This window comes from Sphaerodactylus townsendi, linkage group LG10 (assembly GCF_021028975.2).
Source record: "Sphaerodactylus townsendi isolate TG3544 linkage group LG10, MPM_Stown_v2.3, whole genome shotgun sequence".
NCBI lineage: Eukaryota > Metazoa > Chordata > Lepidosauria > Squamata > Sphaerodactylidae > Sphaerodactylus > Sphaerodactylus townsendi.
In genome coordinates, this window is record NC_059434.1 from 83580525 (window position 1) to 83652613 (window position 72089).

Sequence of the window (72089 nt, forward strand, 5' to 3'; positions counted from 1 at the left end):
GGCAATGAAGTGAATCCTGGAATTATAAAACCGCTCCTATCGAGGATCCCTACATGCTCATTTTTAGGCGCCCTTTCTTAAAGGAGGTTGTGGTAGTATCCACATGAAGATATGCTTCTCTGGGTCAGCTCAGTTTATTGATCTGCTGAATCCTGTGTCACTTCTCTGACCAGCAATGGCTTTCTAGAATGTCAGGCTGAGATCTTTCATAGCACCAGTCGCCAATCCGGTTCTAGAACTTAATCTTTGGACGTTGAAACAGCCAAATCGCACTGTGATCCTAGAGCTGGAGGGTCCCGAGTTTGAGTCCAGAATGGAAATTTGAACTCAAGATTCTCCAGTTCTAGGCTGACATGCTAATCACTTACTAACACACTGTTCCAAGGACACACACACAAAGGGGCTTTCCGCACTACAGAAGGGAGCTAAGGTCGACTCGGTTCCCTTCAGTGGGGAAGCGATTCAGGCTTTGTCCGCGCAGCAACTTACTTGGCCCCCTGGAACGAGCTAAGTGGGCGGGATCATCTTGGTGCCTGTTTCTCTCCTCAATGGTGATTGGATGGAAATGGGGGCATTCTTTTAGTTTGACAGTTTACGGTTACATACCGCCATGACTCTCCCGTTCTGCGCGCCACAAAAGCGGCTCCTGGTGGACAATGGATGAAATTAATGCGTTTTGATCGTCCGCGCCAGCTTGGCAGTATCGACCTTGTTCAGCAAGCCCAAAAGAGAGATAAATAAATGATATTTGTGTTTATTATAAGCCATCAATACATTTTAGCCTGGCTTTTAATATATTATTAATGTATGATCATGTTATACTGTAATACCATGTTTTCAATGTCTCTAAGCCACCCTGAGCCCAACTCTGATTGGGAATGGGCAGGGTAGAAATTCAATAAATCAAATTAAAATCAGAATACCCAAACAAAACCTATGCTGGAAAACTGGAGCCGTGCTGGCCCTGTGCAAATAGTATCTAACGGCAGTCAGACTGAGCTATATTTTTTCACACCATCCCATTTAAAAGTTGCAAATTCTTGCCAGAATTGGGGCAGTTTTCCATCCCTGGTTGCTAGATCCTGTGAGAGTGCCCCATCTCATGTGTTATTCCCTCGCATTGGTAATAAAAATTAGCCTTCAGCCGATGCTTACCCTACTGAGTTACGTAAGTGAGAAATACTCATCTGCCATTAGACTACTAATGTTCAATCTCTTAATCTTTTTCAATAGGCCATTTCCATTTGTAAGTTTTGGAGATTTCCCGCCGACCTGTGAAGCCGCTGAATACGGGAAGTGCTTTGATGTTGGTTGCTGGTAATGGATGTTAAAAATATAACGTTGCAGTCTGGTGGCTTTCAAGGTTCGTCATGCTTTTGAGGCTGATGCGGCCTCTGTTTTTGGCTTTCTGGTGCATGCTGTGGATTTTATTGCTTGTGGGACTAATTGCAGCCCACAAGGGGCATGTGGCAGGAAATAAAGAAAGAAAGAAATAAGAAAGAGACAGACAGAGAGAGAGAGAGAGAGAGAGAGAGAGAGAGAGAGAGAAAGAAAGAAAGAAAGAGAGAAAGAAAGAAAGAAAGAAAGAAAGAAAGAAAGAAAGAAAGAAAGAAAGAAAGAAAGAAAGAAAGAAAGAAAGAAAGAAAGAAAGAAAGTATTTTAAATATATATATATATTATACCAATACACAAAACCAAATTGGTTCTTTATTATTTAACACAGAATCAAATTTTTAAATATAAAATATGATACATAAAACAAACGTAGAACTTCTTATAAAAGATAAGGTATCTTCTCCCATCTGTCTAATCTGCATGGTAGGATACCTATTGGCTGCATTATTTTGCTTTTAACTTGCTAAGAAGCAGATCTATATTTTTTTTTATTGCAATTTTATATTAGATTGTTTTTTTTTACATTGATGTGTACGGGTATTTATTGTCATTTGCTCTGGCTATTTCTTTTTTTAAAAAAAAAATCTGAAGTGATTTGAACCCCTCGAAGTCAACCGTCAAGTTATGTGGTCTATTTCCTTGCTACTGAACTATACTTGAGACTGAAGAATGTGCCTGTGTAAATCTTGATCTATTTATGCCTATTAAAGGTTAAGAAAGAAAGAAAGAAAGAAAGAAAGAAAGAAAGAAAGAAAGAAAGAAAGAAAGAAAGAAAGAATGAATGAATGAATGAATGAATGAATGAATGAATGAATGAATGAATGAATGAATGAATGAATGAATGAATGAATGAATGAATGAATGAATGAATGACGGCCAAGTTGGGATACTGAAAATGTTGTCTGGACCGGTTAAAGAAACAAGGTTCTTTCGTTATCAGAAGTTGAAAGACAAAATTCATTTCAGAAATGGCTTTTGTTTTTCTGAAAAAAAAATCGATAGCGACATGGTTTCCAAGACAGCTGTTCCTGGAACAGACATTCTGATTTTGAAAGGACTGGAAAAAAATTGCTGTTTGCAGTAAGTAATCTGCTGTTGCGGTAACAATTTTTCCTTCTTTCTTGTACCCTAATAAATAGCATTTTAAAAAAGACCTGGCTCAAACCTTGAGAGGAAACTGACAGAGCTTCCTCAACACTGTGTTTATGGAAGGAGCAACTGCATTTGGACTACTGTACACATTTCTGGATGTCCCATGTCTAGAAGAAACGCACCTTGTGGGAGACAAACAAGGAAGTAACTCTCAGCAAAGAATGAAGGAAAAAATCCATGTTCCTACCTGATTAGTCTGCAGTAGGTTCTTTTCTTCTTTGTTGTTACCACACATTTGTGATGTACAAAGCAAGAATATGATCAAAACACAGACAAACTGTATCTAGCATTAGACATTACTTAGGAAGTTCCAACACTTGTAAAAGAGATGTTGTTTCTTTTTCCAAGAGCAAGATGTCTGTATTGTTTAACAGAAGCTCCACAACAGAATTGTCAGAGTCTCTTTCAGATTTGTCTAGGGCCAGCCAAGGAGAGAAATTCCTAAGACCCACATACCTCGGACAGTCGGGTATAATGTCAGCAAGAGTCTCCACTTGATTTTTGCAGTGTGGACAAACCCAACCCTGGAGACGGGTAGATAAATAGCAACCTTTCGTAATGACAGATGGAAAAAGTATTGCATCTGGCCCTTGTAATAATCCATCTCAGTTGGGGTTCAGTTAATAATTCAAGATATTTGGCCATATGCCCCTGTTCAGGTACTATTCCGACAGAAAAAGTGAGCATGATTTATTTGCTTGCCCCAATAAGATATTGTATTCCTGTTCTAAAAGTTTGCTTTTTAAGGTTTGGAATATCTTTCTGGGTGACAACTTACAGAGATCTTCAAATAATAAACTTAGAAAGTAAATTTTTGATTTGAGTAATTGATACCATTCAGAGGTGAATAGGTTCCGGAGCGCAGTATGTATTAAACTACACTCATCAGAGTTGAAACATAATTTAATCCAATACTTGGATGCATTCAGTTTCTTTGTTGTACGAGTGTTGCATAGTCCAACGACTGCCTCTTATTCTCCCAAATATTAGATATGCTAAATATTGCAAATGCTTAATATGTAGCTCTTTTCAGGTTGTCTCATATCTTTCTGAAGCTCAGACATTCTTATTAGTATCTTCAAGAGTGCCTTAGGCATAGGTGTCAAACTCGCGGCCCTCCAGATGTTATGGACTACAGTTCCCATCATCCACTGCCAGCATGATGCTGGCAGGGGATGATGGGAACTGTAGTCCATAACATCTGGAGGGCCACGAGTTTGACACCTGTTCCTTAGAGTGAAGATGTGGGCAGGAAAATCCCATTCTTCCAGCTAAACCAATGAACACTGCACCATAGACCATGGATTCCTAATGTGAGCCACAGATGCAAGTGAAACGTCAGGAGAAAATACTACTGGAACACGGCCATATAACCTGGAAAACCCGCAACATCCTAGTGATTCCGGCCGTGAAAGCCCTCAACAATACTCTGTGGTGTTATTTGTGAGGTGACATGCTGGCCACTTTTCAATATCGAAAGGGATGCCATGAAGAGAATGAGGCAGACAAGTTTCCAGTCATGTTCACTCAGACTAATAAATATAAACTCTGTGATCCATGCCACGGTCACCTCTAGATTAGACTACTGTAACTCGCTCTACGCGGGCTTACCTTTAGCCATGATCCGGAAACTGAAACTCGTTCAAAATGCAGCAGCCAGGCTCCTTTCCGGGGCAACATCTAGGGACTGGATTACGCCGGTCCTATACCAACTACACTGGCTGCCAATCGAGTACCGGGTCATGTTTAAAGTTTTGGTACTGACCTTCAAAGCCATTCGCGGCCTTGGCCCTGCTTATCTGAGGGACCGTCTCTCCCTATATCGCCCTTCTTAGCCTAGGCCCCTCCAGCTCATCGGAGGCGGACCTACTGGTGATCCCTGGCCCCAAGGCGATCCGGCTGGCCTCTACAAGGGCCAGGGCTTTTACAGCTCTGGCCCCTACCTGGTGGAACAGGCTTCCAAGTGAGATCAGGGCCCTGCGGGACTTACAGAGTTTCCACAGGGCCTGTAAAATGGACCTGGCGTTTGGCCAGCCGGGATGACGTCAACTTTGCCATGAAGAACATCTGGCCTCCGTGGGTACACAAAGGGGGGAGGGAGGGGTTGAAGCCATCTGCAAGTTTTAGTGTTGTATGTATTATTATCTGTTTTAAATTGTTTTTATGACTGATGGACACCGCCCTGAGCCTTTGGGGGAGGGCGGTATATAAATGTGATAAATAAATAAATAAAATAAACTATGGCAAAAGAGGATTTGACTACATTTCGGGGGGGGGGGGGGGGATCTCCAGACAGTGAAGTGTAGTCAACACTGAAGAAGAGTTGGTTTTTATACCCCAGCTTTTGCTACCTTTTAAGGAGGCTCAAAGTGGTTGACGATTGCCTTCCATTCCCTCATGAGGAGGAGTAGGGAATCAAATCTGGTGCTCCAGATTAGAGTCCGGCACTCTTAACCACTACACCAGCTGGCCCTTAACTACTACACCAGCGACATTATGCTGGTCTCTTGATGCACAAATAACAACGGAAAATGGGGCATGCACTTTATGGAGAAATTTTGCCCAAAGGAAGCTGAACATGTCAAGAAAATAAACAATCACATGAGGGATTTGAAATATATATATATATAAGGATTTGGACTAATCTCTAGTGTACTAGCAGATGTTTCTTCTTACGAGGGTTATCAGAGAAGAATTCCAGTCCTATTGCAAGCCAAAGCGTTCCAATTACATCGGAAGAATTGCAGTGATCTGAAAAAAACTAATTAGACATTTTGTAATATGGCTGTAGGAAGGTTCTGTTGCCTTGGGCATGAGTCCAAACTATTATGGGTGTTAATTGGGCAGGATATTAAAACTGTTACACATCGAGACACCAGTCTTAATGGATTCCAGATCTGCATGAAGCTGTCCTGGGTGATCTTGGCTGGTTTTATCACATTTTGCTAGAAGACTGCAATTTCTGAACTCCAACCTAATACCAATCCTGAGGATTCCAGCCCAAAACCTTCCTGGCTTCCTCGGGGCATGCTCCGTTCTTTTATCTTGGCACCAGCAAAAGTTTGCCACTGTGAAAGAGTTCTCTGAGGCCCATTATAAAGACTCAGTCCTGGCTGGGGATGATGGGAAATTTCTCATCGCATGCTAAGTCAAACAGAGTGCTCCGAAAGGATTATCTAGCCAATATGAACACCCACACATTTGTGGAGCAAACAAACTGAGCATAGAAGCCTGAAAACACTAAGCAACTGCACTTTTATCTTGGCGAACGTGCCAATAGGAAGCGGTGGAAGAATCGGTGGGGCGACCGTGGCTTCTTCTCAAGTTCAGCACCACGTTTCATAGTCCTTGCGTCACTTGGCAATTGTCGTTGTGAGAGCAGGAAAGATCGTCCTCTCTCTGGTTTTCCTTGTGTCACCTCTATCTGTGGGTTCTGTGGGGCAGGACTTGGAATGAGTTTGCAACAACAAATTTTAAAAACCAAAATGGTTTACTTTCTGAACATATAACATATAACATCAACATTTAACATCACACTTCAAGGTCCTGTTCAGGTTTCACTTCAAATCCTTATATTTACAGTCTACTGATACTGCCAAGTCCAATTCTTCTTTGCAAGTGGGTTGGCTCCTGAAGACTCCAAGGGCTTGGTGAACAGGATTCAACATGATGAAGGTTTCCAGGAGAACTCTCACCCATTACAAACACAAAAAGAAACCCTGAAACAATAAACTCCAACATTTACAACATAGCAAAAACAAACAACTATCTTCCCACTAATTCCCAACAACATTGCAGTTACCTTAACAAGGTGTTAAGGGCTTAATACAAATCCAGGTCCGAGTCTGGTAGCCTTGTCTCCTCCAAACTACATGAGCTCTGCAGCCTTCTACTGCTTTGAGTCTCCACCCCTTTCTGGGTCAACCCATTCTGGGCATGGGGGTTACACTTGCATGGGTATTGTGGCAACAGTGGGCTGGTTGTGTCACAGTGGCTGCACTGTGGGAGGTTATTGATGGTCTGAATTTAATCTCAGAGTGGGAAAGGGCCATCAAGGTCATCTAGTTGAACCCCAAGCTACAACAGAAATGTCTCTGACAATTAAGTATCCAATTGATTCTTAAGAGCAGCAGTGGCGTAGGAGGTTAAGAGCTCGTGTATCTAATCTGGAGGAATGGGGTTTGATTCCCAGCTCTGCCGCCTGAGCTGTGGAGGCTTATCTGGGGAATTCAGATTAGCCTGTACACTCCCACACCCGCCAGCTGGGTGACCTTGGACAAGTCACAGCTTCTCGGAGCTTTCTCAGCCCCACCTAACTCACAGGGTGTTTGTTGTGAGGGGGGAAGGGCAAGGAGATTGTAAGCCCCTTTGAGTCTCCTGCAGGAGAGAAAAGGGGATATAAATCCAAACTCCTCCTCCTCCTCCTCTTCTTTTTCTTTTTCTTCTTCTTCTTCTTCTTCTTCTTCTTCTTCTTCTTCTTCTTCTTCTTCTTCTTCTTCTTCTTCTTCTTCTTCTTCTTCTTCTTCTTCTTCTTCTTCTAAGAACCTCCAGTGATGAAGAATCCACCACAAAAATGTGGCCGCCTTTAGAATCCACTCTAATGGTGACTGCTTACAGAATGCGCCATGATGGTGGACAGAAAAGGTAGGGAAATAGAATGCTTCCTGCATGCTGTAGTCGACACAGGCTAGCAGGAAGGATGTGCAACCCGGGTTAAAAGGAAAAAGTCATTAATTTTGTGACTTTCATTTAACCCAAGTTCAGCAAAATAGCAAAATAAAACAGTGGAGTGTTGTGTGGTTTCTGGGCTGCATGACTGTGTTTTGGTAGCATTTTCTCCTGACGTTTTGCCTGCATCTGTGGCTGGCATCTTCAGAGGATCTGATGGTAGTAAATAAGGTGGAATATATATACCTGTGGAATGTCCAGAGTGGAGAAAGAACCATTGGCCTGTTAACAAGTGTAAAGGGTGCAATTAGCAAGCTTGATTTGCATGCGTTGGGTGGGATCCATCCATTTAGCATGTGAGTAACCATGAAGAGAGCACAATCAATTAGTGAGGGCATCTGCATTGTAGTAGCCTGGCCTTTTGGACCCTTTGATTGCTTACTGCCTAGAGCCTTGGTGGCAAACCTTTGGCACTCCAGATGTTATGGACTACAATTCCCATCAGCCCCTTCCAGCATGGCCAATTGGCCATGCTGGCAGGGGTGATGGGAATTGTAGTCCATAACATCTGGAGTGCCAAAGGTTCGCCACCACTGGCCTAGAGACATCCTTTGTCTGGGTGGTGTTCACTAGTCGCTATCTTGATTCTAGTGTTTTTCAGTACTGGTAGCCAAATTTTGTTCATTTTCATGGCTTCTTCCTTTCTGTTGAAATTGTCCATGTGCTTGTGGATTTCAATGGCTTCTCCACTTGCTTCACTACCACCAGTTCCTCTGAAGATGCAGGCAAAACGTCAGGAGAAAATGCTACTGGAACACGGCCTTACAGCCCAGAAACCACACAACACCCCAATGATTCCGGCTGGGAAAGCCTTCAACAAAAAAATAAAACAGGATAGAAATGTTTGTGGGGTGAATTCCATGAGAACACTTTTTTCACATCCTTGAACCTGAGATATTTTGCCAGTGTGCTACCTGTTTGGGAAAGGAGGGGGAACTTAACCCATCCCATTGTCTCTCTCTTCCTGTATTAGCATTTCTAAAGAAAGGAAGTTGGACAAGACTAGAAGAATCATGCAAAGAGGAAGAAAATGCTTAAAACGATCCCTTCAAGCCTCAAGGGAGGGGAGCTATTTCTTCACAAGAACCATTGCCAAAGTCTCTGACATATTGACTAGACTCATCCTCCTTCTGCAGAGATATGTAACATTATTTGACATCCTTCTTTGATTTGTCTGCTCACTTCCAACTGAGCTGCGATGCTTTGGTCATGCATTTGGGGTCAAGAGTCAGTGAAAATACATACTGTTCCTCCTAGAAGTCCGCATCAGCTGCATGGAAGGATTGATGAATGGTGAGCTTTGGAACGTGCCCGGAGCACCAGCGTAATCAAAGCCGATTGTGCAAACATTTGTTTTTGCTGCCGCGCCGTCATCTCCTGGAGAGAAATAGTCAAAATAAGTCTTATTAATACAACGGGCTATCCATTGATGATTTTGTGAAACAGCTGTGTTGTGAACAGGGGCTCATCACAGTCAACTCAAAATAGTTTTCAATCCAAATCAGCCCTCGTAAAGCCATAGTTCAAGACCAGCTCTTTGCTAAACCTCTTATCAGAATAAATAATTAGGAAAAGGGGATAATTAGGAAAAGAGTTGATCATAAAACTGCAAGGATTGTCATGCCCTTCTATAAAGCCGTGGGGCGACCGCACTTGGAGCACTGTGTTCAGTTCTGGTCGCCGCATCTCAAAAAGGATATCGAAGAGATAGAAAAAGTGCAGAGAAGGGCAACGAGGATGATTGAAGGATTGGAGCACCTTCCTTATGAGGAGAGGCTGCAGCGTTTGGGACTCTTTAGTTTGGAGAGGAGACGTCTGAGGGGGGAATAGGATTGAAGTCTATAAAATTATGCCTGGGGTAGAAAATGTGGACAGAGAGAAATTTTTCTCTCTTTCTCACAATACTAGAATCAGGGGGCATCCATTGAAAATGCTGGGGGGGAAGAATTAGGACTAATAAAAGGAAACACTTCTTCACGCAACGTGTGATTGGTGTTTGGAAGATGCTGCCACAGGAGGTGGTGATGGCCACTCACCTGGATAGCTTTAAAAAGGGCTTGGACAGATTGATGGAGGAGAAGTCGATCTATGGCTACCAATCTCGATCCTCCTTGATCTCAGATTGCAAATGCCTTAGCAGACCAGGTGCTCAGGAGCAGCAGCAGCCGCAGAAAGCCATTGCTTTCACATCCTACATGTGAGCTCCCAAAGGCACCTGGTGGGCCACTGCGAGTAGCAGAATGCTACTTGACTAGATGGACTCTGGTCTGATCCAGCAGGCTAGTTCTTATGTTCTTATGTTCTTATGTAGAATCACTACAATTCATGCAAAATCGGCTTGAAACTTTTCTTCTTTTTGCCATTTGTCACTGTGTTGGAAGTCCGGTTCTTCCACGATTGGTCAACGGCCTCCTTTCTTCTCTCTCCCCTTTTCAAAACCCCAGAAGTCCTTGGGAGTCACTCGACATCTGCTGCTTTTCAACTTCCCGTCGGCATCCTTCCTGGGGCAAACCAAGTGGTTTCTTTGTGTACCGAAAGCGAGCCAAACATTCCCCAGAAATAATCATAGACTTGTCAGACGGAACCACCCTAAGCCAATGGGAGAGCTGACTGGGTTGTCTGAGAGAAAATTTTATCTGCTTTGTAAGCACTTTCAAGCTGAAAGCCGCAAGTGCAGCGAAGAGATCCAAGCGAGATAAGCGGATTTCTTTTCCCAGAGCAAGAGTCTGCTGCCGCAAGCGTAGGGACACTTTCAGTGACATCTAATCTTTCCCCCACGAAAGGAGAGGCATCGTGCTCAGCTGTGAAGAAATGTACTCGTGCTAAATATTGTGAATAATCCAGCCTGAGGCCCCAAGATTAGGGCAGGGGTTCCAAAAGCGGTCTTCTAAATTATCTGATTCATTAAGAAGTCTTTCCTCTCGGATTTTAGCATCGCACAGGTGCAGTTTCTTCCGTTCGCTAGCATACAATGAAGGTGAGCAGCAGTGGCGTAGGAGGTTAAGAGCTCGTGTATCTAATCTGGAGGTACCGGGTTTGATTCCCTTCTCCGCCGCCTGAGCTGTGGAGGCTTATCTGGGGAATTCAGATTAGCCTGTACACTCCCACACACGCCAGCTGGGTGACCTTGGGCTAGTCACAGCTTCTTGGAGCTCTCTCAGCCCCACCTACCTCACAGGAGGTTTGTTGTGAGGGGGGAAGGGCAAGGAGATTGTAAGCCCGTTTGAGTCTCCTGCAGGAGAGAAAGGGGGGGATATAAATCCAAACTCTTCTACTCTTCTTCTTTATAGGGCAGCAAAGGTTAAAACCCTCATTGTTTTGATACCTTCCCTGCTACCTGAATTAGTTTGGTCTGTTCCCTTTTAGTTTAAAGAATTAGTGGTAAAAGACTTTGCAATGGGAAAGGCGAGGTCAAGATCTCCATCCATGTCTCCAGAGGTTTTTCCCCTCAGAAATTCACAGAAACCAGAATGTCGGTGAAGATTTTACAACTTTATTGAAACCCTAAAATTATAAAAATAGGCATGTGATTCAGCAAAACACACACAACAAAACAAACACAGAGTTTCAATAGGCCTAGGATTTAGAGAGAGATAAAGGATAGATTGGGAAGAACAGATGGCATTGAGGGAAGGGCACTATTAAGGGCACTATGATTGAAGGATTGGAGCACCTTCCTTATGAGCAGAGGCTGCAGCATTTGGGACTCTTTAGTTTGGAGAGGAGACGTCTGAGGGGGGATAGGATTGAAGTCTATAAAATTATGCATGGGGTAGAAAATGTTGACAGAGAGAAATTTTTCTCTCTTTCTCACAATACTAGAACCAGGGGGCATTCATTGAAAATGCTGGGGGGAAGAATTAGGACTAATAAAAGGAAACACTTCTTCACGCAACGCCACTGCGAGTAGCAGAGAGCTGGACTAGATGGACTCTGGTCTGATCCAGCTGGCTAGTTCTTATGTTCTTATTTTCTTATTTACCAATTTATACCCTTTTCTGGATAAAGATAACACCAGATTTGAGAATTCGTTCACTATTTCCCGGACCGTCTTTGTTCTAGAATGCTGTTTGGGTCCTGGTGTTCTGTCCCTAGGGCACTCGGATCCAAGCGGAGCATTTTGGAACAAAGGCAGTCCAGGAAATGGCAGATGGATTCTCAAATCTGGTGTCATCTTTATCCTGAAAAGGGTATAGAACCGTGGTGGCGAACCTTTGGCACTCCAAATGTTAAGGACTACAATTCCCATCAGCCCCAATTGGCCATGCTGGCAGGGGCTGATGGGAGTGTAGTCCATAACATCTGGAGTGCCAAAGGTTCGCCACCACTGGTATAGAAGAAGATCCAAGGGAGCAAAATCCAGCTGTTTTCCAGGGGGAGGACAACATTGGGATCAATGGAATTCGAACCAAAGGTGAAACCAGGTCCAAAGGGCGAGGGGCCCTCATTTGCAAGGCCTAGTTATAGGAAAAGTTGGCCCTCTGGCAAAGATAAGAGGGGATACTTTCCAGAAACAAAGCAAAGTTCCATATTCACCACTCTATGGGGAATCCCAAGAGTGTCACCTGACACTGGTTTCCTGGCCTCCCAAAGCTCCTGAGGCTGACTAAGAACATAAGAACATAAGAACAAGCCAGCTGGATCAGACCAAAGTCCATCTAGTCCAGCTCTCTGCTACTCGCAGTGGCCCACCGGGTGCCTTTGGGAGCTCACATGTAGGATGTGAACGCAATGGCCTTCTGCGGCTGTTGCTCCCGATCACCTGGTCTGTTAAGGCATTTGCAATCTCAGATCAAAGTGACACGAGTTGACAGCGTAGGCGCAATTGAGCATACACAGAGTGCGGCAATAACCACTGGAGCCAGGGAGTTCACTCAAAGAAAGGATGTATTGGCATTGATACAATATATACAGTTTAAACGGACAGAGCCTTCGGCTTAGGTCCTGTCCCCAGCAAGGAACATGCTTAACTGAGTTTGCTTACTTATATACACTATGATACATTAATTAGCCTATGGCTAGTACAGTCAAAGGTCACATGACGCTTATATATGTAGCTGATGCAATCATGCTTAGTCATTCCCTTTGGCTGACTGCCAACAGATGAATGCTGTTAGTCCTTCAGCAGTCCATTAAGGCAATCAAGGGTTTTGCCATGCAGCTGTTATACCTTCAGCTCCTGACACAAAGAGGATCAAAATTGGTAGCCATAAATTGACTTCTCCTCCATAAATCTGTCCAAGCCCCTTTTAAAGACTAGCCAAGGGCTGGGCTACCCTATTTCCACCATTGACCAGTAGCCTTAGAGTTTAGCCGTTTCCCCATCTAGGCATGGCTCTGGATGAGGGGTAAGTGGCATCAGGCTCATCTTTCCCTTTTCTCTCTTCCTGTCCTTTGTCAAGCATTAGTGTGCCACCTACAAACTCAACGTGTCCTCCTCCTCCTCCCAAATTACTCATGCTCCATTGAGTCCCATCCAATTATTCCATGTGTGCAGAGCTGCGCCTGTACAGCAGAGATTGTGCTCATTACAATCATTGCTTTAACCATCTTGAAGCAATCAGCAGCAATACCCATCTCATTTGGGTGCCGGCGACAACGGGGAGGAGGCAGAGCATTGTGATGAGGGAACACCTCTGATGAGATGCCAGGCCGTTTTTACTTCTGTCTGTTCCTGATCGTATTTTGCTCACCTAATAAAGAGGTGGAGGGGGGAAACAGTGAAGAAAAAGGAGAAGGAGAAGGAGAAGGAGAAGGAGAAGAAGAAGAAGAAGAAGAAGAAGAAGAAGAAGAAGAAGAAGAAGAAGAAGAAGAAGAAGAAGAAGAAGAAGAAGAAGAAGAAGAAGAAGAAGAAGAAGAAGAAGAAGAAGAAGAAGAAGAAGAAGAAGAAGAGAAGGAGGAGGAGGAGGAGGAGGAGGAGTTTGGATTTATCCCCCCCTCTCCCGAGACTCAAAGGCTATACTTCCTGCCCTCACAACAAACACCCTGTGAGGTAGGTGGGGCTGAGAGAGCTCTGAGAAGCTGTGACTAGCCCAAGGTCACTCCAGCTGGCGCGTGTGTATGGGAGTGTACAGGTTAATCTGAATTCTAGATAAGCCTACGCTCAGGAGGCAGAGCTAATCAAACCCATTTCTCCAGATTAGATACAAGTTTTAACCTCCTGCTATGCTCGCTACCGTTGTCCTTAGAAGAAGAAGAAGAAGAAGAAGAAGAAGAAGAAGAAGAAGAAGAAGAAGAAGAAGAAGAAGAAGAAGAAGAAGAAGAAGAAGAAGAAGAAGAAGAAGAAGAAGAAGGAGGAGGAGGAGGAGGAGGAGGAGTTTGGATTTATATCCCCTCTCTCCTGCAGGAGACTCAAAGGGCTTACAATCTCCTTGCCCTTCCCCCCTCACAACAAACACCCTGTGAGGTAGGTGGGGCTGAGAGAGCTCTGAGAAGCTGTGACTAGCCCAAGGTCACCCAGCTATGTGTATGGGAGTGTACAGGTTAATCTGAATTCCCAGATAAAAGTCTTCATTGAAGCCAGGAGGCAGAGCTGGGAATCAAACCCATTTCCTCCAGATTAGATACACAAGCTCTTAACCTCCTGCGCCACTGCTGCTCCTAGAAGAAGAAGAAGAAGAAGAAGAAGAAGAAGAAGAAGAAGAAGAAGAAGAAGAAGAAGAAGAAGAAGAAGAAGAAGAAGAAGAAGAAGAAGAAGAAGAAGGAGGAGGAGGAGGAGGAGGAGGAGGAGGAGGAGGAGGAGGAGGAGGAGGAGGAGGCGTTTGGATTTATATCCTCCCTTTTTCTCCTGTAAAGAGACTCAAAGGGGCTTACAATCTCCTTTCCATTCCCCCCCCCACCAACAAACACCCTGTGAGGTGGGTGGGCCTGAGAGAGCTCTGAAGAACTGTGACTAGCCCAAGGTCACCCAGCTGGCACATGTTGGAGTTCACAAGCTCATCTAGTTCACTAGATAAGACTCCACAGCCAGAGGTGGGATCCAGCAGGTTCTCACCAGTTCTTGAGAGTGGGTTACTAATTATTTGTGTGTGCCGAGAGGGGGTTACTAATGGGGTCCGCTTTTCCACCTCCACGCCCTCGCCTCCCCTAGAGGCATCCTGCCTTTGAACGTGAAGGTTCCATATATAGCGCACTAGACTAGGATAATGTAAACCCTGCGAACTGCTGCTATATCCTCCCTTTTTCAGGTACTGCAATTCATTGATTCTCAGCCTTTCGTACCTTTTATTTCACCAGTCTCACCAGGTTTGCCTAGGTACGCCTCTGCCCCCTTTGCTGAGGGGGGACTGGCGAGGGAACCTGTTACTAAAATTTTTGGATCCCACCACTGTCCACAGCTCAAGTGACAGAGCAAGGAATCAAGCCCGGTTCTCCAGATTAGAGTGCACCAGCTTTTAACCATTACACCACGCTGGCTCTCTCGAAGTGATAGAGAGCCATTCAATCATATGAGTAGGGGGGGAATCTGGGGAAAATGAAAGTATGGGCAAAATTCCATACTTGACAGTATGTGGCCCGTTCTGGGCCAACTGGAACTTTATGGAGCTCACCAAAAACACACATGATTGGTCCTTCCAGCATGCAGCCACTCCCTGAATGCCAGTGTAACCTCAGCTTGTGGGTTCTGCGGGGCAGAACTTGGAATGAGTTTGCAACAACAAATTTTAAAAACAAAATGGTTTACTTTCTTAACATATAACATCAAACATCAACATTTAACATCACACTTCAAGGTCCTGTTCAGGTTGCATTTTCAAGTCCTTATATTTACAGTCTACGGATACTGCCAAGTCCAATTCTTCTTTGCAAGTGGGTTGGCTCCTGAAGACTCCAAGGGCTCGGTGAACAGGATTCAACATGGTGAAGGTTTCCAGGAGAACTCTCACCCATTACAACCACAAAAAGAAGCCCTGAAACAATAAACTCCAACATTTACAACATAGCAAAAATAAACAACTACCTTTCCAGTAGTTCCCAACAATATTGCAGTTACCTTAACAAGGTGTTAAGGGCTTATACAACCAAGGTCCGAGTCTGGTAACCTGGTCTCCTCCAACTACATGGGGTCTGCAGCCTCATTCTGCTTTGAGTCTCCACCCCTTACTGGGTCAACCCATTCTGAGCATGGGGGTTACACTAGCAAACACACAAAATGGTAATCTGGAATAACAGGAAGGTTAAGAGAAATATTGTTGGGGCTTTTCGGTTCGCTGCGATGGAAAATGCTGTCAAGTCACAGCCGACTTATGGCGACCCTGTAGGGTTTTCAAGGCAATACACCAACTGGTGGCCACCACAAGTCAGCTGTGACTTGACAACCCTTTCTACCACCAACCATCTATTAGTGGGACAGGATTTTTTCCTCTCCAGGCAGTTGGCAACAGCACCAGCAAAGGAAGGGCATGCTTCCTTTGCTGGTGCTCAGGGCACATTATGGCTCAATTCATATTTTTGATCAAATGCTTTGCTTTCCCACTTCCATGTCAAATAGCGCCCACTCATTATGTTTGAGATTTTTTGTGGAAGAATTTTTGGCAGATGAAGACCTTCTGCTCCACCGTAGCTTCAAACAGCTTCCTCTACTGCAGAGCTTAAGATAAGTAGCAGTTGTTCCACCGTTTTCCCCCCTTGCTTTGGAGAGTAAATATCTCCCTGTTAGTCCAGGATCTCATATATCATTTTCGTAATTCGCTTCGACCCTTGCCAGAGTTGTTCACGGTCGCAATTGTCCCTTTTGAAACAATAATTTGGCCATTGTTTCAGACAGAACCAACTGACGGATTTCTGATGCGAGATCAAAGCAAAGGCTATTGGCGGATGCACTTCTCTTTGGGTTGAAACAACCTAATTAACCTGAAATGAGTGCCTTGGCAAGTTGAAGGCAAATGCCAGAGTCTTTCTCATTGGTGTATACTTAACGCCTGGCTCTGAACGCAAAAGGGACAATGGCTATTGATCTCCAGCAGCCTCACAGCTCAATCAGAGAAGCTCCCATTATTTGAAAAAAAGTTTTGCTCAAAGAAAACCTAAAGTTTTACAGGTCAAGACTATTGATTTAGGTTTTAAGGTGGGCAGCCGAATTCCCCCTCCAAAACAAGTCTAAAGGATGGATGGGGGGGCAGAGGTGTAGCAAGGGGGGAAAGCACCCAGTACACTGGTGCATCCTCCGCCCCCACCCTGCCCCAGAATGCCCCTGCTGTGCCCCAGAATGCCCCCGCCACGCCCCTGGAACACCCTCACCACACCCCCACAGGGACACACACCTGGTGCATCACGCACCTCCCCACCCCCTTGGAGTTACGCCTCTGGCAAGGGGCATCTTGTTTGGGGGTCCTTTGAATTAGACCTCTTTGTCCAATTCACTTGAAATTTGGGGATAGTTTCAAGGACTGGTACCAGCAATTCTGGGCCAATTTTGGTGTCATTTCAGCCCTCCAGAAAGATTCTCAGAAAGGAATAACAAAGATGACTAATAACAAAGAATTCTCTTTAAAACTCCAGGTCTGTATACAAAACCTGAAAGAAAAAAAACTAGGAATACCAATATTTTTTCAGCAACCTGATATCTGGATCCAAAAATATATATATTTTTCAAGAAGAAAAAGAAGAAGAAGAGTTTGGATTTATATCCCCCCTTTCTCTCCTGTAGGAGACTCAAAGGGGCTTACAATCTCCTTGCCCTTCCCCCCTCACAACAAACACCCTGTGAGGTGGGTGAGGCTGAGAGAGCTCCGAGAAGCTGTGACTAGCCCAAGGACACCCAGCTGGCATGTGTGGGAGTGTACAGGCTAATCTGAATTCCCCAGATAAGCCTCCACAGCTCAGGCGGCAGAGCTGGGAATCAAACCCGGTTCCTCCAGATTAGATACCACAGGCTCTTAACCTCCTACGCCACTGCTGCTCAAGCTACATTTGCCTACTTAGACTGGCAGCAGCTCTCCAGGAAGAAGAAGAAGAAGAAGAAGAAAGAGAAAGAAGAAGAAAGAAGAGAAAGAAAGAAAGAAGAAAGAGAAAGAGAAAGAAGAAGAAAAGAAAGAAGAAGCAGCAGCAAAGAAGAAGAGAGAAGAAGGGAGGAGGGAGGGAGGAGGAGGAGAGAGGCAGGAGGAGTGAGGAGGAGGAGGAGGAGGAGGAGGAGGAGGAGGAGGAGGAGGAGGAGGAGGAGGAGGAGGAGGAGGAGGAGGAGGAAAAGGAAAAGGAGGAGGAGGAGGAGGAGGAGGAGAAGGAGAAGGAAAAGGAAAAGGAAAAGGAAAAGGAAAAGGAAAAGGAAAAGGAAAAGGAAAAGGAAAAGGAGGAGGAGGAGGAGGAGGAGGAGGAGGAGGAGGAGTTGGTATTTATATTCCTCCTTTCTCAGGGTGGCTTACAAACTCCTTTCCCTTCCTCTCCCTACTGCCTGGACCTTTTGCATGGAGATACTATAGGCTGAGCCTGGAAAATATTGAGCCTGGAACCTTCAAAATGGCAAGCAGATGCTCTACTCCTGAGTCTTCTCTCTGCTTTCTCTATAGTCTCTTTTTCTGTTAAAGGTGGATTCCACACAGCAAATATATAATGAGTTGCAGCCATTATTTTTTTAAAAAGTTTTCTTTTTCCCATTCACATGCATGCCTTTCACCAGGGGTGGGATTCAGCAGGTTCGCACCACTTCGGCAGAACCGGTTGTTAAAATGGTGCTTGTAAACAACCAGTTGTTAAATTATTTGAATCCCACCGCTGCCTTTTACCCATTCAAGCAACAATTGGAGCCCTTGCAAACAATCCGGGTTGCTTTCGTGCCTTCACATGGAGATGCGTCTCTCTTTCCTGCAACACCTGCGTAGCAGCTCAGGCATACAAAAATGAACCCACGCAGCCATGCCAATCGCCCTATAATCTGATTGGCTGCACCTGCGCAGCTGTGCAGGTGCAACACACAAAAGAGGAAAAAAGGAAAAGGGACCTCCCTGCAAAACCTGGGCAAAAATGAATGTGTTGCTGTACATCAGTCATACGCACTGTCACGGGGGAAAAACATGCTTGGGGGATAGGGTTGGAGATTCGGACAGTCCGAATCTGGATGATACAATTCGTGCACTCGATTCGGACGGATTGTTCAGACGAAGCAGGATCCGAATCTGAGCGTCCAAATCTTATCAGATCCGAATCCATGGGGATTCAGATCACCAAGTCGAATTCATGCGTTTTTTTTTATTTTTTTGGCGTTTCATCGCTTTATTCTTCATAAGTGCATTTTAACATATCAGCACCAAATTTTCAGGGGTATCATCAGGATTGTCCTGATGATACCCCACATTGTTTGGTGTAATTTGGTTTATAGAACAGTTATTGCCGCCCGTGGTGTCCCTATCCCCATTCTTTCCAATGGGAACTAGCGATATTTTGAGCCACCCTTTTGAGGGTCCTCATAACTCTGAACCAACCGGTAGCATTCAAACTTGGAGGGTATCATCAGGACAGTCTCCTGATGATACCCTGAAATATTGGTACAATACATCTACAAATGCACCCCCTGCAGGCACCCCCAGCAATGCAGCTAAGTCACTGCAGAACAAAGAATCTTGTTCAATTCTTTGTTCTGCAGTGACTTAGCTGCATTGCTGTCAATGGGGAATTTCTGATAGGGGGCTGTGGAGTGCACATTTTTCATGGTAAACCCACAAAACTTTCAGGGTATCTTCAGGAGAGTCTCTGGATGTCGACAACCTTCATCCGTGCTCGGGGAACTTTTGCCAGGGGGCAGTGGGATATGGGCCTCAACTTTTTTTTGGGGTCCCATGAGAATGAAGACCCTCCGGAAGCAAATTCCTCAAACCCAACAATGGTACTCCATCCGGTGGCATCCCCTCCTGAAGATACCCTGAAAGTTTTCTGCACCATACCCTCGAAATGTGCACCTCACAGCCCTCTACCGCAGAATTCCCCCATTGACTAACAATACAGCTAAGTCACTGCAGAACAAAGAATCTTGGGCAAATTTCTGAAGGTGCCTGCAGGATACATTGAATGTATCGGCATAAATTATCAGGGTATCATCAGGTGACTGTCCTGATGATGCCCACCAAGTTGGTGCAGTTTAGTTCAGGTATGGACCCTCAAAGGGGTACAACTATTCCCATTGTTTCAATGGGAGCTGATGATAGAGGATGGGGCTACACCTTTGAGGAGTCCGTAACTTTTGCCCCTGAACCAAACTGCACCAAACTTTGTTATCATCAGGATCTCCCTGATGATACCCTGAATTTAGTGTCACTAGCTTTAAAAATGCTGGTTTTCGTGTTTCACCACTCACTCATTCCAGCAGGCTTCATGTGCAGGAGTGGTGAAACATGCAAACAGGAATTTTTTTAAAGCTAGTGGCCTAATTTCAGGGTATCATCAGGAGACTGTCCTGATGACACCCCAAGTTTAATGCAGTTTAGTTCAGGGGCAAAGTTATGGACCCTCAAAGGGGCCTATCCCCATTGTTTCCAATGGAGCTAAGGAGATAGTGGCTACTTTGAGGGTCCATAGCTTTGGCCCCTAAACCAAACTGTATAAGCACAGGGGTGTCATCAGGACAGTCTCTAATGTCCTGACAGTGCTGATAAGTCTAAAAATGCACCCTGCAGGCCACCCCAAAAAATTTGCCCAAGATTCTTTTTTCTGCAGTGACTTCTGCATTGCTGTCAATGGGGAATTTCTGGTGAAGGGCTGTGGGGTGTACATTTATCATGGTACAGTCACAAGATGTTCAGGGTATCTTCAGGGGAGACTCTCTGGATGACACCATCAGGTTTGAGGCTTGCTTATGGGGGCAGTGATGGACCCTACCCAGCAACATTAGGCCTTAAACAACGGTCACCAAACTGGATGGTGTCATCTTTCTCCTGATCACCAAAGTTTTGGAGTTTACCATAGAAATGTTTCCTCCACCTTCCCTGAAGCCCTCCCATTGGCTGAATAATTAACCAACCACTACAGAGCACAGAATCCGGGGAAATTTTTTTGGGTGACTGTGAGGGGTGCAGTTATAGAGCTACTGTCACCAAAATTTCAGGGTATCATACAAGTACTGTCCTTATGATACTCCCCAAGTTTGGTGAGGTTTGGTTCAGGGGGTCCAAAATTATGAACCTTCAAAAGTGTAGCCCCCATCTCCTATTAGCTTCCATTGGAAACAATGGGGGATGGGGCACCCCCTTTGAGGGTAAATAACTTTGCCCCCCCTGAACCAAACTTCATTAAACGTGGGGAGAATCATCAAGAGACAGTCTCAGATATCCTGAAGGTTCAGATGCTGCCCCAGCTTTAAAATTGCGCCCCCCTGCAGGCAAAACGATGTAAAAAGCACCAAACATTGAAAAAAAAAACAGACGAATTTTCAGGTTACCCGAATTTTCGGGCATATCCGAATCAGCTATGATTCAGATTCGGGCATACAAATCATTTTATGCCCCAAAATACCCAAATCCGAATTTTACCGAATTTTTTTAGTATTGACCAACCTTATTGGGGGACTTTGTACACTGTCTGGTGCTCAGAGAATCTGCCCAGAACCTGCTGGGTAACCTGCACAGAATGAAGAAGAAGGAGAAGAAGAGTTTGGATTTATACCCTACCTTTCTCTCCTGTAAGCATAAGCATGAGCATTTTATTGTCATTGTGCACGCACAACGAAATTTACAGCAGCATTTCTCGATGCACACAATTTCAGACTCATACCCCATCCTCACTTTCCCCTTCCTCCACCCATCCCTACACAGCCCCAAACACATCAACATGAAGCCACAGAGTTTTGCATATCCACAGCTCTAGAGTAGAAGCTGTCTCTAAGCCTCTTTGTCCTAGTTTTGATAGACCTGTATCGTCTGCCGGATGGTAACAGTTCAAAAAGAGAGTGTGCTGGATGAGACGGGTCTCTCAGAATGTTGGGGCTTTTCTTTGGAAACTTCGGGAATTATAGAGTTCTTCCAAGGAGGGGAGAGGGCAGCCGATAATCCTCTGAGCAGTAGTGATCACCCTTTGGAGCGCCTTCCTATCTGCCACTGTGCAACTGGAGAACCATACACAGATGCAGTAGGTTAAGACACTCTCTATAGCACAGCGGTAAAAGGACACCAGGAGTTTTCCATCCAGTTGTTGTTTCCTTAAAAGTCTCAGATAGGAAATCTGAGATGGCTTACCAGCTCCTTGCCCGTCCTCTCCCCACAACCGACACCTTGTGAGGCAGGTGGGGCTGAGAGAGCTCCGAAGAACTGTGACTAGCCCAAGGTCACCCAGCAGGAATGTAGGAGTGCAGAAACACATCCACTTCACAAGATAAGGTTCTCCATACTAGAATCCAACTGCTCTTAACCACTACAGCATGCTGGCTCTCAATGGTGGGTGGGCGGATTCTCCCGGACGGGATGGCATGGAACTTAAGGTGAATGAGTGGAAGGCGGGGGGGCGAGTCTCTCCACTGCCCTATTGTGTTGGCGTGGGCGCGCCTCCAACCCGGGACTGTGCAGAAGATTTACCACGAGTTTAGCCATTTTTGAAAATCCTGGGTTGAGGGCAATAAAGCAGGCCAAACTCATTTTAGGGACCCGGTGCAAAATCCTACCTCTCCCCACAAGTAGGTTTATATAACCTCCTGCGCGAACCCATTATATCTGACCTGCATGGAATCCGCAGAAGTTTAGATTATAGAGGTCGCTTTGGAGACAGGATTTTTTTTTCTCATTTGAACCTCTGTTAAACAGAAAGAACACTGATACCATTATAAGAGCGTTAATGTGGTTTGATGAAGAGATAATTTTATTTCCTTTTTTTTAAAAAAAAAACATTTTTTTCTGGATGCACCCATGTTGAAATTTGTTTTGTGTTTACTTTTTATGATGTTGCATGGGGTGTGACAACAACTATCTAATTAATAATCCGATTTTTCCGCTCTGTATCTATCAGCATTATTAATTATTATTATTATATTTGATGCAGCGTCAATCACCAGGAAGCAATATTGGGAAGGATCTAGGCATTTGAACTCAAACAGTTGTGTAACTTGCCAACTACTAAAACTTCAATAGCTTCAATAATGCAAAGAAAGATAACTTCTAGGCAGCGACGCGAGTAACTGCAATATCTAGAATTGGCAAAGTCGGTACTTTCCAAATCTTGGAAGGTATAAAGAAAACCAAAATTCCTCAGCACTCATTGCCAAAATTGCTACAGGAAAAGCTGAATTATTTGATCTGCATTTTGAGGTCTTTTTTCGGATTGCAGCAAAAAATTCAAGTCCTGCTAAAACAACTATATCATACGAACAGGCCTATCATAACAGTCAGTGCTGTTTCAACTCGTCCCTAGTAAATTTGGTGGTGTTGTTGGAAGAAGAACAAGAATAATTGTTTTTTATACCCCACTTTTTCTCTACCTTTAAGGAGTCTTTTTTTCCTGATTTCTTTTTTTTTAATTTCCAACCAAAGATTACTAATATATACATCAATAATCAAGCTGTTACACAACATAAATATATAACAATTTAACAATCCTTACTAAATATAGATTATTATATAATATAATTACACAAATATTTACCAAAAAAAAAATCCTATTTACTAGATCCACTACTATTCGCTATCTATAACGATTCGTAAACCTTCCGTAATACACCAGCAGGACAACTATCAGCAAAGACAAGTTCAATGTCCCCTATATTACACTAAATGAGCAATATCCCTCCCCCCTTTGTTTCCTCCTGTAACATTGGTCATCCAGAAAGTCATTTTTAGCTATTTATTACTTAGAGAACAATTGGTGCCATTCATTCATCCATTTCTTAGGAAGCATTTCCGTTTCTTTATTTCATTTATTTATTTATTTATTTATTTCCATTTCTTTTTTTCCAAGCAATCCATTTCTTTAGGAGCAGCAGTGGCGTAGGAGGTTAAGAGCTCGTGTATCTAATCTGGAGGAACCGGGTTTGATTCCCAGCTCAGCCGCCTGAGCTGTGGAGGCTTATCTGGGGAATTCAGATTAGCCTGTACACTCCCACACATGCCAGTTGGGTGACCTTGGGCTAGTCACAGCTTCTCGGAGCTCTCTCAGCCCCACCTACCTCACAGGGTGTTTGTTGTGAGGGGGGAAGGGCAAGGAGATTGTCAGCCCCTTTGAGTCTCCTGCAGGAGAGAAAGGGGGGATATAAATCCAAACTACTCCTCCTCCTCCTCTTCTTCTTCTTCTTCTTCTTCTTCTTCTTCTTCTTCTTCTTCTTCTTCTTCTTCTTCTTCTTCTTCTTCTTCTTCTTCTTCCTGTATTTGTTTTTATACTTAATATAATGTCTATAAAGTAGACAAACCAAGGTTCCAATCTTTCTTTGTAATTTTCATAAGGTATTTTCCTTATCCTATGAGCTGCCCGATCCATATTGGAGAAATATTGGACCTTTTCCTTCCAGTCCTCCAGAGTTGGTATCTTATCAGTTTTCCATACTCTTGCAAGCACAATTCTTGCCGCTGCTGCTAGAGTCTTGAAGCCCAATCTCACCCAATGGGCTTCTTGTGGAAGAATGAGGAATCGAACCTGTTTCTCTAGATTAGAGTTTGCTCTTCATGTGGAAGAGGGGGGAATCAAACCTCTCAGGTACAGACAAAGGGAGGAACATCCCAAGAGAAAACACTTATACACTCAGGCCTCTTCTACACAGCAAATGCATAACGGATGCGCCCGAGTTGGGATAAAGGAACCTGTTTTCCTGTTTTGCATTCACATGCATGTGTGCAGGCAGCGATTAGGAGCCCACGGAAACAATCCCGGGGTTGCCGTCACACCCTTCACACGCGGAGACGCATCTTTTTTTTTTTTTTAATTACTTCCCTCACCCATGTGGTAGCCACGCAGTGCATGCACAAATGAACCCCCCCCAGTCATGCTGGATGTCCCCACGATACAACCATCTGCACCTCGCGTGTAGCTAAGTGCAGGTGCAAGCCACAAAATAAAAAAAAAAAAGGGAAAGGGGAGGCAAATGTGGCTCCCTCTTGCCTGCGGCCGTTTGCTCGTGAGCAGCGAAAGCTGCAACCTGGGATTTTGAAAAGACACTTGCTAGATTTAGCGATTTTCAAAAAAGCCGGGTTAGAAATAGCATGGGACAAACTCAACAAACAAACAAAAGAACCTTTTATTGGCATAACAAACATTATATACACAAGATCCACTTTAACCAAGTAGAGGGAAGCTAAAAATAAATGTACAGGTAGAGAAGGATGGGACAAACTTCTGCTTTTGGGGGGGGGCAGGATCTGTGTGAAGTCCCCCCCTGGGTTTATTTGTTTGTTTGTTTAGATTTATATCTCACCCAATCCCTGAAGGCCTCTAGGCGGGTCACAGTATAATACAAACATTCCACAATATTAAAAATATAAATCCACAATTAAACTCAACCAATTAACATTTTAAATAATTTGAAAGAGTTTAAAATAAACGCGGAAATAGTAATATCTGGTGGCATAATTTAGCATCCTCCACTCGTGTTTATTGCCCCATCCGGAAGGGGCCCTAGAGAGATGTATTGCCCCCCAGTGCCCATGCTGAGTCGCTGCCTCCAACAATTATACCCTGCTGAAATCCCTCCACAGACTCAGATATTGGGGGCCAAGTTCAATTTCCACAAATATTATTTACAAAAAGTGAAGCATCGTTTGTTTTTTCACCATCACTTTGCATTAGCAACGTTCACTGACAACACATTTCATATGAAGGCAGATAAACAAATGTTACCGTTCCTTCCCATGGGAGATGGATGGAATGCGTGCTATAAATTTGCAAGGATGAAGATTTGTTGACTAAGAAGGCTGACAAAATGTTCCGTTTGAGCTCAAGTTTCATTCTTCCCAGAGTGAAAGCAAGTTGGGGCTCCACTGACACGTTGCAGATATAATATGGTACATTTTTGTGACCTTCTCACAGTTCCCCCCCCCCGACCCTTTTAGTAATGCTTAATCATCCGACAGTTCATGTCATATCCAGGTTGCTGGCCATGACCATGACCATGGAGGTGATAGTTTGCCATGCTGTTTATAAATGTCCAAACAAATCAAGTTGTTTTGCTCTGATGAGACTGGTTTCTCACAGTTGCTGCCTCAACATCTGCTTTCCCCGCTTCTGCTTGGTCAAAAGGCGTTTCCCCACTTCAAGGCTTAACGAGCCCCGGTGATGTCTCCGCGCTGCTCGCAGTGCAGCGCCAGCTCATTTCAGGCGCGCGCGCGGGCTTCCCCACGACCCTGCGCTCTGCACGGGGTCATCCAAAGGCAACATTTGGAAAGAAGCCGCCAAGGAATGACGCGCGCTGAGGGGGGCGCAACAGCGGCAGCGGCAGGCTGCTGTGTTGTCGCCGCCACTGCGGTGGGCAATGCCAGGGGACCCCGCGCTACTTGCCTACAGTAGCGCGGGGCAGAAGGTAAGTGGGAAAACGCCCAAAGATGTGTTGATAAAAAGGGATGAGGGGGGGAAACCATCCTGAGATTTTAAACTTGAGACTAGCTACTGAGATGTCTGTTTGTGCCTACCTCCTCCCCCTCCTTCTTCTTTTCTTTTTTGGCCTTTAAATCGGGCGCCTGTGTATATGTGTATATGTGTTTTATGCAATCTTGTTATTTTAATGTATTTATTATTATTAACTGCTGCTGATTTTAATGGGTTAATTTTTATATTGTATCAATTGCTGTGGGAAACAGCCGTGTTGTGAGCCGCCTCGAGCCCTTCGGGGATGAGGAGGCCTATAAATTTAATAAATAAATAAATAAATAAATTCTGTGTTTGTGTGATCTTGCACCCAGTTCTTGTAGTCATCGTATAAATAGTTGCTTCTGATTGTGTGAGGGCTAAGTTCAGACAGTGTACCCCGTGTATAAAGGATGCATTCAACTATTCCAGTGCACATTCGGAAAAAGATTTATGTGATTCTAGCTTGACAAAAAGATCAATTTGATGATCCAGTCACAATTCATTCCCTCAATTATTTACTGTTGAGATTTCCACACAAATCTTTTAAATAGTTTTCAGGCAGGAAATAAAATAATTCCTTCATGGAGTTCTGCATTGTCTTTATGCCTTTGCTTCTCTAGGCCCATTATGCATGGCGAGCTTCCCGCGACCCCAAAGAGAACTCACGGTGAAGTCATTGGTCCGGGGCATGTTCAGTATTATTACCCTGATTGCAACAGGACAGGATCTACCAATATGCTGTCTTTTTGCTTGTGTCCAAAGAGGGCAATCTCTGCAGCAGTGGCGTAGGAGGTTAAGAGCTCGTGTATCTAATCTGGAGGAACCGGGTTTGATTCCCAGCTCTGCCGCCTGAGCTGTGGAGGCTTATCTGGGGAATTCAGATTAGCCTGTGCACTCCCACACATGCCAGCTGGGTGACCTTGGGCGAGTCACAGCTTCTCGGAGCTCTCTCAGCCCCACCTACCTCACAGGGTGTTTGTTGTGAGGGGGGAAGGGCAAGGAGATTGTCAGCCCCTTTGAGTCTCCTGCAGGAGAGAAAGGGGGGATATAAATCCAAACTCTTCTTGTTTTACTTGCAGGTTCTCTATTATGACATGTGTGCCTCAATTTTTTAATTTAATTTTCACATTCTCATATTGCTATATAAAAATATTGATACAAAAGGTGAACTATTACAGGAAAAATACCCCACTCTGAGCCTTTTCTCTGCCGGGCCAGCTGGGCAATTCCTTTTCCTAGTAAATCATTCACCATGTCTCCGGTCTGTAGGGATGGGGATTTGGCGAATCGCTTTTTTATGTCCCCATGCAGGTTCTCATGTTATTTATTGCAACTTGTTTTTAACGTCTTTTAATGTATATATCTTTTTTGTATTGTTTATTGTACTATATTGTCTTTTATGCTTTGATTGTAAGCTGCTCTGAGTCCTCCAGGAGATTTGGCAGGATAAAAATGTAGCAAATAAATAAATAACAAATAAAAATGCCTTGCATGTGGTATCTCCACACTTTGCCCAATCACTGATTGTTTTCTGTAGTGGGCAATGATGGGGAAGTAATGGCAGAGCGCAAACCGCAAAAGGACAACATGAACCGCCTCTTGCTAAGCTCCCCAGGACCCCGATCATCTCTCTCCCAATGTGCAGTAAATGGCAAGTATCAAGACCAACAGCTCTTGTAACCTCTATCTGTGGGTTCTGTGGGGCAGAACTTGGAATGAGTTTGCAACAACAAATTTTAAACACAAAATGGTTCACTTTCTTAACATATAACATCAAACATCAACATTTAACATCACACTTCAAGGTCCTGTTCAGGTTGCATTTTCAAGCCCTTATATTTACAGTCTACTGATAACTGCCAAGTCCAATTCTTCTTTGCAAGTGGGTTGGCTCCTGAAGACTCCAAGGGCTTGATGAACAGGATTCAACATGATGAAGGTTTCTAGGAGAACTCTCACCCATTACAACCACAAAAAGAAACCCTTAACAAGGTGTTAAGGGCTTATACAACCAAGGTCCAAGTCTGGTAGCCTTGTCTCCTCCAACTACATGAGCTCTGCAGCCTTCTCCTGCTTTGGGTCTTTACCCCTTTCTGGGTCAACCCATTCTGAGCATGGGGGTTACACTCTCAAATCACTGATTGCTTGTGTATAAAATTAGGAGGGCTGGGGGTGTCCCAGTCTGTTGATCAATGAGAAGGGCTGGGGACGATGCGGGACGATGCAGGGGCAAATCAAGTGTTTGGAAGGATCGACCAGTGTTGCGAGAGCCAGAGTGGTTTGAGTAGTTTAGTTGGGGCCAAGAGAGTTCTGAGAGAACTGAGACTAGCCCAAGGTCATCCAGCAGGCTTCATATGGAGAAGAACAGGCTCAAAGTCCATTCTTCATATCAGAGTCTGCTGCTCTAATCTACACCAGGCTGGATCTCTGTGCTGCTTTTCTTTCCGGCTAGCAGCTTAACAAGAACGTGACAGGCCCCATTAAGTGACTGATGGAATGGTTCCAGTTTAGTAGCTCACCATAAGCTGGCCTGGAGTGGAAAGTGAAACCTAGAGCTTTCAGAAAGTGACATCAGGAGGAAAATAAAAACACTGCCAACCTCTGTTCCAGAAAGTCACTTCTGGGACCAATGCAGAAGTGACAAGGAGTAGTTCTAGGGATCACCGGCAACTCTATGGTTTCACCCTATGATTTTAACGTGATGGTTTCTCACGGCTGCATTCTGCCCATGGGTGATGTGGCGCTGCAGCAATGGCATCGATGTCCCACACCCTCCAGTCTTCCTGCACCCCCAGCCTTCTGCCGGTTGCCTGGTAACTAGCTTTTAAGAATTACTTCTCAAACTCACTTTGGATCTCAACATGCAGTTTAAAAAACCCCTTACCACCACCGTCCTAGATTTCCTCCCTTGCCTGCTCTTAAGAAGCAGGGAGCGTTGCTATTTCTGGTAGGTTTCCAGGGCATGGCTGCGTTCATGCAAATCAGGAGCTGTGGAGATCAGGGCCTGGTTGATTGAAAATGCAGATTCGGGGGCAACCCAACCCAGATGGCAGGCCTCCCTCTTTACAGAGAGGCTGTTATGCGTGTCAATCAGCCTGATAGCTCTTGACTTCCTGACAAGTTGATGGGGAAAGAAAACACATGAGGTGTTTGCAGGCTGGAATTGCATCAGCCTGCCAGGGAACCATTTTTCTCTACCAGCAGCCATCCCTCATCATATCTCTCATCATGTCTCATCTTGTCTGATTATGTCTCATCATGTCTCCAAAATAATCTGCTCAGGTTTGGGGCCAAAAAATATAACCCCACACCAGATTACGGCTGTCGTGTCCCTGGCCCATCCAATCATCAGTCTCCAGCGTGGTGTAGTGGTTAAGAGCAGGTGGATTCTAATCTGGAAAACCGGGTTTGATCCCCCCCCCCCACTCCTCCACGTGAGTGGTAGAAGCTTATCTGGTGAACCAGATGTGTTTCTGCACTCCTACATTCGTGCTGGGTGACCTTGGCCTAGTCACAGTTCTTTGGAACTCTTTCAGCCCCACCCACCTCACAAGGTGTCTGTTGTAAGGAGAGGAAGGGAAAGGCGCTTGTAAGCCACCTTGAGTCTCTTTACAGGAGAGAAAGGTGGGATATAAATCCAAACTCCTCCTACTTCTCCCACTCCTACTCCTACTCCTACTCCTACTCCTACTCCTACTCCTCTTCTTCTTCTTCTTCTTCTTCTTCTTCTTCTTCTTCTTCTTCTTCTTCTTCTTCTTCTTCTTCTTCTTCTTCTATCGATAATTAACCTTTTTATTGAAAGGTATAACAAGACAATTTGTTGGCAATCAGTTTCCAAGATATACAATTCAGCTCTTCCCACCCACTGTTAAGCATTCTAGCCCCCATTAGCTGCAATTTCCACTAGCAACCTAGCCCTCCTTTTGTCATTACTCAAGCTTTGCAAGGTTCCCAGACAGAGCAACTGACTGATCTCTCTGTCAGAAAAACTTTGGCTCATTCCGCACATGCAGAATAATGCACTTTCAAACTGCTTTCAGTGCTCTTTGAAGCTGTGCGGAAGGGGCCCTTGTTCCTTGAGGCAGCCCCTTGCAAGCAAAGCAGCATCAAAGCAGAAAGCAAAAGTAACCCAGAGAAGAAGGTGAAGGATTTGGAGTTATATCTCCACAGGAGTCTTGTAATGACTGAACCTACTCTTGGAGATCCACTGGACCTTCATTTTTTGTGACCCCTACTGGGAACAGCTTCTCCTCCTGCCTGGACACAATTTTAAATGGGGACTGACTAGTACTTTGATGCACTGAGTTAATGTAAGTATGCTCTGCAAAGGGTAACAGATCCACCCAATCCTCCTGATGGAAATTAATGTAACGTCTCAACTATTGCTCCAAAACCTGATTGGTACGTTCTGATTGTCCGTCTGTTTGTGAGTAAAATGAGGGACTCAAGCCCTGTTGAACCCCCAATAAGCATAAGCATAAGCATGAGCATTTTATTGTCATTGTGCACGCACAACGAAATTTACAGCAGCATTTCTCGATGCACACAATTTCAGACTCATACCCCATCCTCACTTTCCCCTTCCTCCACCCATCCCTACACAGCCCCAAACACATCAACACAAAGCCACGGAGTTTAGCATATCCACAGCTCTAGAGTAGAAGCTGTCTCTAAGCCTCTTTGTCCTAGTTTTGATAGACCTGTATCGTCTGCCGGATGGTAACAGTTCAAAAAGAGAGTGTGCTGGATGAGACGGGTCTCTCAGAATATTTTGGGCTTTTTTTAGGCTTCGGGAATTATAGAGTTCTTCCAAGGAGGGGAGAGGGCAGCCGATAATCCTCTGTGCAGTAGTGATCACCCTTTGGAGCGCCTTCCTATCCGCCACTGTGCAACTGAAGAACCATACACAGATGCAGTAGGTTAAGACACTCTCTATAGCACAGCGGTAAAAGGACACCAGGAGTTTTCCATCCAGTTGTTGTTTCCTTAAAATAGGAAATCTGAGATGGCTTACCAGCTCCTTGCCCGTCCTCTCCCCACAACTGACACCTTGTGAGGCAGGTGGGGCTGAGAGAGCTCCGAAGAACTGTGACTAGCCCAAGGTCACCCAGCAGGAATGTAGGAGTGCAGAAACACCTCCGCTTCACAAGATAAGGTTCTCCATACTAGAATCCAACTGCTCTTAACCACTACAGCATGCTGGCTCTCAATGGTGGGTGGGCGGATTCTCCCCAACAGGGGATGGCATGGAACTTAAAGTGAATGAGTGGAAGGCCGGGGGGGGGCGGGTCTCTCCTGCCTATTGTGTTCGCGTGGGAGCGCCTCCAACCCGGGACTGTGCAGAAGGTACACGAGTTTAGCCATTTTTGAAAATCCTGGGTTGAGGGGAATAAAGCAGGCCAAACTCATTTTCGGACCGGTGCAAAATCCTCTCCCCACAAAATGGTTTATATAACCTCCTGCACCCGTTATATCTGACCTGCATGGAATCCACCAAAGTTTAGATTATAAGTGCTTTGGAACAGGATTTTTTTTCTCATTTGAACCTCTGTTAAACAGAAAGAACACTGATACCATTATAAGAACGTTAATGGTTTGATGAAGGGGTAATTTTATTTCCTTTTTTTAAAAAAAAACATTTTTCTGGATGCACCCATGTTAAAAATTCTTTGTGTTCCCACTTTTTATGATGTTACCATCAGTTATGACAGCAACTATCTATTAATAATCAGATTTTTCCGCTCTATATCTATCAGCATTATTAATTATTATTATTATATTTGATGCCGTGTCAATCACCAGGAAGCAATGTGGGAAGGATCTAGACGTGAACTCAAACAGTTGTGTAACTTGCCAACTTCTAAAACTTCAATGACTTCAATAATGCAAAGATAACTTCTAGGCAGGCACCGAGTAACTTCTGTGTCTAGAATTGGCAAAGTCGACCCTTTCCAAATCTTGGAAGGTATAAAGAAAACCAAAATTCCTCAGCGCTCATGCCAAAATTGCTACAGGAAAAGCTGAATTATTTGATCTGCATTTAGTCTTTCATGGATTGCAGAAAAAAAATTCAAGTCCTGCTAAAACAACTATATCATACGAACAGGCCTATCATGACAGTCAGAGCTGTTTCAACTTGTCTCTAGTAAATTTGGTGGTGTTGTTGGAAGAAGAACAAGAATAATTGTTTTTTATACCCCACTTTTTCTCTACCTTTAAGGAGTCTTTTTTTCCTGATTTCTTTTTTAATTTCCAACCAAAGATTACTAATATATACATCAATAATCAAGCTGTTACACAACATAAATATATAACAATTTAACAATCCTTACTGAATATAGATTATTATATAATATAATTACACAAATATTTACCAAAAAAAATCCTATTTACTAGATCCACTACTATTCGCTATCTATAACTATTCGTAAACCTTCCATAATACACCAGCAAGACAACTATCAGCAAAAACAAGTTCAATGTCCCCCATATTGCACTAAATGAGCAATATCCCCCCCCTTTGTTTCCTCCTGTAACATTGGTCATCCAGAAAGTCATTTTTACCTATTTATTACTTAGAGAACAATTGGTGCCATTCATTCATCCATTTCTTCCTGTATTTGTTTTTATACTTAATATAATGTCTATAAAGTAGACAAACCAAGGTTCCCATCTTTCTTTGTATTTTTCATAAGGTATTTTCCTTATCCTATGAGCTACCCGATCCATATTGGAGAAATATTGGACCTTTTCCTTCCAGTCCTCCAGAGTTGGTATCTTATCAGTTTTCCATACTCTTGCAAGCACAATTCTTGCCGCTGCTGCTAGAGTCTTGAAGCCCAATCTCACCCAATGGGCTTCTTGTGGAAGAATGAGGAATCGAACCTGTTTCTCTAGATTAGAGTTTGCTCTTCATGTGGAAGAGGGGGGAATCAAACCTCTCAGGTACAGACAAAGGGAGGAACATCCCAAGAGAAGACACTTATACACTCAGGCCTCTTCTACACAGCAAATGCATAACGGATCGCAGTTGGGATAAAGGAACCTGTTTTCCTGTTTTTGCATTCACGTGCATGTGTGCAGGCAGCGATTGGAGCCCACGGAAACAATCGGGGTTGCCGTCACCCCTTCACACGGAGACGCATCTTTTTTTAATTACTCCCCACCCATGTGTAGCCACGCAGGCATGCACAAATGAACCCCCCAGTCATGCTGATGTCCCACAATACAACCATCTGCACCTGCGTAGCTATGCAGGTGCAAGCCACAAAATAAAAAAAGGGAAAGGGAGGCAAATGTAGCTCCTCTTGCCTCGCCGTTTGCTCGTGAGCAGCTGCAACCTGGGATTTTTGAAAAGACTTGCTAGTTTAGCGATTTTCAAAAAAGCCGGGTTGGGGGAAATAGCATGGGACAAACTCAACAAACAAACAAAGAACCTTTATTGGCATAACAACATTATATACACAGATCCACTTAACCAAGTAGAGGGAAGCTAAAATAAATGTACAGGTAGAGAAGGATGGGACAAACTCGTTTTGGGGGCAGGATCTGTGTGAAGTCCCCCCCTGGGTTTATTTGTTTGTTTGTTTAGATTTATATCTCACCCAATCCCTGAAGGCCTCTAGGTGGGTCACAGTATAATACAAACATTCCACAATATTAAAAATATAAATCCACACTTAAAATCAACCAATTAACATTTTAAATAATTTGAAAGAGTTTAAAATAAACGCGGAAATAGTAATATCTGGTGGCATAATTTAGCATCCTCCACTCGTGTTTATTGCCCCATCCGGAAGGGGCCCTAGAGAGATGTATTGCCCCCCAGTGCCCATGCTGAGTCGCTGCCTCCAACAATTCTACCCTGCTGAAACTCCTCCACAGACTCAGATATTGGGGGCCAAGTTCAATTTCCACAAATATTATTTACAAAAAGGGAAGCATCATTTGTTTTTTCACCATCACTTTGCATTAGCAACATTCACTGACAACACATTTCATATGAAGGCAGATAAACAAATGTTACCGTTCCTTCCCATGGGAGATGGATGGAACGCATGCTATAAATTTGCAAGGATGAAGATTTGTTGACTAAGAAGGCTGATAAAATGTTCAGTTTGAGCTCAAGTTTCATTCTTCCCAGAGTGAAAGCAAGTTGGGGCTCCACTGACATGTTGCAGATATAATATGGTACATTTTTGTGACCTTCTCACAGTTTTTTCCCCCCCACCAAGACCCTTTTAGTAATGCTTAATCATCCGACAGTTCATGTCATATCCAGGTTGCTGGCCATGACATGACCATGGAGGTGATAGTTTGCCATGCTGTTTATAAATGTCTAAACAAATCAAGTTGTTTTGCTCTGATGAGACTGGTTTCTCACAGTTGCTGCCTCAACATCTGCTTTCCCCGCTTCTGCTTGGTCAAAAGGCGTTTTCCCACTTGCCACGAGCCCCGTATGCCCCGCGCTGCTCTCAGTGCGCGTCATTTCAGGCGCGCGCCCGGGCTTCCCCACGACCCTGCGCTCTGCGCGGGGTCATCAAAAGGCGCCATTTGGAAGAGCGCCAGGAATGACGTGCGCTGAGGGGGCGCAACAGCGGCAGCGGCGGGGCGGCTGTGTTGTCGCCGCCCCTGTAGTGGGGAGTGCCAGGGGACCCCGCGCTACTTGCCTACAGTAGCGCGGGGCAGAAGGTAAGTGGGAAAACGCCCAAAGATGTGTTGATAAAAAGGGATGAGGGGGGGAAACCATCCTGAGATTTTAAACTTGAGGCTAGCTACTGAGATGTCTCTTTGTGCCTACCTCCTCCCCCTCCTCCTTCTTTTCTTTTTTGGCCTTTAGATCGGGCGCCTGTGTATATGTGTATATGTGTTTTACGCAATCTTGTTATTTTAATTTATTTATTATTATTAACTGCTGCTGATTTTAATGGGTTAATTTTTATACTGTATCAATTGCTGTGGGAAACAGCCGTGTTGTGAGCCGCCTCGAGCCCTTCGGGGATGAGGCGGCCTATAAATTTAATAAATATCACAAGCCTTTATTGGCATAAAATAAACATACAAAATCAGCATACAAAATTTGCCCATTATTGCTCACAATTATAGACACTGGTACTAAAATACTAAATACTAAAATATATACATGGTCCTTCTGTAACTATAGGGTTATATATGCCAAATGATGTAAAAGAGATGACATTAGCACACTGTGCAAAGAAATTTAATAAATAAATAAATAAATAAATTCTGTGTTTGTGTGATCTTGCACCCAGTTCTTTGTAGTCATCGTATAAATAGTTGCTTCTGATTGTGTGAGGGCTAAACTCAGACAGTGTACCCCGTGTATAAAGGATGCATTCAACTATTCCAGCGCACATTTGGGAAAAGATTTATGTGATTCTAAGTTTGACAAAAAGATCAATTTGATGATCCAGTCACAATTCATTCCCTCTGTTATTTACTGTTGAGATTTCCACACAAATCTTTTAAATAGTTTTCAGGCAGGAAATAAAATGATTCCTTCATGGAGTTCTGCATTGTCTTTATGCCTTTGCTTCTCTAGGCCCATTATGCATGGCGAGCTTCCCGCGACCCCAAAGAGAACTCACCGTGAAGTCATTGGTCCGGGGCATGTTCAGTGTTATTACCCTGATTGCAACAGGACAGGATCTACCAATATGCTGTCTTTTTGCTTGTGTCCAGGGAGGGCAATCTCTGCAGCAGTGGCGTAGGAGGTTAAGAGCTCGTGTATCTAATCTGGAGGAACCGGGTTTGATTCCCAGCTCTGCCGCCTGAACTGTGGAGGCTTATCTGGGGAATTCAGATTAGCCTGTGCACTCCCACACGTGCCCGCTGGGTGTCCTTGGGCTAGTTACAGCTTCTCGGAGCTCTCTCAGCCCCACCTACCTCCCAGGGTGTTTGTTGTGAGGGGGGAAGGGCAAGGAGATTGTAAGCCCCTTTGAGTCTCCTGCAGGAGAGAAAGGGGGGATATAAATCCAAACTCTTCTTGTTTTCGCAGGTTCTCTATTGCGCATGTGTGCCTCAATTTTTAATTTAATTTTCACATTCTCATATTGCTATATAAAAATATTGATACAAAAAGGTGAACTATTACAGGAAAATACCCCACCGAGCCTTTTCTGCCGGGCCAGCTGGGCAATTCCTTTTCCTAGTGTCATTCATGTCTCCGGTCTGGATGGGATTTGCGCAACTGTTTTTATGTCCCCACGCAGGTTCTCATGTTATTTATTGCAACTAGTTTTTAACGTCTTTTCATGTATTTTTTTTTTGGTATTGTTTATTGTACTATATTGTCTTTTATGCTTAGATTGTAAGCTGCTCTGAGTCCTCCAGGAGATTTGGCAGGATAAATATGTAGCAAATAAATAAATAACAAATAAAAATACCTTGAATGTGGTATCTCCACACTTTGCCCGATCACTGATTGTTTTCTATAGTGGGCAATGATGGGGAAGTCATGGCAGAGCGCAAACCGCAAAAGGACAACATGAACCGCCTCTTGCTAAGCTCCCCAGGACCCCGATCATCTCTCTCTTAATGTGCTGTAAATGGCAAGTATCAAGACCAACAGCTCTTGTAACCTCAGCTTGTGAGTTCTGTGGGGCAGAACTTGGAATGAGTTTGCAACAACAAATTTTAAAAACAAAACTGGTTTGCTTCCTTAACATATAACATCAAACATCAACATTTAACATCACACTTCAAGGTCCTGTTCAGGTTGCATTTTCAAGTCCTTCTATTTACAGTCTACTTCTACTGCCAAGTCCAATTCTTCTTTGCAAGTGGGTTGGCTCCTGGAGACCCCAAGGGCTTGATGAACAGGATTCAACATGGTGAAGGTTTCCAGGAGAACTCTCATCCGTCACAAACACAAAAAGAAACCCTTAACAAGGTGTTAAGGGCTTATACAACCAAGGTCCGAGTCTGGTAGCCTGGTCTCCTCCAACTACATGAGCTCTGCAGCCTTCTCCTGCTTTGGGTCTCCACCCCTTTCTGGGTCAACCCATTCTGAGCATGGGGGTTACACTCTCAAATCACTGATTGCTTGTGTATAAAATTAGGAGGGCTGGGGGTGTCCCAGTCTGTTGATCAATGAGAAGGGCTGGGGACGATGGGGGACGATGCAGGGGCAAATCGGGTGTTTGGACGGATCGACCAGTGTTGCGAGAGCCAGAGTGGTTTGAGTAGTTTAGTTGGGGCCGAGAGAGTTCTGAGAGAACTGAGACTTGCCCAAGGCCATCCAGCAGGCTTCATATGGAGAAGAACAGGCTCAAAGTCCATTCTTCATATCAGAGTCTGCTGCTCTAATCTACACCATGCTGGATCCAGTGGTGGGATCCAAAAATTTTAGTAACAGGTTCCCATAGTGGCGGGATTCAAACTGTGGCGTAGCGCCAATGGGGCTGGGTGGGTCCCAATGGGGCGTGGCCAGGCATTCCAGGGGCGGGGCTGTGGCAAGGACGCAGCCGCTGCGCCAGTCCTTGGGCGGGAAACGAATTCACGCAGGCGCAGGCTGCCACGCACGCTGGTGCCCCTCCTGCTAGACTGCTTCAAGTTCTGCGCGCTACTGCTGAGAGGAGGGGCGTAACTAAGGCAAAAATCACGTGGCAAAATCACCCATTAGTAACCCCCTCTCGGCACACACAAATAATTCGTAACCTACTCTCGGGAACCTGTGGGAACCGGCTGGATCCCACCTCTGGCTGGATCTCTGTGCTGCTTTTCTTTCCGGCTAGTTTGGGCTATAAAAACCGGCAGCTTATCAAAAACGTGACAGGCCCCATTAAGTGACTGATGGAACGGTCCCAGTTTAGTAGCTCAGCATAAGCTGGCCTGGAGTGAAAAGTGAAGCCTGGAGCTTTCAGAAGGTGACATCAGGAGGGAAATAAAAACACTGCCAACCTCTGTTCCAGAAAGTCACTTCTGGGACCAATGCAGAAGTGACAAGGGCCCCTTCCGCACACGCAAAATAATGCATTTCCAAACCACTTTCACAACTGTTTGCAAGTGGATTTTGCCATTCCGCACAGCTTCAAAGGGCACCGAAAGCAGTTCGAAAGTGCATTTGTCTGCATGTGTGGAATGTGTCCAAGTGTTGTGAAGGGGAAGGAGGCGCTTCCAGCGTGGCGTAGTGGTTAAGAGCAGGTGCACTCTAATCTGGAGAAACTGGGTGTGATTCCTCGCTCTGCCACTTGAGCTGTGGAGGCTTATCTGGGGAACCAGATTAGCTTGTGCAACATATGCCAGCTGGGTGACCTGGGGCAAGTCACAGTTCTTTGGAGCTCTCTCGGCCTCACCCACCTCACAAGAGACCCCTTCTGCACACGCAGAATAATGCGTTTTCAAACCACTTTCACAACTGTTTGCAAGTGGATTTTGCTATTCTGCACAGCTTCAAAGAGCACTGAAAGCAGTTTGAAAGTGCATTATTCTGCATGTGCGGAATGAGCCCTTAAGGAGTAGTTCTAGGGATCACCGGCAACTCTATGGTTTCACCCTATGATTTTAACTTGATGGTTTCTCACGGCTGCTTTCTGCCCATGGGTGATGTGGCGCTGCAGCAATGGCATCGATGTCCCACGCCCTCCAGTCTTCCTGCACCCCCAGCCTTCTGCCAGTTGCCTGGTAACTAGCTTTTAAGAATTACTTCTCAAACTCACTTTGGATCTCAACATGCAGTTTAAAAAACCCCTTACCACCACCGTCCTAGATTTCCTCCCTTGCCTGCTCTTAAGAAGCAGGGAGCGTTGCTATTTCTAGTAGGCTTCTAGGGCATGGCTGCGTTCATGCAAATCAGGAGCTGCGGAGATCAGGGTCTGGTTGATTGAAAATGCAGATTCGGGGGCAACCCAACCCAGATGGCAGGCATCCGTTGTCACAGGGAGGCTGTTATGTGTGTCCATCAGCCTGATAGCTCTTGACTTCCTGACAAGTTGATGGGGAAAGAAAACATACGATGAGGTGTTTGCAGGCTGGAATTGCAGATGGCATCAGCCTGCCAGGGAACCATTTTTCTCTACCAGCAGCCATCCCTCATCAGATCTCTCATCATGTCTGATTATGTCTCATCATGTCTCCAAAATAATCTGCTCAGGTTTGGGGCCAAAAAATATAACCCCACACCAGATTATGGCTGTCATGTCCCTGGCCCATCCAATCATCAGTCTCCAGTGTGGTGTAGTGGTTAAGAGCAGGTGGATTCTAATCTGGAAAACCGGGTTTGATCCCCCCACACACACACCTCCACGGGAGTGGTAGAAGCTTATCTGGTGAACCAGATGTGTTTCTGCACTCCTACATCCGTGCTGGGTGACCTTGGGCTAGTCACAGTTCTTTGGAACTCTTTCAGCCCCACCCACCTCACAAGGTGTCTGTTGTAAGGAGAGGAAGGGAAAGGCGCTTGTAAGCCACCTTGAGTCTCTTTACAGGAGAGAAAGGTGGGATATAAATCCAAACTCCTCCTACTTCTCCTACTCCTCCTCCTCCTCCTCCTCTTCTTCTTCTTCTTCTTCTTCTTCTTCTTTCTTCTTTCTTCTTCTTCTTCTTCTTCTTCTTCTATCGATAATTAACCTTTTTATTGAAAGGTGTAACAATTTTATTGAAAGGTATAACAATTTGTTGGCAATCAGTTTCCAAGATATACAATTCAGCTCTTCCCACCCACTGTTAAGCATTCCAGCCCCCATTAGCTGCAATTTCCACTAGCAACCTAGCCCTCCTTTAGTCATTACTCAAGTTTTGCAAGGTTCTCAGACAGAGCAACTGACTGATCTCTCTGTCAGAAAAACTTTGGCTCATTCCGCACATGCAGAATAATGCACTTTCAAACTGCTTTCAGTGCTCTTTGAAGCTGTGCGGAATAGCAAAATCCACTTGCAAGCAGTTGTGAAAGTGGTTTGAAAACGCATTATTTTGCGTGTGCGGAAGGGGCCCTTGTTCCTTGAGACAGCCCCTTGCAAGCAAAGCAGCATCAAAGCAGAAAGCGAAAGTAACCCAGAGAAGGAGAAGGGTTTGGATTTATATCTCCACAGGAGTCTTGTAATGATTGAACCTACTCTTGGAGATCCACTGGACCTTCATTTTTTGTGGCTCCTACTGGGAACAGCTTCTCCTCCTGCCCGGACACAATTTTAAATGGGGACTGACCAGTACTTTGATGCGCTGAGTTATTGTAAGCATGCTCTGCAAAGGGTAACAGATGCACCCGATCCTCCTGATGGAAATTAATGTAACGTCTCAACTATTGTTCCAAAACTGGATTGGTATGTTCTGATTGTCCATCTGTTTGTGAGTAAAATGAGGGACTCAAGCCCTGTTGAACTCCCAATAAGTCCATAAATGGAAAGTACCTCATGGGCCATTTCCACACAGATCCTCAAAAACATTTGCAAAATATTTTCTATCCCCCGTTTGTTCATACTCACCTCTTCACAATGATTCCTGGACACCATTTTGTGATTGTTCTGGTTTTTTAAACTTCTCTTTGGATTCGATGCTATGTTGCTTCAAAGTCTCATGCTGTGATTCTCATAGCATAAGCATAAGCATAAGCATTTATTGTCATTGTGCACGCACAATGAAATTTACAGCAGCATTCCTCGAATTAGAACTAATAAAAGGAAACACTTCTTCACGCAACGTGTGATTGGTGTTTGGAATATGCTGCCACAGGAGGTGGTGATGGCCACTAACCTGGATAGCTTTAAAAAGGACTTGGACAGATTTATGGAGGAGAAGTCGATTTATGGCTACCAATCTTGATCCTCCGTGATCTCAGATTGCAAATGCCTTAACAGACCAGGTGCTCGGGAGCAACAGCCGCAGAAGGCCATTGCTTTCACATCCTACATGTGAACTCCCAAAGGCACCTGGTGGGCCACTGCGAGTAGCAGAGAGCTGGACTAGATAGACTCTGGTCTGATCCAGCTGGCTTGTTCTTATGTTCTTATGTTTTTATGATGCACACAATTTCAGACTCATACCCCATCCTCACTTTCCCCTTCCTCCACCCATCCCTACACAGCCCCAAACACAGCAGCCTCACAAAGTTACCCGCGGAGTTTAGCAAGCATATCCACAGCTCTAGAGTAGAAGCTGTCTCTAAGCCTTCTTTTGTCCCTAGTTTTGATAGACCCAGACAGTCTCCGCCGGATGGTAAGAGTTCAAAAAGAGTGTGAGTGTGCTGGATGAGCCAGACTTGGTCTCTCAGAATATTTGGGGCTTTCTTTAGCCTTTCTGAATTGTAGAGTTCTTCCAAGGAGGGGAGAGGGCAATGCCGATAATCCTTCTGAGCAGTAGGTGATCTCACCCCTGTTGGAGGCGCCTTCCCTATCCCGCCACTTTGCAACTGGAGAACCATACACAGATGCAGTAGGTTAAGTAGGTTAATAAGTCCATAAATGGAAAGTTCCTGATGGGCCATTTCCACACAGATCCTCGAAAACATTTGCAAAATATTTTCTATCCCCCGTTTGTTCATACTTCCGTACCTCTTCTTCGCAATGATTCCCTGGACCAACCATTTTGTGATTGTTCTGGTTTTTTAAACTTCTCTTTGGATTCGATGCTATGTTGCTTCAAAGTCTCATGCTGTGATTCTCATAGGTTGGGTACATGAGGCGCCGAAGATTTACCCCCCTCCTCAAATTAAAAAAAATGACAAAAATACTCAGGTGAGTCGATGGAGCGAGCTCAGAAAATAGTGCTGAGGAATAGAGTGGTCTGGGAAAGAGTTTTAAAGAGATCCTCACAGCAAGTGAAACCGTTTCCACAAAAGAATGGCTAAAGAACAGGATTCATTTGAAACATTTTCAGGCTGAAAATAAAACATTGCGGAGGAGGGGGGACCATGCAGAACTCCATGCAGAGACATACACCAGATCTCCCATTGCAAATTATGTCAGAACATGTGTTTAGATGAGCAAAATCTAAATGACAGCTGGACCCTCCTTCTAGCAGGTGCCGTGTGCAAATTAGGACTGATTAGGACTGAGTGCACAAACACATGTACCGTGTGCAAAACCTGATAAGGTAAGGGCACCTGATTGGTACCACATTTAGTATATAGATAGCACAGACAACAGAGTGATGCTGCTCTGGAAGTAACACCCTGTGGTCTGGCGGAGCACTTTTGTCCCAGTAGTGTTAGCAATAAACAAATGAACCGTGCACTGAACCGTGACTGTGTGTTTTTCAGTTCTTGTCTACATTGCATCCTGCAAGGTGGTCTACTTCGAGTAAAGCCGCTGCTTCAACAGGTTATGGGCCCAGATCCTGCCTTTACTTGTGAGCAACTGTTTTTGTCGCTGTGTGCTAAAGCATGTTTTGTGGCCTGCCTCGAAATGTTTTATTGCCCGCCTCAAAATATTTTATTCTGGTTGTGCAGGAAGAGCCTTTGTTTCAGTTTTGGGTGCTTAACCTTGCACACTCAGTGTTTCTTCTAATTTCGTGTTTCTCTGCTCACCAGCAACTGTCTTGGATGTAGGAGCAGCAGTGGTGTAGGATGTAGGAGCAGCAGTGGCGTAGGAGGTTAAGAGCTCATGTATCTAATCTGGAGGAACCAGGTTTGATTCCCAGCTCTGCCGCCTGAGCTGTGGAGGCTTATCTGGGGAATTCAGATTAGCCTGTACACTCCCACACATGCCAGCTGGGTGACCTTGGGCTAGTCACAGCTTCTTGGAGCTCTCTCAGCCCCACCCACCTCACAGGGTGTTTGTTGTGAGCGGGGAAGGGCAAGGAGATTGTCAGCCCCTTTGAGTCTCCTGCAGGAGAGAAAGGGGGGATATAAATCCAAACTCTTCTTCTTCTTCTTCTGATGGCAGCCAGCCATATTGGCCATCATAAAAATATTTAGTATACTGATAGCACCTTCGAGAGAGATTTCATTGAAAAGCGAGATCACTTACTTCTGCCCGGGTGAGTTGCTCTGGGGCTTGGCTTAAGCATAAAGAATTTATTGCCTCCAGTAGATTCATCATTTCTTGAATGAGGGGCCAGCAGGAATCAAGTGCAAAGCGTTGGACTTGAAGAATTCAACAGACGCCCAATGCCAGGATGAGATAAAGGGGCTGCTGTTCCAACTAAGCATTGCAGGCGGAGGCGCGAAGCCAACACTGCGTTCATGTGTTCTCCTGCAAAGATTTAGGGTCGGGACACCGTCTGCTTTCCGTGTGGCTCCCTTTCACAGGGCTTCTGAAATCAACAGGAGATCTTAAGGAAGGTCTGGCAGTGAACCGAGCGAATCCGATGCCACATTTGATGCAAAAACAAACAAGTACATAAATAACCTTTCTGGGAAAAGTAATGCATTGGAAGTCATACCTTTTATGCAAATAAGTGCGCTCTCAATGGCTCTGAAGGACACTTGATTGTTGGCATGTAAACAAGAAAATTGGTTTGGAGCATTGTATACTGTGATGTGCCCGATGACTTAGAAGATTAAGAGCTGCAGTCAATGAGGTACTTGAAGGTTAGTAATATTACTCAATGAATAGAATCCAGGGAGTGGCCCGATCCAGTACTGCACCACAACATAGTTGACACAGTGTAATCCTATCCTTCAATTCTCTTCCTGTGGCATAGTTATTAAATTACCCCACTACGACAAACAAACAGGCATTCTATAAGATGCTTGCATCCTTGCCCTATTTAACCGAAAAACAGAAGCCACATCCCTGGCTTCCTTTTGGCAGGCTGGTAGATAAGTTATCCAGCCCTAAGGGATAAAAGTGATAAGCAAAGTGCTAGGCTTTCCAGTTGCCTAGGCCTGGTCAGAAATTCCCTGCCCCCAGCCTCAATCTCCCACCATCAAGAAAGAAAGGTATAGAAGGAAAAAATGGCTTACTTAGTGACATTCTAGGAATTTCCCCTCATTTTGATGTCTTTTCCACAGAGTTTCAAGGAGGTTCCTAGAGCACCCCCTAGAAATGACATCACATCCTCCCCAAATCGCTGCCTCCCCAAGTCTGCAGATGTAAAATGATCCCGATTTCATCACATGTGCTTTTGGGGGTGGTGGAGGATAACAAATTGTTGTTTTTCAGAATGAGATAATCTGAACCAGCAGTAGACACTGAGGACTTTGCTGCAGGACTGAAGACATGATGGAGTCAGAGAGGTGGCTGCTTGCGGGAAGGTACAGGCTCCAAGCCAGTGGTGGGATCCAAAAATTTTAGTAACAGGTTCCCATGGTAGTGAAGGACTAAACTGAGGCAAAAACCACATGGCAAAATCACCAATTAGTAACCCCCCTTGGTAATAATAATAAATAATTAGTAACCTACTCAGAACCTGTGAGATCCTGCTGGATCCCACCTCTGTTCCCTTCCCTGCAAGCCAAGGCAAAGATTGATGCCGTGCAGCTGGGAGAACCATCAGGAATCTCAGAGGAGAACAAGCCAGCTGCTCTAAGGAGACAGAAGCAGAAGTTACAGTGACAGGGTAAAAGGAGAAGTGCTCGCATTGGTGCTAGGTATGGCAGAAGGCACTGCGGAATGGCTCTTCCTCTATAAGCCCTGTCTTGGCTTGGCTCTGCCTGGGTGCAACAAGTTTACTTCCTGATAAGCTCCACTTGCCTTGTCTCCATCTGCCCTCCGGCTCTCAGCCTGCCTGCCTGATCCCCTGTCTGTGTCTTCACTTCAGACTGCCCTGACCACACTCATGCCTGCTGCCTGCCCCAACCCTGGACAGATTTTGACTACACCTTTGCCTGCTGCCTGTCCTGACTCCGGACTGGTTGATCAGGCCTCACTTGCTGCCCACTTTGACTCCACACACACATACCCCCCAGGCCACCCTCTGAAGTTTTCAGGGGTCTGCAACCTGCGGCTCTCCAGATGTTCATGGACCAATTGGCCATGCTGGCAGGGGCAGATGGGATTTGTAGTCCATGAACATCTGGCGAGCTGCAGGTTGCAGACCCCTGAGCTAGCTCCTGCCTGCCTGCATCACAAAATCGCTGGTCAGAAATTCAGAGGCTGCCGATGCGCCACCCCCTTCTCCGCAAAGCAGAGCTCACAGCTCTGCTCACCAACCAATCAAGATTCTGTTTAGCTCAGGGTGGATTTTTGAAGATCATGATTTACCCACTTGGGTCTAAGCGACTCTGCTGGGGGGTGGGCTCCCATTAGCAATTCAGATCATTTGCCCGGCAGGGTTCCGGGGAGAGGCAAGAGGAATCTATTCTTTTGCAGGTGAAACGTAGCCATTATAAACAGGTAAAAGCTTCTGAACTTGGAAAATCACCGCCCTTGTTCGGCTCATTCTTTTCCGATGTTAATTCGTAGACACTAAAACACACAAAAGGGACTTGCTGAGAGAATGAAAGAAGGGCCATGTGGGTCGCGTGGAAATCGCAGATTTTCCATTCATTTCTTCAAAGCAGCCTCTAGAGATACAGCAGCCCAATCTCGTAAACCAGGGCTGACTACAGCCCTCCACTAAATGAAAAAGAAAGACATTTTGGCTGCTTTCAAGACCTGCTGGGGGAAAGCTGATATTTCAGTCGGAGCCACATTTTACTGCAAATCCCTATCATGCCGAAAGCGGCTGGTTGATCTCCATGCAAGAACACATTTATGCCGGCCAACAATTTAATAATCTACCAAAGATGGCAAGGTTTGAATCATCTCTCCTTGCTTCTTAAAAAGGATTAAAAAGGCCATTGCTTTCACATCTTGCATGTGAGCTCCCAAAGGCACCTGGTGGACCACTGCGAGTAGCAGAGAGCTGGACTAGATGGACTCTGGTCTGATCCAGCTGGCTTGTTCTTATGTTCTTATGTTCTTATGTTCTTATTATTTCAAGGTGGGTCACCGGGGAAGGAATTCGGGGCAGTACTCAGATGCCACCCAAATTCTGAACCAATCTTGTAACGTTGCACCTGTTGAAGATTATATTTTAGCTCCAGGGTGGCGAACCAATTGGCCATGCTGGCAGGGGCTGATGGGAATTGTAGTCCATGAATATCTGGAGTGCCATAGGTTTGCCACCACTGTTTTAGCTGATGACTGAAAAAAGACGAAAGAAGAAAAAGAGAAGTTTAACAAGAGGGGTTTTTTTAGCAACTTTATGCTATTCTCATGCCCACATTCATCCCCATATCTTCCTACATACCAATATCAAATAGCTGTAACAAGCTTGGAAACAAACCAAAAACTCGCATGTATTAATAAGCAAAACTCTGTATAATCAAGAAAAATAGATGTTGAAGGGGAAGTGCTGCATAGCAGATTTCTGGGTTGGGAAATATATGGAAATTTGGAGGGTGTGGCCTGAAGAGGGCAGGGTTTGGGCAGGGGAGGGACTTCAGTGGGGATAACGCCAGAGGCGAAGCTACCAGGGGACCGGGGGTGCGCGTTGCAGGTTCATTTGTGTTTTTTGTTTTTTGGTATTTTTTAGTGTTTTTTCAGTTTTTGGCTTGCAGGGGTGCAGTTTTTAGGCTAGCAGCACCAAAATTTCAGAGATTTTTCGGGAGACTCTCCTGATGATACCACCCAAGTTAGGTGAAGTTTGGTTCAGGGAGTCCAAAGTTATGGACTCCCAAAGGGGGTGCCCCCATCCCCCATTGTCTCCAATGGGAGCTAATTGTAACGAACTAGTAAAGTCCAGGCGTTTTCAGTTCTTTGTTGTACTGGCAGTCATAGTCAAATACAGGCAATGCAAGTTCTGAGAGCCTCAGAACTTTGATAATAGTTTTAACACAGTAGCAAACCTCCTTCCCGCCACATGTAATTCAACAGTGCATAGTTTCACACAGTCAAGCCGAGATAAAGTGAAAGCAAAACATCCCCAGTCCAGGCAGAAAGCCAGGGCTGACAGGCGGGAAAGATTCAAGGACAGAACACACATCAACATCATCCAGACACTAATAGGAGATGGGGGCTACATCTTTGAGGGTTCATAACTTTCGACCCCCTGAACCAAACTTCACCAAACCTGGGTGGTATCATCAGGAGAGTCTCCTAAAGGTGCCCTGCAATTTTGGTGCTGCTAGCTTAACAATTGCACGCCTGACAGCAGGCACCTTCCAAATTTACCCAGATTCTCCTTTTAAATCAACTTCCTTCGGCATGGATTTAAAGAGAGAATCTGAGGTCCCCAGTTTAAACATTGAAATTGATGCTGTTTCAGGGTGGGTGAGAATCACTTTCAATGTTGTTTTAACTGGGAACCCCAGATTCTCCCTTTAAGGTGGATTTAAAACCAGGGGGCATCCATTGAAAATGCTGGGGGAAAGAATTAGGACTAATAAAAGGAAACACTTCTTCACGCAACGTGTGATTGGTGTTTGGAATATGCTGCCACAGGAGTCAGTGCTATCAGTCACAGACCAGGAAAGGGATTTGAGCGTCTTAGTTGATAGTTCCATGGGAATGTCAACTCAATGCATGGCAGCTGTGAAAAAGGCAAACTCTATGCTGGGGATAATTAGGAAAGGAGTTGATAATAAAACTGGGCGGAAGGGATTGCCGCGCCCATACAGAGTAAGCCACGTGGAGTGCACCACACTTGGAGTTCTGGTGTTCGAAGTTCTGGGTCACACGCACATCTCAAAAAGGATGATGCTCGAAGAGATAGAAAAAGTGGCAGAGAGAAGGGCAACGAGGATGATTTGAAGGATTGGAGCACCTTCCTTACATGAGAGTAGGCTGCAGCGCTTTGGGGACTCTTCAGTTTGGAGAGGAGACGCCTGAGAGAGGGATATGATTGAAGTTCATAAGTAAAATTATGCATGGGGTACATGGGGTGAAAATGTTTAATGAGTTAAAATTTTTCTCTTTCTCACAATACTACTAGGAACCAGGGGCATTCATTGAAAAATGCTGGTAAAGCAATTAGGACTTCACAAAAGGAAAACACTTCTTCACTTAACGCGGTGGCATTGGTGTTTGGAATCATGCTGTACCACAGGAGGGTGGTGCATGGCCACCAACCTGGACAGCATTCAAAAGGGCTTGGACAGTTACGGCGGAGTGAGAAGTCAATTCACCTTTATGGCTACCATCAATGTCCTTGATCATCCTTGATCTCAGATTGCAAATGTTTTAGCAGACCAGGTGCTCAGGAGTTACAGCAACTGGCAAGAAGGCCATTGCTTTCACCTCCTGCATGTGAGCTCCCAAAGGCACCTGGTGGGCCACTGCGAGTAGCAGAATGCTGGACTAGATGGACTCTAGTCTGATCCAGCAGGCTAGTTCTTATGTTCTTCTTATGTTCTTAGGAGGTGGTGATGGCCACTAACCTGGATAGCTTTGAAAGGGGCTTGGACAGATTTATGGAGAAGTCGATTTAAAAGCGGCTTGGACAGATTTATGGAGGAGAAGTCGATTTATGGCTACCAATCTTGATCCTCTTTGATCTGAGATTGCAAATGCCTTAACAGTCCAGGTGCTCGGGAGCAACAGCCGCAGAAGGCCATTGCTTTCATATCCTGCGTGTGAGCTCCCAAAGGCACCTGGTGGGCCACTGCGAGTAGCAGAGAGTTGGACTAGATGGACTCTGGTCTGATCCATCTGGCTTGTTCTGATGTTCTTAAAAGGAGAATCGGGGCTCCCTAGTTTAAACACCATTGAAACTAATGCTGTTTGGGGGTGAATTCCAGCATCACAGCAGATGCCCATGGGGGGGCCCCCACAAAACTCAGATTTTGCACCGGGCTCCATTTTTTCCTAGCTACGCCTCTGGATAATGCTATGGAGTCCATCTTCCAAAGCAGACATTTTCTGTTGCCTGGGGATCAGTCATAATAGCTGGAAATCTCCAGCCCCCTCCAGCCCATCTGGAAACATCAAAAATAAATGAAAAGGAAAAAAAGAAGTCAGGTTTTGTATGCAGGAAAGGGGAGGTAGATTTTCCATGAGTCAGAACCCCGCTGAATAAAATGAGACTTCATTTTTTTTGTCGAACTGCTTATGATTTCTCCTCAGGCATTTTCAAAGCTTGCGGAGAATATATACAGCATTTATTATGTAGTGGATTTGAAGAGGAATTAAATAGAACACTATACATTTGTCTTCTCGATCTATTGCTTACCTTATTACATTTTTACCCTACACTTCCTAAGGTCGGCATACTTAGTCACCTCTTATCACAACAATCCGGTGATGTAGGTTAGGCTCAGTGAAAGACCTAGAATCAACTGCTAAATTATATGTTTGAATACAGTTGCCAAACCCAAGGCTGTGGCAACCAAAAAGAAGAAGAAGAGTTTGGATTTATATCCCCCCTTTCTCTCCTGCAGGAGACTCAAAAGGGCTTACAATCTCCTTGCCCTTCCCCCCTCATGACAAACACCCTGTGAGGTAGGTGGGGCTGAGAGAGCTCCGGGAAGCTGTGACTAGCCCAAGGTCACCCAGCTGGCATGTGTGGCAGTGTACAGGCTAATCTGAATTCCCCAGATAAGCCTCCACAGCTCAGGCGGCAGAGCTGGGAATCAAACCCAGTTCCTCCAGATTAGATACATGAGCTCTTAACCTCCTATGCCACTGCTGCTCCATGGTATGGATAGATTGGCTAGTTATGATGTCACTAACAATACAGTGACATCACTTCAGGTGTGACTTGGAAGTGATGTTATTGAGTGGAGGTGCTGCTCTAGCATTTAACCCAAATCTAGAATGCAACCCAACATGTTGATTTCAATTCCAGGGCATGCTGGAAGTGACATCATAGCATTGACGTGATGGGACCGCTCCCCCTGGTATTCCTCAAGCATTTTCTTCAGCATGCAGCTAAGCGGTAAGGGGGGAATCTCATACATCCGAGCATAGTTTTGAACTTACCCTATTCTCTACCATGTAACGTTGGGATTTTGCATGGCTACAAAGTCAAAGATAATAGGGTTGAGCCCACATTAATCACTGTATTTCTGTGACCATTTTTAGCAGTGTTGAAAGGTGCTTTTCTTTTTGCCAGTTGCTTCCCTCTCAGTTGACAACACTTTCCCATAATGACATTATTCCAAGGCAAACATGACCTGTTGTGTAGTACTGAGGTCATCCTATTAACTGTATGATCCCTGATAGTTTGGGGTGAGCCCTGCCACCAAGAACAATGGAGAGAGACCTGCCAGCTAGAAGAAGAAGAAGAAGAAGAAGAAGAAGAAGAAGAAGAAGAAGAAGAAGAAGAAGAAGAAGAAGAAGAAGAAGAAGAAGAAGAAGAAGAAGAAGAAGAAGAAGAAGAAGAAGAAGAAGAAGAAGAAGAAGAAGAAGAAGAAGAAGAAGACAGATTTATGGAGGAGAAGTCGATTTATGGCTACCAATCTTGATCCTCTTTGATCCGAGATTGCAAATGCCTTAACAGACCAAGTGATCGGGAGCAACAGCCGGAGAAGGCCATTGCTTTCACCTCCTGCATGTGAGCTCCCAAAGGCACCTGGTGGGCCACTGCAAGTAGCAGAGAGCTGGACTAGATGGACTCTGGTCTGATCCAGCTGGCTTGTTCTTATGTTCTTATGTTCTTATGTTCTTAAGAAGAAGAAGAAGAAGAAGAAGAAGAAGAAGAAGAAGAAGAAGAAGAAGAAGAAGAAGAAGAAGAAGAAGAAGAAGAAGAAGAAGAAGAAGAAGAAGAAGAAGAAGAAGAAGAAGAAGAAGAAGAAGAAGAAGAAGAAGAAGAAGCAGCAGCAGCAGCAGCAGCAGCAGCAGCATTTATTGTCATTGGGCATGCACAATGAAAATTACAAGCATTCCCTGATGCACACTATTTCAGACCCCCTCCTCACATCCCTCTTCCTCCACCCATCCCTACACAGCCCCAACCACATCAGCACGAAACCGCGGAGTTCAGCATAGCCACAGCTCTGGAATAGAAGCTGTCTCTAAGCCTATTTGTCCTTGTTTTTATAATCCTATATCGTCTGCCAGATGGTAACATTTCAAAAAGAGAGTATGCCGGATGAGACGGGTCCTTCAGAATATTCTGAACTTTCTTTAGGCAGCAGGAATTATAAAGTTCTTCCGAAGAGGGGAGAGGGCAGCCAATAATCCTCTGGGCAGTAGCGATCACCCTTTGGAGCACCTTCCTATCTGCCCCAATACAGTAAAAACCACTTTTACACTCTGAGGGCTAACACACTTGTCCTAGGATAGCAGTGCCTTTTAAATCTTTATAATAAAAATTCTTGTGTTAACATACATACAAAAGCTCTTCCTTTGAGGACTACACACAAGGTATGTGAGAAAGCGGTTGGCTGTAGTCCCAGAAGAGCCAAATATTATTACACACACACTCCTTTGAGAGTTTGTATAATAGAGCCTTAAGTATTGGGCCTTTGAAGGCATTCCGAACCCAAACACACCAGATTTTGGTCAGCCCGAACCCAAACGCAATAGTGGAATAATGATAGATTATTTACAAGTTGCTAATATTTGTATTATTTATATTGTAAATGTAAATATAAATTATATTGTAATCTGATAGCATTATTTGGTTATGCTGGGGATAATTAGGAAAGGAATTGATAATAAAACTGCAAAGATTGTCATGCCCTTATATAAAGCCGTGGTGCAACCGCACTTGGAGTACTGTGTTCAGTTCTGGTTGCCACATCTCAAAAAGGATATTGAAGAGATAGAAAAAGTGCAGAGAAGGGCAATGAAGATGATTGAGGGACTGGAGCACCTTCCTTATGAGGAGAGGCTGCAGCGTTTGGGACTCTTTAATTTGGAGAGGAGACGTCTGAGGGGGGATATGATTGAAGTCTATAAAATTATGCATGGGGTAGAAAATGTGGACAGAGAGAAATTTTTCTCTCTTTCTCACCATACTAGAACCAGGGGGCATCCATTGAAAATGCTGGGGGGAAGAATTAGGACTAATAAAAGGAAACACTTCTTTAAGATTTAAAATGCATTGCTGTCTTAGGACAAGTGTGTTAGCCCTCAGGGTGTGAAAGTGGATGTATTTACTCAGGGCACCCACCCCACATTTTTTTAAATATGGTGGATTCAGCTATAAGAAGGTGGCAGGTGGCACTTAAGACACCTGCTCCTAAACAGAACTGAGATGGGAGTAATTTTTGAAATATTGCTAGCGTATCAAAATAGCTCTCTCTTTCTCTCTTTTTAACCTGCAAAGTGGAAGCAGAGATTGCTTAGAGCAGCCGAGAGAGAAATAAATGAGCAAAAGCACTTAACTCAGACCTGGAAATAAGGCAGGTCTTAGCACTATTAAGGCTACCATTAATAGGTGCGTTTGAAGTCACCTTTTATGTCAATCATCGCTGCCATTCTTGAACGGCCCTCTTTGGGCCGAGCTCTGAAATTTCGGCTGGCAATTTTGCAGCCGCCCGTGAAGAGAATAAATGAACGGAGTTTTGAACACCTCTGAAAAGGGCAGCCATTACGGCTTCATTACCCCTGCTCTCCGGCAATAACGTCTTTCCTTAACAGCACCTCCAATTGGGAAGCCAGTTCTTGAATTAGTGGCTGATTGTGTTTGCTGGAACGGTCCGGCCTGAAAGAATATGAATAAAGCCATTAGATCACATCTGACCTTCTCCATGGAGCATGAGAGAAAAAAAGGGGCCCATTTTTCTCGCAAATGACAATTGCATCAGACCCACCATCAGGGCCATTATTGTGACGGTAGCTTGGAACTGGGCCCGTTGTTCTTCACCTATGAAATACATCTTGATTGGGTCTCACGCCCTTTGCAGAAAGGTGCCTAATGAGGGACTGAAGGGTCCTAATTGCTGTTATTTAGATCCACAAACATTTTTGCCACTTCCTCCAAACTTGCTGTTTCTTGTAACCTCCGTTGCAGGAGGCCTTCCCCTGTCTCTACCACCTCTGTGCCAATGAGCCAAGCAGCCTCTGATTTCCTAAAGCAGTGGTGGCGAACCTATGGCACGGGTGCCAGAGGTGGCACTCAGAACCCTCTCTGTGGGCACGCGTGCACAGAGTCCGTCATGTGGGGGGAATTGCCCCCCCCCCATCTAGGCTGGCCTGGGCCACTGGACTTGATGTGCGTGTGTAACCTCAGCTTGTGGGTTCTGTGGGGCAGAACTTGGAATGAGTTTGCAACAACAAAATTTAAAAACAAAATGGTTTACTTTCTTAACATATAACATCAACATTTAACATCACATTTCAAGGTCCTGTTCAGGTTGCATTTTCAAGTCCTTATATTTACAGTCTACTGATACTGCCAAGTCCAATTCTTCTTTGCAAGTGGGTTGGCTCCTGAAGACCCCAAGGGCTTGATGAACAGGATTCAACATGATGAAGGTTTCCAGGAGAACTCTCACCCATTAAAAAAAACACCCTGAAACAATAAACTCCAACATTTACAACATAGCAAAAATAAACAACTACCTTCCCAATAGTTCCCAACAACATTGCAGTTACCTTAACAAGGTGTTAAGGGCTTATACAACCAAGGTCCTAGTCTGGTAGCCTTGTCTCCTCCAAACTAGCTCTGCAGCCTTCTGCTGCTTTGAGTCTCCACCCCTTTCTGGGTCAACCCATTGTGAGCATGGGGGTTACACATGCACCTCAGTGAGCAGGGAGGATTCGGCTGGCGGGTCTGGTGCCTGTGCTCCAGGTGGCTGCTGCTTGGGTGGGGGGGGGCAGAGGCGGCAGAGATGCTAGAGAGGTGCAAAGCGGCACACGTGGGACATGCTGGAGGCTACAGCAGGCTGGCCCCTGCTCGAGAGGGTTATTCAGGTTAAATTGCCGCGTTGGCACTTTGCGATAAGTAAGTGGGTTTTAGGTTACAATTTGGGTACTCGGTCTCGAAAAGGTTTGCCAGTTCTGTCCTAAAGCTTACCACGATCAAGCAATTAGTGTAGTGAGGACAGGTTCTCCCAGCAATCAGTGGGGGTAAAAGGGTCTGTTATGAAGGGGTTAAATTTTTTTTAACAATCTTAAAGGCTTGCAAGAGCTGGCATCAGTAGCGTAGCGCCAAGGGGGGTAGGTGGGGGTGTCTTGCACCGGGCACACACATGCCCCGGGCATAGTTCCCCCTTGCTATGGCTCGGGCTGGCATAAGGGGGGGGGGGGTTTGCTCAAAGTATGCAGAAAGGTTTGCTCAAAAATCTTTAGCACCTTTGCAGAAGTACAGGTGCAAAGACAGCTCCGCTTCTGGAACCCCTAAAGGTTGAGTGCCTTTCCAGTTTGGATCGAACTGTACATTTGCAAGGCCTGACCCTCGGTTCGTTGTATTTTGTTTCTTTGGGGGTCCGCTTCTTGTGTATGCATGAGAGACGGAATTCCCAAGAGTTTTGAAATGCAGCCGATTATACACTCATAGACTGCAAGTATTCCAGCTCTGCTTTGCATTAGAACGCCACGATGCAGCACAGAAGGGGGGTGGGAATTCATATGCAAAACCTAAGAGGATGAGGCAGCGTCCCATTTCATGGCTTGCTTTGCTAAAAACTACGTGGGTTTCTGCCGTGAAATCCGAAGCCTGTTGCTTGACCGCTTTGCAGTCCATCAAAACCCCTGTGGAAGAAAATGGTCAACGGCCATCCTCCGCAGCGGTTCTTTGAGGCCTCCGCCGCAGCAACGAGAGCCTGCCAAAGCACACGCTCGCCCGCCCGCCCGCCCGGCCTACCCGCCGTTTGCATTCCTGGAGGCCGCAATCCGTGCCAGGCCGGCTGCCCATGCCTGCTGCCCAACCACTTCTGCGGTCCTCGCAAATCGTCTCCAGATGCTGGTGGCTGTGGGGGGGGGGGGTGAGGCCCAGACTTTGAGTGGAAGGAGTCAGCTGAAAAATGCTGAATTGCACAAGAGGGAGGCACCAGAGACGTACTGGGGGGGGGGCAAGAAGGGTAATTTGCCACGGTCACATGGGAGTGCACTTTGACTCCCCTTCCTCCCCCCCTCGGGGGCAAGTACACAGCCTCGGAGTGCACCTGCCACTGTTCCACGCTCCACGCCTTCCCCTAACACCACCCGCCCTCAGCAGGTAGGCTAGGCCAGTGGTGGGATCCAAAAATTTTAGTAACAGGTTCCCTCGCCAGTCCCCCCTCAGCAAAGGGGGCAGAGGCGTACCTAGGCAAACCTGGTGAGACTGGTGAAATAAAAGGTACGAAAGGCTGAGAATCAATGAATTGCAGTACCTGAAAGGGATTAACCCAGTTCACGGAGTTACATTATTAGTCACAATTGCTATATGGAACCTTCACGTTCAAAGGCAGGATGCCTCTAGGGGAGGCGAGGGCGTGGAGGTGGAAAAGCGGACCCCATTAGTAACCCCCTCTCGGCACACACAAATAATTAGTAACCCACTCTCAAGAACTGGTGAGAACCTGCTGGATCCCACCTCTGGGCTAGGCTCTGAGAAGTGACTGCCCCTACTTTTTGAGCGTACTGCCTGGTCACTTGATCTTCCACCTGGTCACTTGATCTTCCACTTGCCTCGTAGGCTTCCACCCAATCACGTGATCTTCCACTCACCTCATAGGCGAGGGTGGGGGGCGGAAAATGCCGGAGCACATTGGAAAAGGAGTCACTCAGGGAAGGCAGGCAGGATATCTATGTGGGAAAGGCGAGGGAAAGAAAGTGAAGCGAGTGGGGATGGCAAGGGATGAAAGAGAGGAAACCGTGATTGCAAGAGGGCAGAGAAGAAGGCTGCCTAGAAGACTGCAAAAGACTGGGGGGCAACCAGGGTGGGATCCGAAAATTTTAGTAACAGGTTCCCGTGGTGGTGGGATTCAAACTGTGGCGTATCGCCAATGGGGCTGGGTGGGACACAACGGGGGTGTGGCCGGGCATTCCGGGGGTGGGGCATTCCTGGGTGGGGCTGTGGCAAGGATGCAGCTGCTGCGCCGGTCCTTGGGCGGGAAACGAATGCACGCAGGCACAGGCTGCCACACACGCCGGTGCACCTCCTGCTAGACTGCTTCAAGTTCTGCACGCTGCTGCTGAGAGGAGGGGCGTAACTAAGGCAAAAATCACGTGGCAAAATCACCAATTAGTAACCCCCTCTCGGCACACACAAATAATTAGTAACCTACTCTCAGGAACCTTTGAGAACCTGCTGGATCCCACCTCTGGGGGCAACCCTCCTCCTTGGTGACTCGGCACGTGGCTTGTGGCGTGGCTCTCTGTGTGCTGCGATTTTAGGAGGATGAGCCTCTGTCAAGTTTCAGGGGGGTCCCTTCAGTGGAATTCTAACAGAGTTAGAACAGGGTTACTTATTGTAAAGGATATGTGGGCTCTTGGATTACTGGTGTCCATTCGTGGTTGGGTTGATGGTTTCAATTGTTGTTTTAGATGTTTTCAGCCACCGTGAGCTCGCAAGGGGAAGACGGCCTGGAAATTTTTTTAAACAAACCAATGAATAAATAAACTACCTTGGAATGTCTCTTGCCTTGAAAATCCTGTGGGGTCACCCTAAGTTGGGACAATGTCAAAAGCGGGGGGCTTTTTCAGCATGATTCATTCTTCTAAAATGATTACTTTTAAGAAAGGTTGTTTCCGCATGGCACAATCATACCTGGTGACAACCGGTTTCTTACCGATTTGTGAGGAGGAGGTCATGATGTGTAGAGCGATAATCATTGTAGAGAGAGCGTATCTGTTTATTTATTATTATACACTCTTTGTTGAACCAGTTTTTAGGTCTGTCACTAGATTGCCTCGGTGTTCGTTGCCAATCATGTAATTTTGAAAAAATAGATTTTAGAAGGGATTCAAACCCTATGATCGCCTCCTCAAGAACTAAGTTTTCGATTATCTTGCCTTTCATGGACAAAACTCCTTGGGAGCCTAGAATATCTATATTCACCCCATCCATCCTTTCGTTCCACATCAGTCTAGTATATTGTGGGTAGATTTGTTCGAGTGAGGAAGTATTTCTTCTATCCAATTCCAGGATAAGGTGGAGAGGTAGGTGATCACTCAGCAAGTAATTGTCTATCATGGCAAATAGATCAATGCAACTTGCTATAAGGGGAGAGGTCAAGATGTAGTCTATTACACTGGAGGCCTTTGATGAAGTGAAGGTGTATTCTCCTGAGTTTGGGAATCGGATGAGCCCGTTTAGCCAGAGAAGGTTAAGCTGTGTTGCCATTCTGATCAACTGGTTTCTCACAATCCGGGTCTGTTTTGTCCTGGTTTCCCCCTTTGCATGGCTGCCCGTTTTGTGAAGGAACCCAGTGAAGACCGGGAGGAAATACTCCAATTTTTTTCGCCCAAGCTATTGTTGCTATTGTTGCTATTGTTGCTATTGTTGCTATTGTTGCTATTGTTGCTATTGTTGCTATTGTTGCTATTATTGCTATTATTAATTCAATTTCTATACCGCCCGATCCCCAAAGGGCTCCGGGCGGTGAACAACATAATATATAAACAATAAGCAGGAGCAAATCCTGTACAATACAAACATAGGCTCCATCAATAAAACATCTTAAAATACATAAAAACAGCGGCTAACAATTAGCAAATTAAACAAGAGGCGTCCAGGCTCAATTTAAAAACCCACCCCAAGAAGGGGGGGACGGCAGGCCCCTCAATATGAGGAGCTCTGTTGTACCAGTGCCAAAGCAGGAGCAGTGGGGGGGCACCATATCAGCGGCTGGACACTCCAAAGGCCCGGTGGAACAACACAGTCTTACAGGCCCTGCGGAACTGTAAGGCTGTTGTTATAGGCTGTTGTTTCTGAGTGGCAGTTTGAACGAACATCAGGCGTGGAGATCGGGGGGGGGGGCGGGCAGGCGGAGGGGCAGGGAGATCAGGTGGCTGGGCAGGAAAAATAAACTGGTTGTGCTGCCGTGGTGTTTGCACGGTAGGGGGCACACCCCAGGATTTTGGAAAAGAATCACCAATTTGATAATTTTTGAATTCCCCTGGAGGAGGGAAATATCACCGGGCAAACCTGCTTTAGGACCGGGAACCATGCAAACTTCTTGCACGGAACAGGGTATTCCTCTTGCTCAACCCAGGATATTTAGACCGTGCATAAATGGCCAACGTTTTTCAGCACCAATCAATGCCATGCCCCTGGACTGTTCAATAACAATACTGCGTTCCAATGATTTCTTTATTGTGAAGCAGCATCGGGAATAAGCATTTAGACTTCTGTTGCCAGAACGAAAGCATAAGCAGCAAAACACCCTCCATTGTACTCCAAATCACTCAACACCCTCCCTGCCTATCAGTTTCCAAAGGGGGATGGCACCCCACCAGTCCCGCAGTCCAGAGTCAAGGCAGCCTTCCCTGGGGTCAAAACAACCTACGTTCCACACAACTGACAGAACTACAACAGCAGGAGTCTAAAGATTTGATCAGGCACTGTGCTCGGGAAGCGAAAGTACAAAGAGTGAGAAAGTACAGCCACAGCAATTAAGAGGAAAAGGGGAGAGGAGGGAGAAAGGATCCCACATTCCAGCCGGGAGCCACGGCAGGATCAAACCAGAAACGGGTTGAACGTGACAATTAAAGCCAAGAGCGTCTGCAGAGAACCTCTTCTTGAGAGAAAACGAAGCCTCGTGCCTCTGCTATCTAACCGCCCTTTTTCTGAATTATCCTAATTCAAATGCTGAACCCCTTCGTCCCATCGCCCTCCTCCGTCTCTTTTCTCCACCTCAGCCTGCAGGAGTTTCATTCTGGGAGAGAAAGAACGCTCACAGAGAGGCACAGAAATAATAAACCATCAGAGCTCCATTCTGCGAAGAGAGAGCTGCAGTGTCGCCATTTAATTTCACCCACCCACAGAATCCCATTGATTGGATGGCTCCGGGTGCTTGGAAATGGCCGGTGGCGGGAGCTAAAAGCGGGCTTTCAAACTCACCGAGTGGCCACTTTGGAAACCTAATTCCAGTATCAACAAGTGCGGAAAGATTCGCTTTTTTTGTAAAATAGCATCAGTCCTTTATGTCCCAGGCTGCATTATCTGGCATAATTGCTTTTACGTGTTGATTTCGCTTAAGAGTTCCACTTATGGCTGTCTGGGCTATATTAAAAACCCTGAACTCAATGGATGTTAAATCCTGTCGTCTGGAAAAAGGAGCTGCTGATAGACTCGTAGCGGCGGGAAATTATTCTGCCACCCCCCCTCTGGGCCAGTTGTCAGAAGGCTGCTATCGAAGCCAGTAATTGGCACTGGTTACCAGAATGTCTGTGTATGAGGAAAGCTGGGATTTGGGGTCAAAGCCAAGACAGCACTACACCAAAATACTTATTTATTTGTTTGCTTCTTTGTTTGCTTATGTCATTTATACTATCTCATAGAATCATAGAGCTGAAGGGGGCCATAGAGGCCATCTACCCCAACCCCCTGCTCAATGCTGGGTCAGTCTAGAGCATCCATGACAAGAGTTTGTCCAATGGTTGCTTAAAGACCGCCAGTGAAGGGAAGCTCACCACCTCCCTGGGCAGCCAATTCCACTGCGGAACTACTCCCACTGTAAAATAAACATAAAAATCCTAATCTGCCCCGAATTAAAACCCATTATTGTGAGTTCTGTCCTCTCTGTCATTTAGAGATTAGGGATTCATGCAGTGGCGTAGGAGGTTAAGAGCTCATGTATCTAATCTGGAGGAACCGGGTTTGATTCCCAGCTCTGCCACCTGAGTTGTGGAGGCTTATCTGGGGAATTCAGATTAGCCTGTACACTCCCACACATGCCAGCTGGGTGACCTTGGGCTAGTCACAGCTTCTCGGAGCTCTCTCAGCCCCACCTACCTCACAGGGTGTTTGTTGTGAGGGGGGAAGGGCAAGGAGATTGTCAGCCCCTTTGAGTCTCGTACAGGAGAGAAAGGGGGGATATAAATCCAAACTCTTCTTCTTCTTTGTGGAGTTCCTTGCATCTCTGAGAGGACCTGATCTCTTGTTCCTTGTATCTATGAGAGGAACTGATCTTTGTCATTTAGAGAGTAGGGATTCATGCCCCTTGCGGTGTTCTTTGCTTCTTTAATGACAACTGCCTGCAGAACACTTTGCTTTCTGTTGTCATTGTCCCATGCATCAAATATATTGAGAGGTGGTTTAACTTTATTTGGATTGATCTGCTTTTTATTGTTCTCGGTAATTGTATTTGTTTTAATGAGAACTTCGCATATGGATGGGTACAGTTGCAACTCAGCATTTCCAGAAGGAGGCAGCAGAGATGGGAAAGCACAGATCCACTGAGCAATCACCCTTAAGTACCGGAAGTGCCTCCTCTTCCTTCTTTTGCTTGGATTCAGCTACATCAGTGGTGGCGAACCTATGGCACGGGTGCCAGAGGTGGCACTCAGAGCCCTCTCTGTGGGCACTCGCAAACAGAGCCCCCACCACCACCCCGCACACACACCCAGACACATCTAGGCTGGCCTGGGCTGCTGGACTTGATTATTAGCATTAAATTTAAGACCTACTTTTGGGGAAGCAGTGTAGGTAACTCTGTTAAGCGCTGTTAAATCCCACTGGTTTTTATGCAAAGAACTAAAACGCAATCCTTCACCTGGGAGTAAGCTTGGTTGCTGGCAATGGGGCTTGCTTCTGAGTAAACCCTCCTAAGGTCATGATTCACCCGTTGGAAGAGATGCACGGTTGCTTCAAAGCAAAGCCACTGACTACCACCAAGCTTACTCCCGAGTAACGCATGCCTCGGAGCCAACCGTTTTTTTTTTTCGAAACTGAAACCTCAGTATTCAGGTTAAATTGCCGTGTTGGCACTTTGCAATAAATAAGTGGGTTTTGAGTTGCAATTTGGGCACTCGGTCTCGAAAAGGTTCGCCATCACTGAGCTACATCATTAAAGAAACCTTGCTTTGTGGTAAACAGGAGAAGAGTGAGACATGGAAAAGGCCCTAGGATAACCCCAGCTGAGTAGCTCCTATGAGCCAGCACTTCGGGGGTCACTGAATTCAGTGGTACTGACAATGGACATTGGTTTGCTCCTAGTCTCACCCCACAAAATGGCAACTGTGCAAGAGGAGGCAATTGGTCGCTGGACCTTGGCCCCAAGCAGCCAGGGTCCGACCGCAACATTGCCCTATCAGTTGACATGACTTCTGGCAAAAAACTACAAATGATGAGATAATGCTGGGGGAGATCAAAGATTGAACAAAAACTCTATGGTGAAATTGTAGAGTTTTTGGCAAACCCTCCTCTGACATCATGACATCACTTCCTGTTTTCATGGATGTGATTTCAACAAGACAGTGTAATGGTGGAGATTGCCCCCATTTTCCCTCACATTCCTACCACAAGCATGTAAGACCAGAGGAGGCATTTACCAGACTTTCCAGGTGGTCCATTTCCACAGCTCACGATGTACCTAGGACCCCCTCAGCCAGTGATGCTCTCCTTGAGGCAATAACTTATCACCAGGCAGTGTGTTGTAGTGGTTAAGAGCAGGTGGATTCTAATTTGGAGAACCGGGTTTGATTCCCGACTCCTCCACCTGAGTGGCAGAGGCTTATCCAGTAAACCAGATGTGTTTCCGCACTCCTACATTCCTGCTGGGTGGCTATGAGCTAGTCACAATTCATTCAAAACTCTCTTCACCCCACCTACCTCACAAGGTATCTGTTGTGGGGAGAGGAAGGGAAAGGAATTTGTAAGCCACCTGGAGTCTCCTTACAGGAGAGAAAGGTCGGATATAAATTCAAACTATTCTTCTTCAATCATCCCACTGGTGACATAAGAACATAAGAACAAGCCAGCTGGATCAGACCAAAGTCCATCTAGTCCAGCTCTCTGCTACTCGCAGTGGCCCACCAGGGGCCTTTGGGAGCTCACATGTAGGATGTGAACGCAATGGCCTTCTGCGGCTGTTGCTCCCGATCACCTGGTCTGTTAAGGCATTTGCAATCTCAGATCAAAGAGGATCAAGATTGGTAGCCATAAATCGACTTCTCCTCCATAAATCTGTCCAAGCCCCTTTTAAAGCTATCCAGGTTAGTGGCCATCACCACCTCCTGTGGCAGCATATTCCAAACACCAATCACACGTTGCATGAAGAAGTGTTTCCTTTTATTAGTCCTAATTCTTCCCCCCCAGCATTTTCAATGAATGCCCCCTGGTTCTAGTATTGTGAGAAAGAGAGAAAAATTTCTCTCTGTCAACATTTTCTACCCCAGGCATAATTTTATAGACTTCAATCATATCCCCCCTCAGACGCCTCCTCTCCAAACTAAAGAGCCCCAAACGCTGCAGCCTCTCCTCATAAGGAAGGTGCTCCAGTCCCTCAATCATCCTTGTTGCACTTCTCTGCACTTTTTCTATGTCTTCGATATCCTTTTTGAGATGTGGAAACCAGAACTGAACACAGTACTCCAAGTGCGGTTGCACCATGGCATGACAATCCTTGCAGTTTTATTATCAACTCTTTTCCTAATTATCCCCAGCATAGAGTTTACCTTTTCCACAGCTGCCATGCATTGAGTTAACATTCCCATGGGACTATCAACTAAGATGCCCAAATCCAAAACCAGAGGACACAAAACCTTTCAACATGCTACTTCTTCCAAAAATGGTGAACAACTCCTTAGTGATATGAGATGCTCACCTCAAGAGAAATTGTGGTCTCGGCGATGGATGCAAGCTCCATTTTCAAATCTCTTATTGGTGAAATTAAGGAGATATCCCTGGTCTCAACCCTGCCGTGAGGATCAGAACTGGGAGACCGAGTTAAAAACAAACAAACAAGCAGTTCAATGTGACAAGAGACTAACTGGACACCTTCCAAAAGAGACAGAAATGTGCAATAACATCTGTCTCCTTCCTGGCCATCACTCCTTTTCAAAGCTTGGGTCACCAGCGATCCAGCGTTCCCATGTGCGAACGGGTAAAATACATACCAGATGGGGAAACCACTGCTTTCCAGCTTCTTTTCCGTAGGGATGGTCTTCTTCAAAGGAGCAGTTTCACACAGGACGCAGGAAACCTCAGGGGTCATTCCCTGCCCTTCCAAGAGAGTGGGAGAAGCCCCCAGAGAGCCCCGAGGAAAGAGGCCTTGTGAACGCGGTATCGGCCCCAAGCAAGGTCAGGAGAGCAGATGTGTCACTTAGAGCTCCGTCCCCAGGAGACTGTGAGAACCGGGGACGGTGCCAAACCACACACAGATGCAGGAAGGGGACGTGGGGCCCAGTTCTGAGGGAAAGCTGCCCTCCTCAACCCGGCAGCCATGTTGAATATTTAATGAGCCACAGAAGCAGGGGCTTTCGTTTTGCATTGCTGATTTCCTTTGATGCAAGGCTTCCACGGTGAAGTTGCCAGCAGTGTTGCTCTCTTGGCATTACAGCTGATCTCCAGGCAACAGAGATCAGTTCCCTGGGAGAAACTAGCCACTTTAGAGGGTGGTCTCACATCCCTTCTTGGAGCGCCTGCCCCCCTTCAAACTCTGTCTTCCCCAGGCACCTAGAATTGGGAAATTCCTGGAGATTTGGGAAGGTGGAACCTGAGGAGGGCAGGTGCATTCTGATCTGGAGGAACCGGGTTTGATTTCCCCACTCTGCCGCCTGAGCTGTGGAGGCTTATCTGGGGAATTCAGATTAGCCTGTGCACTCCCACACAGGCCAGCTGGGTGACCTTGGGCTAGTTGTAACCTCTATCTGTGGGTTCTGTGGGGCAGAACTTGGAATGAGTTTGCAACAACAAATTTTAAAAACAAAACGGTTTACTTTCTTAACATATAACATCAAACATCAACATTTAACATCACACTTCAAGGTCCTGTTCAGGTTTCATTTCAAGTCCTTCTAGTTACAGTCTTCTGATATTTCCCAAGTCCAATTCTTCCTGCAAGTGGGTTGGCTTCTGAAGACTCCAAGGGCTTGATGAACAGGATTCAACATAATGAAGGTTTCCAGGAGAACTCTCACACATTACAAACACAAAAAACCCTCAACAAGGTGTTAAGGGCTTATACAAACCAAGGTCCGAGTCTGGTGGCCTTGTCTCCTCCAAACTACATGAGCTCTGCAGCCTTCTGCTGCTTTGAGTCTCCACCCCTTTCTGGGTCAACCCATTCTGAGCATGGGGGTTACATAGTCACAGCTTTTCGGAGCTCTCTCAGCCCCACCCACCTCACAGGGTGTTTGTTGTGAGGGGGGAAGGGCAAGGAGATTGTAAGCCCCTTTGAGTCTCCTACAGGAGAGAAAGGGGGGATATAGATCCAAACTACTCTTCTCCTCCTCCTCCTTCTTCTTCTTCTTCTTCTTCTTCTTCTTCTTCTTCTTCTTCTTCTTCTTCTTCTTCTTCTTCTTCTTCTTCTTCTTCTTCTAGGGAGGGCAGGGCATAATGCCATACAGTTCACCCTCTGAAGCAGCCATTTCCTCTGGGGAAACTCTTCTCTGCAGTCTGGAGATCAGTTCTAATTCCAGAAGAGCTCCCTGGCCCTGACCAGACATTTCCAAAAATCCCCTAAGCTTTAGCTGGCATCCGTGCCCTGCGGAGAACCAAGGAGATGCCGCCCGTTCAACTCTGCAGAATCCTAAATAAGACGCTCTGAAAACACCAGAGTGCTTGCCACACGCAGGACTACGCAGCTGCTGGAACGTGACACATGCAGGCATATTGAAGCTGTCTTATGCTGTGTGTGTCAGGCCACAGGGAAAGGGTAGAGTGTCTACTTGGCATGCAGAAGTTCCTGGGTTCTTTCCCCAGCAACTCAGTTGAAAGGGGCAGGTAGTGGGGGGTGTTGGAATGGAGATCTCTGAGTCTTTATGTCCCAAGGATCTTCATTTATTTATTTATTTATTTATTTATTTATTTATTTATTTATTTATTTATTTATTTATTTATTTATTTATAATTAGTCTTATATACCGCCCTTCCCCCGAAGGGCTCTGGGCGGGGAACAACCCGATAAAAACAATAATTACAATAAACCCCATTAAAATAGATTAATAACAATGCATTGCATTGGCGTCCAGCATAACTTCATAGATCCACCCTGGAAAACAAAACAGAGGGGTGAAGTACCCAGGAAGTAAAGGGGAAAAGGGAAAAAGGAGGGGGCGGTAGCCCCATCTCCTAAGCAAAGAATGTGGGATGGGGTACCCTCCTAAACCAGACTGCACCAAACTTTGGGGGTACCATAAGGACAGTATCCAGATGATACCCTGAAATTTTGGTGCCGATACATCCAAAAATGCGCCCTGCAGGAACATTCCAGAAATTTGCCCAAGAATCTTTGTTCTGCATTGTGTTTTCTGTATTGCTGTCCATGGGGGTTGCAGGCTGGGGGGGACATTTCTGAAGGCACAGTCTCAAAACTTTCAGGGTCTCATCAGGATACTGCCCTGATGATAACCCCCAGGTTTGGTACAGTTTGGTTCAGGGGGGGCAAAGTTATGGACCCTCAAAACTGTAGCCCCCATCTCCTATTAGCTCCCATGGGAAACAATGGGGGATGGGGCACCTCCTTTGGGAGTCCATAACTTTGGACTCCTTGAACCAAACCTCACCAAACTTGGAGGGTAGCATAAGGACAGTCTCCTGATGATATGCTGGAATTTTGGTGCTGATATGTCTAAAAACGTCACCCCCTGTAGGCACCAATGTCCTGGTGCAAAAAAGTTTTTGGTCGTAGTGGAATGGCCGACCATGGGGGGGCGGGGCATCCAACTCAGGTTTTGCCCAGGGCTACAGTTTGCCCAGGCCTGCCTCGTTACGCCCCTGCATCACCACCTCCTGTGGCAGCATATTCTACACTTCTGAAACCAACCAAGAAAGACAGAGTGAACCACAAACTTGGGAAAACAGAAAAAATATTTGCAATATACCAGGTGGTGCCCAACCTTATTTCACTCACGTACCTCTTGGCAACCCATTTCCCCAAAAGTGTACCTTCGTATTAGCAAACCTGTTACATAATTTTTTCGCGTACTCTGGTACATACCTCCAGTTGGGAACGACTGCAATGTACAAACTGCGGGAAACTCAATTGTGTGCACAAAACACCACCCGGACAGGCGGCTGTGGGTGTTCCAGGCCTTGTGGCCATGGTCTGGTAGTTTTAACTCCTATCTTTTCACCCGCATTGATGGCTGGCATCTTCAGAGGCACGTCACAGTAAGAATTACCAGACCACGGCCACACACAGCCCGGAAAACCCACAACAGCCTGTTGATTCCAGCCGTGAAAGTCTTCGACAATACAACAACATGGACAATTTAATTTAATAACCATACACAGACAGAATGCAAACATCCACAGGCTACATGGTATCAGTTTGGTAATATGCTCACGAAAGGTTATTGGTGTTGCTGTTTTGACTAGTGATATCCAGATGTGAATGATACAATTGAAGCCTGGAGTTTTGTTACAAGGACTTCACAACATAATCCAAGGTTGCTGTTGTTGTTGTTGTTGTTTTAATTTGGCTATCCAACTGGTCTTTGTGGCTTATTTTGATTTTTCACACAGTGAGTGGGGGAAGATGGTACTACTCATTACATGCATAGTGTAAGACATTGGTGAAGGCTGTTATGCGGAAACACATGTCATTTTTCTCTGTCTCATGACCTCTGGGTATTTCCTTTCTGATCTCAAATCTTTATACTGTGTCAGGCCATCGCACAATCTATTTCTTTTGAACATCTTAGACTCACCTTTCCTCCAAGGAATTCAATGGCATACCTTGCTCTGTGCCTCTTCATTTTATCCTCGAAACATCCATCGACTTCCTTGGTGGTCTCATCCCAGTACTCATAGAATCAAAGAATTGGAAGAGACCCCTAGGACCATCAAGTCCAACACTCTGCCTTGCAGGAATACACAACCAAAGCACTCCTGACAGATGGCCATCCAGCCTCTGTTTAAAAACCTCCAAAGAAGGAGACTCCACCATACTCCGAGGCAGCGTATTCCATTGTAGAACAGCCCTTACCATCAAGAAGTTCTTCCAGATGTTTAGGTGGAATCTCTGAAGCAGCAGCCAACAAGTCTTCTCTTTCTTGTGTCATCCCTTCAAATATTTAAACATAGCTATCATGTCGCCCTTTAACCTTCTCTTTTCCAGTCTAAGAACATAAGAACTAGCCTGCTGGATCAGACCAGAGTCCATCTAGTCCAGCACTCTGCTACTCGCAGTGGCCCACCAGGTGCCTTTGGGAGCTCACATGCAGGAGGTGAAAGCAATGGCCTTCTGCTGCTGCTGCTGCTCCTGAGCACCTGGTCTGCTAAGGCATTTGCAATCTGAGATCAAGGTGGATCAAGATTGGTAGCCATAGATCGACTTCTCCTCCATAAATCTGTCCAAGCCCCTTTTAAAGCTATCCAGGTTAGTGGCCATCACCACCTCCTGTGGCAGCATATTCCAAACACCAATCACACGTTGTTTGAAGAAGTGTTTCCTTTTATTAGTCCTAATTCTTCCCCCCAGCATTTTCAATGGATGCCCCCTGGTTCTAGTATTGTGAGAAAGAGAGAAAAATTTCTCTCTGTCGACATTTTCTATCCCATGCATAATTTTATAGACTTCAATCATATCCCCTCTCAGACGTCTCCTCTCCAAACTAAAGAGTCCCAAACGCTGCAACCTCTCCTCATAAGGAAGGTGCTCCAATCCTTCAATCATCCTCGTTGCCCTTCTCTGCACTTTTTCTATCTCTTCGATATCCTTTTTGAGATGTGGCGACCAGAACTGAACACAGGACTCCAAGTGCGGTCTAAACAAGTCTAAACATACCCAGATCCCTAAGCTGTTCCTCATAGGGCATTTTTACCATTTTGGTTGCCTTCCTCTGGATATGCTCCAGCTTGTCAATATCCTTCTTGAATTGCAGTGCCCAGAACTGGACACGTTACTCAAGGTGAGGTCTGACCAATGCATAGCAGGGTGATACAATAGACGCTATACTCCCATTGATGCAGCCCAGAATCTCATGTGTGTTTTCATGTATCCTAGCAATCTCATTTTCCCTATGCTTCCAAATGAACTTCCTCTGTTTCATTCATTCATTCATTCATTCATTCATTCATTCATTCATTCATTCATTCATTTATCAAATCCTCTCTGATTTGATGGCCCTTTCCACCACTAGGAGCAGCAGTGGCATAGGAGGTTAAGAGCTCGTGTATCTAATCTGGAGGAACCGGGTTTGATTCCCAGCTCTGCCACCTGAGCTGTGGAGGCTTATCTGGGGAATTCAGATTAGCCTGTACACTCCCACATACGCCAGCTGGGTGACCTAGGGCTAGTCACAGCTTCTCGGAGCTCTCTCAGCCCCACCTACCTCACAGGGTGTTTGTCATGAGGGGGGAAGGGCAAGGAGTTTGTAAGCCCCTTTGAGTCTCCTGCAGAAGAGAAAGGGGGGATATAAATCCAAACTCTTCTTCTTCTTCTATGTAGTGGTGTAGTGGTTATGAGCGGTGAACTCTAACCTGGAAAACTGGGCTTGATTCTCCACTCCTCCACAAAAGAGGCAGACAGACTTTTATCTGGTGAACCAGATTTGTTTCCCAGCTGCGTGACCTTGAGCCAGTCACAGTTCTCTAAGAACTCTCTCTGCCCACCTCCCCCGCAAGGTGTCTGTTGTGCGGACAGGCAAGGGAAAGCAGATTGTAAAACACTTTGAGACTCTTTACGGTTGAGAAAAGTGGAGTATAAATCCAAATCCTTCTTTTTCTTTTTCATAATTGTCTGAAATATTATAACTTCTGTTTGTTATTTTTAGCTTTTAGGGAGAGTTCAGGCTTGATTTGATCTAGAACTCACCGATTTATCCTCATAGCACCTTAAAGACAAGTATTCGCAAGTATAAACTTTCCTGAATCAAAGGCCCCTTCCGCACACGCAAAATAATGTGTTTTCAAACCACTTTCACAACTGTTTGCAAGTGGATTTTGCTATTCTGCACAGCTTCAAAGAGCACTGAAAGCAGTTTGAAAGTGCATTATTCTGCATGTGCGGAATGAGCCAAAGCTCCCTTTATCTAATGGAGGGAGCTTTGACTATCAAAAGCTCATATCCTAAAAATTTTGCTGGTCTCTAAAAAGAAGAAGAGTTTGGATTTATACCCCACCTTTCTCTCCTGTAAGGAGACTCAAGGTGGTTTACAAACTCCTTTCCCTTCCTCCCCTCACAAAAGTCACCTTGCGAGGTATGTGGGGCTGAGAGAGTTCTGAGAGAGCTATGACTAGCCCAAGGTCACCCAGCAGGCTTCATGTGTAGGAGTGGGGAAACAAATCCAGTTCACCAGATTACAGTCCACCACTCTTAACCACTACCCCACACTGACTTCCAAGGTGCCGTGGGACCAGGGGCGTAATGCCCATTGGGCAAGGTGGGCAGCTGCCCAGGGCACCACCTTGTGGGGGGCATCAAAATGCAGGGTTCGTTTTGGGGTATTTTTAGTGGATTTCCATTTTTGGCCCGCAGGGGGTGCAGATTTTAGGCTAGCGGCGCCGAAATTTCAGCATAATATCAGGAGATTGTCCTTATGCTACCCCCCAAGTTTGGTGAGGTTTGGTTCAAGGAGTCCAAAGTTATGGACTCCCAAACGGGGTGCCCCCATTCCCCATTGTTTCCAATGGGAGCTAATAGGAGATGGGGGCTACAGTTTTGAGGGTCCATAACTTTGGCCCCCCTGAACCAAACTGCACCAAACTTAGGGGGTATCATTAGGGCAGTCTCCTGATGAGACCCTGAAAGTTTTGAGACTGTGCCTTCAGAAATGCACCCCCCCCCCAGCCTGCAACCCCCATTGACAGCAATGCAGAAAACTCAATGCAGAATAAAGATTCTTGGGCAAATTTGGGGATGTTCCTGCAGGGAGGGCATTCTTGGACTTATCAGCACCAAAATTTCAGGGTATCATCTGGAGACTGTCATGATGGCACCACCAAGGTTTGGTGCAGTTTGGTTCAGGGGAGCCAAAGTTATGGACCCTCAGAAGGGTAGCCCCCATCTCCTATTAGCTCCCATTGGAAACAGTGGGGGATGGGGCACCCCCTTTGGGAGTCCATAACTTTAGACTCCTTGAACCAAACCTCACCAAACTTGGGGGGTAGCATAAGGACAATCTCCTGATGATACGCTGAAAGTTTGGTGCTGATATGTCCAAAAATGAACCCGCTGCATGCACCAATGTCCTGGTGCAAAAAAAAATTGGTCATGGTGGAGTGGCCACCCATGGGGGGGGGGGCATCTAACTCGGGTTTTGCCCAGGGCTACAGTTTACCTCGTTACGCCCCTGCGTGGGACTTGTACATCTGAGAGTGCAGACCAGCGAGGCTACCTTCTGAAACCTGAGACATCCATGGCTCTTTCCATTCCATGTCTCTTGGAAACTTTCAACACTGATTTTCCAGGCTCAGCCTCTCTTGGCTCTGCTCAGCCACCATCTGCCCCAGCTTGGCCTAAAAACTGGTACAGCTGGATTCCAGGCCTGGCCCATCTCACGTATTGCTGACAGTAATACCTATGAAAAGCACATCAGGATACCCTGAGATTCCAATGCTATCTCACTTTCACCTTTGAGGACGCCAGAAAAAGCCGCTCCATCTGTAGAGTTCCTACTTCTCTGCCAGGAGGGGGGGAAAGGAATTATTTGAGCACATCAAATTCCTTTCTGGTGGTTCCATAGCTGGGCAGGTGCCAGCAAGTGTAACCCCCATGCTCAGAATGGGTTGACCCAGAAAGGGATGGAGACCCAAAGCAGGAGAAGGCTGCAGAGCTCATGTAGTTGGAGGAGACAAGGCTACCAGACTTGGACCTTGGTTGTATAAGCCCTTAACACCTTGTTAAGGTAACTGCAATATTGTTGGGAAGTACTGGGAAGGTAGTTCACCTCTCCCCACAACAGACATCTTGTGAGGCAGGCGGGGCTGAGAGAGTTCCGAAGAACTGTGACTAGCTCCTCCAGCTGTCCGGGCCCTGCGGGACCTTGGGGAGTTCCGCGGGGCCTGTAAGACGGAGCTGTTCCGCCGGGCCTTTGGAGGATCCAGCCGCTAATAGTGCCCTGTCCTTGGCCCTTAACATCTGGGCCGCTAATCCATCATTGAGACTCGCCATGCCTCCCTTCATCATGGGGAGGGAGGGATTTTATATCATTCGTACGCTGGACGCCACCCTACATCTTGAATTTTAACTTAAATTTAAACCTTGGGCCTATATTGGTAAATGCATTGGGAGATTTTATTGCTGCTTTTAGATGTTATTTAATTATACTGTTTTAAATGCTGTACACCGCCCAGAGCCCCTCGGGGATGGGGCGGTATAAAAATCTAATAAAATAATAATAATAATAATAATAATAATAATAATAATAATAATAATAATAATAATAATAATAATAATAATAATAACAACAACAACAACAACAATAACAATAACAGTTAAACAATAATAATAACAATAACAGTTAGACAGACACCTGGCACACAACACCCCAGACATAACAGTGATAGAGAAAAAACATGTTTGGATCATAGATGTTGCTGTGCCAGTTGACAGCAGGGTAGAGGACAAAGAGCTGGAAAAGATCACAAAATACAAGGACCTACAAATTGAAGTTGAATGATTGTGGCAGAAAAGAACAACAGTAATCCCACTAGTAGTCGGTGCTCTAGGAGGAATCCCAAGAAAACTTGAAAAACATCTGGAAAGCCTAAACTTGGACAGAACATCAGTCCACATGCTGCAGAAAGCAGCACTTCTAGGAACTGCACACATTCTACGCAAATACCTCTAATATCCTAGGTCCTTGGGAAGGACTCGATATTCAGAGATGAATTCCAGACACTTGTGCTGTGTTGTTATGTGTATAATAACAATAACAATAACAACAACAACAACAACAACAATAATAGTTGTTTGTTTTTGCTATGTTGTAAATGTTGGAGTTTATTGTTTCAGGGTTTCTTTTTGTGGTTGTAATGGGTGAGAGTTCTCCTGGAAACCTTCACCATGTTGAATCCTGTTCACCAAGCCCTTGGAGTCTTCAGGAGCCAACCCACTTGCAAAGAAGAATTGGACTTGGCAATATCAGAAGACTGTAAATATAAGGACTTGAACATGCAACCTGAACAGGACCTTGAAATGTGATGTTAAATGTTGATGTTATATGTTATGTGTTAAGAAAGTAAACCATTTTGTTTTTAAAAATTGTTGTTGCAAACTCATTCCAGGTTCTGCCCCACAGAACCCACAGTTAGAGGTTACACAAGCATCTTCTGTTTGGGTTTCCTTTTCTTAAAAAAAAAAGTTCTGATACTTCATTGAAACTGAGCATCAAGAAGAAGAGAAGAGAAGAGTTTGGATTTATGCCCCACCTTTCTCTTTTGTAAGGAGACTCAAGGTGGCTTACAAGCTCCTTTCCCTTCCTCTCCCCGCAACAGACACCTTGTGAGGCAGGTGGGGCCGAGAGAGTTCCAAAGAACTGTGACTAGCCCAAGGTCACCCAGCAGGAATGTAGGAGTGCGGAAACACATCTGGTTCACCAGATAAG

At 45.5% G+C, this 72089-nt stretch overlaps 1 long non-coding RNA gene across 1 annotated transcript; it reads left to right on the forward strand.

Annotated features, from left to right (window-relative positions):
* Positions 1-30340: 30340 nt before the first annotated feature.
* On the forward strand, positions 30341-41085 carry LOC125440309. Its single transcript, XR_007245666.1, has 3 exons — positions 30341-30394; positions 30795-30798; positions 40849-41085. It is a non-coding gene; the product is annotated as an uncharacterized LOC125440309 (long non-coding RNA).
* Positions 41086-72089: the final 31004 nt, after the last annotated feature.